At 40.6% G+C, this 71,554-nt stretch overlaps 3 protein-coding genes and 1 long non-coding RNA gene across 12 annotated transcripts in view; 2 read left to right on the forward strand and 2 right to left on the reverse strand.

Annotated features, from left to right (window-relative positions):
* The window catches only part of ARHGAP28 (Rho GTPase activating protein 28), a 228,455-nt gene extending 218,397 nt beyond the window's left edge, over nucleotides 1-10,058 (forward strand). For all 9 annotated transcript variants that reach the window (XM_040479367.1, XM_040479361.1, XM_040479360.1 and 6 more), the window contains 2 exons: nucleotides 5,873-5,937; nucleotides 8,349-10,058. In XM_040479367.1, the coding sequence (XP_040335301.1) occupies nucleotides 5,873-5,937; nucleotides 8,349-8,443 (160 nt within the window). In that variant the 3' untranslated portion in view covers nucleotides 8,444-10,058. The remainder of the gene's footprint in view (nucleotides 1-5,872; nucleotides 5,938-8,348) is intronic.
* Nucleotides 10,059-20,894: 10,836 nt separating this feature from the next.
* Nucleotides 20,895-52,929, reverse strand: LOC121032732 (uncharacterized). The gene is made up of 8 exons (XM_040478497.1): nucleotides 52,861-52,929; nucleotides 50,294-50,407; nucleotides 47,596-47,731; nucleotides 29,475-30,100; nucleotides 28,940-29,033; nucleotides 28,399-28,461; nucleotides 24,364-24,468; nucleotides 20,895-23,227 (listed from the first exon to the last, which is right to left on the reverse strand). The coding sequence occupies exons 1-8, from the start codon at nucleotides 52,927-52,929 to the stop codon at nucleotides 23,097-23,099; spliced, it is 1,338 nt and encodes a 445-aa protein (XP_040334431.1). The 3' UTR covers nucleotides 20,895-23,096.
* A 14,408-nt stretch (nucleotides 52,930-67,337) lies between these two features.
* Nucleotides 67,338-71,554, forward strand: part of LOC121033167 (uncharacterized) — a 10,221-nt gene continuing 6,004 nt past the window's right edge. Inside the window, exons 1-2 of the long non-coding RNA XR_005791735.1 lie at nucleotides 67,338-67,528; nucleotides 67,888-68,042. This is a non-coding gene — a long non-coding RNA (uncharacterized LOC121033167). The remainder of the gene's footprint in view (nucleotides 67,529-67,887; nucleotides 68,043-71,554) is intronic.
* The window catches only part of LAMA1 (laminin subunit alpha 1), a 168,353-nt gene continuing 165,228 nt past the window's right edge, over nucleotides 68,430-71,554 (reverse strand). The window contains exons 62-63 of the mRNA XM_040479369.1: nucleotides 69,396-69,618; nucleotides 68,430-68,790 (exon numbers count right to left, since the gene is read on the reverse strand). Coding sequence (XP_040335303.1) covers nucleotides 68,630-68,790; nucleotides 69,396-69,618 — 384 coding nt within the window. The 3' untranslated portion in view covers nucleotides 68,430-68,629. The remainder of the gene's footprint in view (nucleotides 68,791-69,395; nucleotides 69,619-71,554) is intronic.

Here is a 71,554-nt window from a genome sequence, read left to right on the forward strand (position 1 = left end):
ATCTGATATGCTGCTCAGTGTAGGTAGAGGACATATTTAAGGTAATTACATTTAAGAAGGGTTGAGGCTCAGCACCCCTTATTGTCTGCATTGTGACTTCCTTCCAAAGATTACAGTATGTAAAGAGAGAAAAAGAACAACTTCATAGTCATGAAATCTGACCTCAGCCAGGTGACCAAGATTAACATCAACTATGCTAAGTCATGCTCATAGTATGTACCCTTGATAAGAAATGATGAAAATGGCACTTTACATCTGTTGCTTTCCTCCCAAGAACATGTAACTTCAGCCTAAACATGAGAAAAACATCAGATAAATCCCAACTTAGAAATGTTCTACAAAATACCTGATGTGTCTTCCTGAAACAAGACAGGATGTCTTGGATGTCAAAAACAAGACAGAGGTGAGAAACAGCATCAAGAGGAGCCTAACGAGACATGACTAGGTATTAGTTTCCCAGTATTTGCATAACAAATTACCTCAGCCTTCTGGCTTAAAACAACAGAAATGTATTCTCTCAGTTCAGGAGGCCAGAAGTCTGAACAAATATGTCCGCAGGGTTGGTTCCTTCTGGAGGCTCTGAGGGAGAGTCTTTCTCATGCCTCTCTCCTAGCTTCTGGTGGTTGCCAGCATCCTTGGCATTCCATGGCTTATAGACGTATCACTTCAATCTCTCCATCTTCATATCATCCTCTTCCCTATGTTTCTCTGTGTCTTCTTCCCTTCTTAATAAAGACTCAGTGGATTTTAGGGCATCTTCTGAATCCAGGATGATTTCATCCCAAGATTCTTAAGTGATTACATCAGCAAATACCTTGTATTCAAATAAAGTCACATTCTTAAAGGTCCAGGTGGACATGAATTTTGGAAAGGACACTATTCAACCAACTATAATTACTAAATATATTGCAATACTCTGAGTGGGTCTCTGGAACAGAAAACAGATACTAGGTAAAAACTAGGAAAATCTGAATGAAATATGAACTTTGGTTAATAACAATGTATTATATTCATTAGTTGTGACAAATGTACCGTATTAATGTTAGATGTTAATAATGGGGGAACCAGGTGTGGGGAATATGGAACTGTCTATACTATTTTCACAATTTTTAAATAAATCTAAAAGTTCTAAAATTAGGTTTATTTGTAAAATTTGTTAGGGTTCTACCAATTAGGAGAACTACTTACTGGTTATTAATGGTAAAGTAATTTCAAAGTAAATAGGTAAAGTTTAGTTATGCTAGAATATCCGGATTATCTTTCTGTTTTAAAAATGAAATAATATATGCATTAGTGGTCTTCTTCCTTTAACTTATGTTATTTTTAATTCAAAGAACTAAGAGTAAATAGAATTAAATGTTTATTCTTAAAGTATGAAGATAAAGAGAACTGACAGAAGTAGGTTTCTACACATCACTAAAAGTAGTAAAACCTCAATCCCAATAGACCATGATAAGTTACATATGTGTATTGTAATGCCTGAGAAACCACACACACACACACACACACACACACACACACACACACACACACACAATACAAAGTAGTATATTTTAAAATTCTGTAAATAAATCAAGGTGTAATTATAAAAGATAGACCATATCATGGGCCATAACACAAACCTCAGTAAATTTAAAATAATTTAAATCATACAAGGTATCTTTTCTGTCCATAAAGGAATCAAACTAGATGTCAGTAACATTAGGACAACGTGAAAATCTCTAAATACTGAAAAATTAAACCACACACTTGTAAAAACTCCACAGGTCAAAGAGGAAGTGTTAAAGGAGATTTTTTTAAAGTACATAGATTGAAAATAAAACTGCAGCTTACCAAGTTTTGTACAGTGCAGCTAAAGCCATGCTGAGAGAAAAATGTATAGCAGTAAATGCTTGCATTAAAAAAGAGGGCGAGATCTCAGAATAATCAAGTAAGTTTCTACCTCAAGAAACTAGAAAAATAAGAGCAAAATAAACACAAAATGAAGGAAGTGATAGAAGAACAGAAATCAGTGAAATTGAAAACAGGAAAATGATAGAGATCAGTGAAACAAAAAGCTGGTTCTTTTAAGAAACAATAAAATTGGGGACGCCTGGGTGGCGCAGTCGGTTAAGCGTCCGACTTCAGCCAGGTCACGATCTCGCGGTCCAGGAGTTCGAGCCCCGCGTTGGGCTCTGGGCTGATGGCTCAGAGCCTGGAGCCTGTTTCCGATTCTGTGTCTCCCTCTCTCTCTGCCCCTCCCCCCGTTCATGCTCTGTCTCTCTCTGTCCCAAAAATAAATAAACGTTGAAAAAAAAAAAATTAAAAAAAAAAAGAAACAATAAAACTGATAAACTTCTAGAAATGAAAAGCAAATAATTACTAATTTTAAAGCAAAAAATATCACTGTATGTAATATTTCCCTTAAAAGGATAATATGAAAATACTATAAACAACCTATATGCTCAAAATTGAAAACTTAAAAGAAATGGACCAGTTCTTCTAAGACTACAGATTACCAAAACACAACCAAGATGAAATAGTTTTGAGGCCATTAAAGAAATTGAATTTTTAATTAATTAATTAATTTGTTTGTTTTTTAACATTTATTTTCAAGAGAGAGAGAGAGAGACAGTGAGGGGGGAGGTGCAGAGAGAGAGGGGGACAGGATCTGAAGCAGGCTCCAGGCTGTCAGCGCAGAGCCTGACACGGGGTTTGAACCTGCCAACAGTGAGATCATGACCTGAGCTGAAGTCAGACACTTAACCGACTGAGCCACCCAAGCACCCCTGAATTTTTAATTTAAAAGTTTCCCCAAATAAGAAATCTCCAAGCCCAGATGGTTTCACTGGAGAATTCTAGCAGATGTTTAAAGAATTCACAGCAATTTAGCACATTCTTTTTCAGAAAATAGAAGAGAAGAAGGGTCACTACCTAACTCATTTTATGAAACTAGTGTTGACCTGACACCAAAAACAATAAACAAACAAACACTGCAGACCAATATCTCTCATGAACTTAGAGATAAAAGTCCTAGGCAAACCATGAGCAAATCTAATCCAACATATATGAAAGGAGTTACTCACCATGACCAAGTGGGATTCGTTTCAGTTTAGGTCAATATTCAGAAAGTAATGTAATCCATCCTCAGATTGGAGAAAAATCATAGATCATATTAACTGATACAGAAAAAAAACATTTGACAAAATCCAATACCCATTCATGATAAAAACTCTCAGTGAACTAGGAAAAGGGAAGAACTTCCTCAACTTGATAACTACCATCTATAAAAACCTATAACGAACCTCATACTTAATGATGAAAGATTGAATGCTTTCCTTCCAAGATCAAGAAAATTACTTAAAAAAAAACACACACACTACTTGTAACTTGTGTTCAACATACTATTGGAGGATGAAGCCACTCAATATAAGGAAAGAGAAAGGAAGGTAAGGAAGGGAGGGAGGGAGGGGAGGGGAGAGGGGCAGAGCGGGGAGAGGAGGAGAGAAAGCCAGGGAGGGAAGGAGGAAGGAAGGGAGAAGGGAAGAATGAAGGAAGGGTGGGTGGGCAAGCAGGCATACAGATTTTAAAGGAAGAAATAAAAATGCACATAACATAAAGTTTATAATTTTAAGTGTACATTCCAATGGTATTAAGTACATTTACATTGTTACACAGTCATTACCACCATCCATCTCCAGAAAGATTTTATCATCCCACACTCAGACTCTGTCCCCATTAAACAATAACTCTTCATTTCTCCCTCTCCCAAGCACTGGTAACTGCGCTTCCACTTTCTGTCTCTATGAATGTGACTATTCTAATAACTGATTTTTGACAAAAGTACAAAAGCAATTCAATGGCTGAAGGACAGCCTTTTCAACAAATGATAAATGGTGCTCTAGCAGTTGAATATCTGTAGACAAAAAAGAAAGAAAGAAAAGAAATTAACCCATAGTGCATATTTAAATTTAAAATGTAAAACTATAAAACTTTTAGAAAATAACAGGAGAAAACCTCTGTGATGTAGGGCTAGTAAAGAGTTCTTAAAGTTGATATCAAAAGCATGATCCATAAATTGGACATCTTTCAAAACTGAAAACTTACATACTGAAAGACTCAGTGAAATGGTTGAAAAGACAAACTAAGGATGTATACAGACCTTATATCCAGCAAATGACTAGTTTCTAGAATATATAGAGAACACTCAATACTCAACAATAAAAATATCCAAATTAAAAATGAGCAAAAGATGTGAACAGATATTTCACTAAAGAGGATATATGGATACAAATATGCACATGAAAACATGTTCAGTAGCCATTAGGGAAATGCAGAGCCACAAGGACTATCATTAAACCATCTGAGAATGGCTAAAATAAAAAATAATGATGACATCAAATACTGGCAAAGATACAGAGAAACCGGATCACTCCTACATTGGTGGTGAGAATGTAAAAGGCTATAGTTGCTCTGTAAAACGGTTTGACAGTTTTTCATAAAACTAAATATGCAACTACCGTGTGATCCAGCTTGCACACTCCTGAGAATTTAGCTCAAAGAAATGAAGATAATACTCACACAAAAACCTGAACACAAATGCTTATAGCAACTTTATTTAAAATACTAAAAAACTGGGGGAAAAAAACCAGATGTTCTTCAACAGGTAAAAAACAAACTGGTACATCCATACCATGGCATGCTACTCATCAAGAAAATGCAACACCTTGGGTGAGTCTCCAGTGATTTATGCTGATTAGAAAAAAAAGGCCATATAGAATGTAAGCCAACTTGACAATAAATTATATTTAAAAAGAAAAGAGAAACGAATACAAAAAAAGCTCTGTACTCTGTTTCCATTTACTCTGTGTAACATTTTTGAAATTAGAATCTTCTAGAAAATGTAGAATCGAGTAGACATTACTAGGGACAAGGGATGAGCATAGTAATGATGGAGAGGGTAGTGAGTGGGACTGTAAAAGGTAAACGGGAGATCTAGTGATGATGGAAATATCCTGTATCTTAACTGAATCAATGTTGACATTCTGGTTGTGGTAGCAAACTAGAGTTTTGCAAAATGTTATTATTGGGGGAAACTGTGTAAAGGGTAGACAGGATCTACCTGTATAATTTCTTAAAACTACATGCAAATCTACAATCATCTCAAAATGTTTAAGTAAACAATAAAATAGGCCCCACATCTTTCTTCCTCACAAAGAGCTGAAGGCAATCTTTTGAAGAAACCAAGCTGAAAGTCATTCCTCATGTAGGTGGAGATCAGCAGTGGTCTTTCTAGACTTTTCTACTGCAGTATTCCAGGATGCTGAAATTAAACTGGGCAATTATTTTCTCTGACTTGCTTTCACCATAGAGCAGAAACATGCAATGAAGTCAACATTAGACAGTCTGAAAAGCTTTAGGCAAGTTTAGAAACATGGCATGGACAGAGGAGAGAGTCCCATTCAGTTTCTGGCAAAAAGAGAAATGAAACCTGACTTCTTTCGAACCGAGAGTAATGTGACCAATGACAAGGCAATATGAAACATCCAGCTGCTCCTTAGCCAGCCTTGGCGTGTCTCCAACAGTTTACTCTCTAAATGAAGCTGTCAGTTGGGGACAGAGTGGGCTCCAGGTTGCTGCAGGGGACAGCAGCACCCGTCTTGGTTTGGGATAGTCCCATCCTTTCTGTGCCTTGAATGTTCGTCTGTGTCAAACAAGTAAAAAATACATATATATAATAATAATGTTTTTATCATAACTTCAATTATAATAATGATTTGTGGGTATTTTCACTCAAGGCAGAAGGAATTGTTTGTTGCCATGGTTATTTAATCCACAGATTTACCTCAGATCATAGAACAGGGTTAAAATTACATTGCCTTCTTTTTTTCAGTTATGGTTCATCAGAATGCATTAAGATTCAGAACCAACGGTTATATGAAATTGGAGGAAATATAGGTAAGCATTCTCTAACGGTCTTTACTCCTAAATTCTTTGATTACTCTAAAAGAAATATGATGCTATTATTGTAACAGCACATTTTACCAGTTTCTTAGATTATAAATTCAAAATCAGTAAGATTCTGATTTTTTAATCTCATGTGAGAACAGTTGTATGAATTTCCTAAAATATACCCAAATTTTACATGTGAATATTCCAGTTGACATGAAGTAGACTTGTGGGTCTTTTTTTTTTTTTTTTTTTTAATTTTATTTTTCAACATTTATTTATTTTTGGGACAGAGAGAGACAGAGCATGAACGGGGGAGGGGCAGAGAGAGAGGGAGACACAGAATCGGAAACAGGCTCCAGGCTCTGAGCTGTCAGCCCAGAGCCCAACGCGGGGCTCGAACTCACGGACCGCGAGATCATGACCTGGCTGAAGTCGGACGCTTAACCGACTGCGCCACCCAGGCGCCCCTTGTGGGTCTTTTCAATGTGCCTCAGAGTTGGCAAGTCTCCTCCTAGAAATCCCTGCAAAACAGAGAAACATCATGGAACTTTGAAATCGTGACACCCTTTTTGTTGAACTTTCCTGGTTTCACCCTCAACCCAGGTTCATTCTTCTTGTTTCCCTGAGAGGGAGCAAAAAGGAATCAAAGGGAAATACCCTCTGCTTTCATCTGTGTCCTTACCTTCCCCTTCGTCCATGTCTTCTGCTTGCACCCTGCACAGCCTGGATGAACGACCGGTGCTTCCACTGAAGGCCAGCACCTCTGTGTGTACCTCGCTTCATGTCCCCGCCTGCCACTCAGAGCCTTGCTCCAGTCCCCCATTCTCCTGCACCATCAACTTTTCCCTCCCAGCTGCATTATTTCCAACTGCATGAACAGTTTTGTGAAGATAAGAGAAATTTCCAAAAATCTCTCTTGACCCCCTTCCAGCCCACTTCCATTTCAGTGTTCCACTTTACAGCAAAAACTCCTTAAAGCTGTTGTCTGTCCTCCAATTTCTCCCTCTCGTTCTCTCTTGAAACCACTCCAGGCAAGCGTTACCCCGCAACACTTCACCCAAATTGCTCTCTTGCTGAAGCCACCGGAGAACTCTTCTGTTGTGAAATCCAGTCTTTCGTCTGTCTTGATAACTGCCTGCTGAGTTGATCTTTCCCTTTGAAAACACACTTTCTTCACCTGGTTTCAAGGACGACCTAAGCTTCTGGGTTTCATTCCACTTCACTGGTGGCTCCTTCTGACTCTCTTTTGCCTGCTACTTCTCATCCTCTCAACCTTCAACGTGGAAAGCTGTGGGGTCAGGCCTCAGAGCTCTTCTTACCTACATATTACTTCCTTGGTGAGCCCAATCCATCACATCGCTTTAAATACACCAGCATGCAGATGCTTCTCATATTCTATCCAGACTTCCACTCAACACCAACCTCGCAGAGCTCATCACCAGGCACATTTGCCATGGAGCCTTTGCATGTGCTCTTTTCCCAGAATGCTCTCCTTTAGAGTGTTCATTTCTCCCTCCCTCACCTCTGGGAGGTGTTGGCCGCTGTGTCACCTCAAAGAGACCTTCCGGGATTTCACCCTCTCTAGGTGTGCCTTCCCGGTTTTTTGTTCTCTCATGTTCTCATCACCGCCAGACTTACTTTATATTATGCTTGCTAGTTTGCTGGTTGCCTTTTACCACTTGGAGAATGTAAGTGCCCCGAGGGCAAGTGTTTTTGATTATCTGATGCATTCCTGTAGCCCTAGCCCCTGGAATAGTACCTGGAATATAGTAACTTTCAAGAACAATTTGATAAATGAATGAGTGAATTAAGCAAGCAATCAAATGTTGGTAGTTTTGTTTGAGAATTTGGTATACATTTCAAACACTGTACATAAAGATTTTCAAATGTATTTGCCTCATGGAATGATTTGTTGTTGTTGTCGTTGTTGTTGTTATCATTTCTAGATCTCCTGCCCTTGGGCATTGAATCCGTAGTAAAGAAACAAAATGACCGTTCCTAAAATGAACGTAATTTTAATCTTTTGTAGTCCTGGTCAAGTTACTATCTGTAAAACCATTTGAGGACGTGTATTATTTTATAAATGATCAGTTTATATCTTAAATAAGTTCTTTCCAGATTTTCCTACTTGATGTGGTGAGTCTAGGGAACAGTTTGCCTGTAGTTGGTATGTCTGTGTTTTTCCACAATTTTGCATGGGATTTATGTGAAGTATTTCACAGTCAGAAAGAAACAAAGAAGGGATAGAGGAAGGCAAGAAGGTAGGCCGACTAGCTTTGCTAAGGAAATTTTAATATGTATCTACTTACTTTTGGCTGAGATACTAGCCTTATTCGAACTTACCAACACACACATGCACATGCACACTTAGAAGTGTGCACCATCAAAAACATCCTCTGATTTTCTCTTTCCTTTAGGGCAGCATTGCTTGGATCCAGATGCTTATATATTGGATGTATATCATGTCAATCCTCAAGCAGAGTGGGTGATTAAACCCCAACCAAGTTTTTGAAACACCCTCCAGGATGGCAGCTATCATGTATCACATGCCAAGAAGATTCTGCATGTGGTAGGGGAAAAAACAAGACTACTTTTGACATGTTTGCTCCAATAACTCTCTTGGTGTTTCTCAGCCCAAGTGGTGTCTCCCAGCGTTGTCAACATGAACCATGGAGGAGGCACTGGTTGGCTGTTTGAGCTGGGGCTTTCTCCTATGATTCCTTGATAAGAGTGAAGGAAAGATGATGCGATCCTTCCAGAAGAAAGGCCAATCTAGGATGTGGAACTCTAATCATTTCTAGTACTTTGGTTTCATATCAGAAATGAATTTGGCCCTATACCTAGAGATAAGAAACACTTCTTTATGTAGCAAATGCTACCAAAGACAAGAGGTAGAAGAAAATTGTTTTCATACCTGTGTTATATACATAGGTGGACCTTTTTGAACAAGAATGCCAGAAATATCAATAATTTTTGCTCTGTAAAATAATCCAGATCTACTTTTCAAAGGGAATCGGTTCCTAAAGTTATGCATACAATATTTATGCTCTGACTTGCTCCCAAATTGGAGGAGGGCGAACTCCTGTTGAAGGAACACTGTATTGTTATGTATGTTGTACTGTATTATGACTATCAGCATTCTGGTGCAAATGACCATTTCTCTATCGTGGACTATTGAAAATTGATAATTTTAAAGCTTTTCTGATGAGCACTGGTCCGTATAGCAAAGGTTAGTCTGAAAGAGGGTGTCCTTATTCTTTCGTGACCTTCTGCGTGGTTAATAGTCACAGAACCACTATTTTCTCCTCATGATTCTGGTGCTCAACGAATAGCTTTCTCTGTGCCAGACACAGATTTCCTTTCCTGATCAAACATATCATTTTTTATATTTCACAACTGTAGATAGTCACTTCTGCCACCCCAATTTAAAAATATAGAACTGCCTTTATCCAACTGTTCTTTATCCAAGAATACTGAAAAATAGTGTCATATCCAGATTTTATATGCTGTAGAAGCATATTTTGTTTCTGTTCATCAACCATAGACATGGCCAAGCACTGTGGACTAGCCTCAGTCTTTAAAATCAGATGCAGTTTTGGTGAGCTGGAAACTGTCTCACTGTGAAGATCCTCTGGAGGCATTTTCCAGACCGGCACTTGGTGAGAACATACAGTTCTCCACGAGCTAACGGAGAGCAAATCTGAAATGTGCCAAGGGGTCAGACGGCTCTGCCTTTCATCTTGAGACTACAGATACAGTTCTTCTAGGGTCAGTAGAATTGGGGACAGAAATCTCATTTATCCCACATGCATGCTTTGGATTAGAATCCACAGATTGAGATTTTGATGAATTTGTATCAATTTTAATGAGATTTAATGCCCAGATGACTCTCTTTTGCAGTTCAAACAATAAAGTTGCTCACAGATACAGAAGACATTTCATCTACTTACCAATTCTCAAAACGTAATGTGATGATAACTGAAGCCCATGTATAGAAGAAATCTTTTATATGCTGCATTATGCCTTGATATCTCTTAAAACATTGTTTGTATTCACCATGTAGATAATTGTGTTTCTGGCCACTAATATTTTGTTATATTTTTATAAAAAACTCAAATATCCATTCATTTTATTTGTTTGAGAATTTTTATTTCCTGTGCCTGAAAACCCATTTTGAGATAAATGCGTTTTATCAGTTTTTATTTATTCCTACATTTCATCAGTTTTCCATGGTTGGCTAATCAATGGCGTGCAAGTTTACATAATGAATTTCAAGAGTCCAAAAAAATGCTCTTATCATTTTATAATTCAGACTACAGGAGTAAACATTTTACTTTATGCAGTTGCTAACTTCCAGGACATAAGATGGCAGTAATTTATGCCCACACACATGGAAGATAATCTTCAAATTAGCTATCTTATACTTCCATGTACATATGAAAACAGGGACTGGTTTTTCTTATTGTTTCCTATATTTCAGAATCATTAAATTCTACCGTGTTTACATAGAAGATTTACGGATCATATTCATTTAATTTTTTGAGAATTTTCCTATCTTTGAATTGAAAACACATTAGAACCTATACATAAGTTCTAAACGTTTTGAGATTCACTCCACTTATCATTTTGAAATAAGTGGGTAACAGATGACAGGTGAAAAACAGTAAGTTTCTGAGTTTCTTACCCCCCTTTGTGTGGTGTCAGATGTCAAAGATTCAGCTGAGTAAATAGCTTTAAATGAATCACCTGAATGTATTTAAGGATGCGTGACAACTTTCAAATAGCTATGTGATATGGAAGGCCATGTCAATACCACTCTCTTTGGATACAACTTTTGTTCTTTGTCCTAGGATAACTGACTGATTTGAGGAGAGCTTCCAGTAGACATACAGACTAATTTTGTATGAGTAGAGGTTCTTTTTACTCAATTTATTCTTAAAGAATAAACAAACCTCTACAATTACAATTCAAAAATGTCTGTCAAATAATTACTGAAACTATTTTTGCTTTTTCAAGGGTTGTTTTAAAATAGTTATAGTAGTCAGTAAAATTGAGTAGTATGTTTGCAAACAAGAGAAGACTCAGATCCCGGGCTTCTAGATTCAGTTCTCACTAGCTTCCCACTTAGGAAAATAATATCCAGGAAAGTATTAGAGGAAGTTAACATTTTAGTGACACTTACCCAGAAAATAAACCTAGAGCTGGCTCATTGTTTTCTGCATTCTGTGGAAGAGGATCCCTTTGTTTAGCAGCTCTTGGAGGATATGATTCTTGGATTCAGTGATCTTCAAATAAACTGGAATGTTAATTTCATTACAATGGGTATACAGTATAAACTACCTCACTTGCCTTTCTTGGGAAAAAAATTAATGGACTTTAACAGTTTTTGTTACAAACTGTCCCTGAGTCTTATTATTATTTAAGTCACTTCAGTTAGCTTTCAATGTGCATTTAATAATACACATTTAATGATGTAAAATATTTTTAGCAAAAGCTTTAAAGCCAAAAATACTCTGTAACTGTGACCTGTGGTATACTCTGAGAGAATTTGTGTCCCTTAGTCATTGTCTTGTGTGTTTCACCACGTTGCAGTGCAGGTTTTCAAGTGTAGGAATTAAGAGTCATCTCTGCTTTCCGGCATTTTTCAACTGCTTTACCCATATTGCACTTGACAGAAAAGCAACATGAGATTGAAATTCCCTTCTTTCTATCAAGCATATTTCAACTGTTTTTCACAAATGTTTAACATGCCTGAAAAGAATATATATTATGGGATTAAATAGTTCCTAGTTTCTGACAGGCATTTTCAGCTATTTTCCATAAATATGTCACTTAATAAAAAATAGTGTGACATGGATTAAAATGTTTCTTTCAAACATTTTAAATGGTTTCACACACACACATAACCTTAATTTAAAAACAAATCTTTCAGCCATTTTTCAACTATTTTCTAAAACTCTGTGATCTGATTAAAAAATGATTTAATGTCACAAGAAATGCCAATGTTTTATGTTGTCTCCCGTTGCAAAAGTTAATATTAATTCTTTTGTCTTGGCTTCCATTGTTAAATATAATATGTATGTTGCATTTATCCATAAAAATAAAGAGAAAAAAAGAAAAACGTTGTCCCAAGAATTCTTATGTTCCACCAGTCTAAGGGCACCATGTGCCTGGTGAAAGAATGGGGGCTTTTGAGGGGCCTGGGTAGCTCAGCTGGTTAAGCATCCGACTCTTGATTTCACCTCAGATCATGATCTCACGGTCATGAGTTCAAGCCCCGTGATGGGCTCTGTGGTGGTATGGAGCCTGCTTAAGATTCTGTCTCTCTCTCCCTCTTCCCCTCTCCTACTCTCGAGGTTGCACTCTCTCTCTCTCTCTCTCTCAAACAAACAAACAAAAAAAAAACAACAGGGCTTTCAAGTCAGCAGGCACATGTGTGAGCCCACTCTGTCACTCATTTGCTGGATGGTGGCCTTGTGCAAAAGCCATGTGGCACTATAGTAATGGATGGTTATGATGTTGTTTTTAATGTGTCTTTAAAAAACAACAACAAAAAAAAAACACAAAAACTTTTTCAATGGATACAGAAAAGACATTTGACAAAATTCAGTACTAATTCATGATATTTTTTTGTAAATTCAACATTTTACAGTATATCTTGTGCTAAAGGCAAGAAAGAAAGGCAAAAGATTAAAAAGAAAATAGTCTCTATTTGGAAATGATATGAGGATTTATATGGAAAAGGCTGAATATCTTCAACTATTAGAACTAGTAAGATAATTAAGCATGGTCATGGCATATAAGGCTATTACGTAAAAATCAATAGTATTTATTTGAAGGTTTTTAATTTATTTGAGAGAGAGAGAGCACACGCGCACATGGGAATGTGAGCAAGCAGGGGAGGGGCAGAGAGAGAGGGAGACAGAGAATCCCAAACAGGCCCCATGCTGTCAGTGTAGCACGAGGTGGGGCTTGATCTCACAAACTCTGAGATCATGATCTGAGCCGAACACAAGAGTTGGACACTTAACCGACTGAACCACCCAGGTGCTCCAAAATCAATTGTATTTTTTATATTAGCAAACAATTGGAAAATAAAGGTTTTAACTTCCATTTCCCGTAGCATCAAAAAAGTTTATGGAAAAACTAAAACATACTTTTGGTAGAAATTAAAGAATAGCTAAATAAAAGTATAGACAGATCATGTTTCTGCGTGGGAAGAGATGGATGGAAGAACATTGGCAAGATGTCCGTTCCCCACAAATAGATCTGTAGATTTAATGCAATCCCAATCATAACACCAGTAGGCTTTTTAGGTAGAAATTGGCAAACTAATGATAAAATTTATATGGAAATGCAAAGGATCTAGACCATCTAAAGTAATCTTACCCCAAAAAGAGAACCAAGTTACATTTAGAATGAGGGATTTCAAGACTTACTATAAAGCTACAGCTATTAAGATAATATGATACAGTATGAAGGTCAACACCTACATCAATGAAAAACAAAACAGCACAGAAGGAGGTGCTCACTTACATCATCATTTGATTTTCAGCACAGGTGCCAAAGTAACCCTATGGAGAAAGGAAACTTTCTGCAGAAGGGGCTAGGGCAACTAGATATACATATCACAAATTCATCCAAAGTGGATCAGAGTATTAATTATAATGCTTGAAACAATGATGCCTTCAGAAGAAAACACAGGAGACTAGCTTTGTGACTTGGGAATAGGCAAAGCTTTCTTAGGAACAGAAAGCAACACTTTTAAAAGAAAACAAAATTTGCTAAATTAGACTTCAACAAAATTTAAAACTGCTGCTTATCCAAAGGGACCATTAAGAAATCAAGCAAACCACAGATTAGGAAAATAGATATTTGTAAAGTATATGTTTGACAAAAGACGGACATTCAGGATATATAAAGAATTCTCTAATGAAAAACAAGCACATTTTTGAAAAGGGCATAAGACTTGAACGGATACTTACATGAAAGGAGATAACACAAATGGCTAAGAAGCAGATATAAACACGTTCAACATCATGTGTCATTAGGGAAATGCAAAACAAACCACAAGGAGATACCACTACATACCCACCAGAATGATTAAAATTAAACAGATTGATCACTTTGAGGGTGGAAGAATCAGAACTCTTATACTTGCTGATACAAAGTAGGGCAGCCATTTTGGAAAGGGTCTAGCAGTTTCTCTCAGACCAATTATACAACTACCAGCTGCTGAGTACAGATAACAACATAAATGAATCTCAGAAACATTATGCTGAGTGAAAGAAGCCAGACACAAAAGATACATACTGTACAATTCCATTGACATGAAATGATAGGACCGGCAGCACTAATAAGTGAGAGGGGAGAAAACCCAGAACGATGGAGCCTCTGTGGGGGTGGGTATGGAGACTGGGTGGAAGGGGCATGGGGCCTTTCCAGGGAATGAAAACATTCTATATGTGCCATCCAATACAGGACCACTGGCCAGGCCACATGGGCATGTTGAACACTTGGAATGTGACTAGTCTGAATGGAGATGTGTTCCAAATACACACCAGATTTTGAAGACGTAAGTAGGAAAGAATATAAAACATCTCATTAGTAGTATTTTACTATTACATGTTAGATTCTAATATTTTGTATATTTAAAATGATGTATTAGTAAAATAAATTTCAGCAGTTTCTGTTTACTTTTCTAGTGTAACTACTAGAAAATTCTAAGTTATATATGTGACTTGCATTACATTTCTATGGGATAGTATTGTTTTATATTTTGATAAGTGTTTGGGTTACAAAGATGTATATATTTGTCAAAACTCAGTGAATGTTTACTTACTATTCCTGCATTTCATTATATGTAAATGCTACCTCAAAAGACAATAATTTGCAAATAAGAAATATTGAACTTAAGGTAATGATATGCATCCTGGGGCATTTCGGGGGAAGTGTATCGGTGTCTGTAATTTATTATTGTGAAATGTGTAAAAATAAGATAGATTGATGAATCAATAGAAAGATAGATATGCTTCAGGCCAAATATAGTAAAATACTTCCGATGGAAGGGCAGTAGGTATACCAGTATTCAACGTAATATTCTCTAAGCTTGAAATCTTCTGTAGAATTTTGAAAAAAAAATTCTTAACATAAAAACATAAAAGCAGATTAAAGAGAATCAGGATTTTGGGCAATGCTGGGGTTCCCCTTAGATGTTTCTTTTTATCTTCCCTGTAGTAAATTACACTTGCTCTGGGTGGGGGGGGGGGGGGTGAGAAGCAAAGGGAATGAGGAGAGTATGCTTTTGAAAAGTTTTATCTGAACTATGTCAACTAGCAAGCATGTGTATTTTTAACAATTTGCTTATGAGCTTATAGGTAACAGTAATTCATTCCGAGTATTTGCTTAGCAACCTCACCGTAAGTTCCTTCACTGTGCAGCTGCGGGCCGGTGCTGGGGCATAACTTGTGTCCTTAAATGACAGGGGCTTCTCTCCCATCAGTGACCCTCACTCACTACATCTCACTCCACGCCACCCCAGGGCTCCAACCCAATGACTTAACAACAATCTGAACATAGAAGTACCAAAATCAGGGGCGCCTGGGTAGCTCAGTCGGTTAAGCGTCCGACTTTGGCTCAGGGCATGATCTCACAGTCTGTGAGTTCGAGCCCTGCGTCAGGCCCTGTGCTGACCGCTTGGAGTCTGGAGCCTGCTTTGGATTCTATGTCTCCCTCCCTCTGCCCCTCCTCCACTCATGCTCTGTTTCTCTCACTCTCAAAAATGAATAAATGCTAAAAAAAAAAAAAAAAAGTACCAAAATCAATAAGAACATACCCATCACTAATAATCAGTGAATCCACCACTCTACTAATCCATTGCCAAACAGGGTTGCAGAAGCTATTTTGTAGTGTCCTAAATCTTTCAATGATGCAACAACTTTTTATTTTATTTATTTATTTACTTTTTAATGTTTATTTTTTTTATTTTGAGAGAGAAAAAGAGTGCGCATGAGTGGAGGAAGGACAGAGAGAGGGAGAGGGAGAGAATCCCAAGCAGGCTCTGCACTGTCAGCCCAGAGCCCGACGTGGGGCTCAAACCCACAAACTGTGAGATCATGACCTGAGCTGATACCAAGAGTCAGATGCTTAAGCCACCCAGATCTGAGCCACCCAGATGCCCCATTGCTTTTTATTTTAAAGGAGTGACTTATTGCTTCAGTTTAAATAACAGATGTTTTGGAAATAGTTACAAAGTAACCTGCCAGTTCTAACAAGCAAGGCACAGTTATTCCATTCTCAATTATATTATCAGTTATATAATCTCTAACACTACAACTCTTGATTCAGCAATACAGTAGTTCAAGAAGTATTATGTAGTGATGCATATAATAAACACAAAATATACTGAACATAAACATTTAACACCCTCCATGTCAGCTTAGCAAGTTAACATCACTCCATGACATTTTGCCCATAGTTATAACCAAAAGGTTCACAAACAAACAAATCTCAGGACACCTGTGTGCCATTAGCAACCTCTATTTAAAGGAACGTAAGAATTTACAAATTTCAAAAGCTTGCTTGACAAGCAACAGATAACAACAACAAATAACAGTAACTCGCTCATCTTTTGGACACCATGTAAAATCATTATGCAGAGATTTCAAAGAGGTCACCATGAAGCAGTCGCAGGTGTTTCTCTGACGTTGGGTCTTCTTCCTCCGTAATTCATACAGAGGGATGAGTCTGAGGAATTATTTTTTCTTTGGTCTTTCTGTACCCAATAGATCCAGAACCACATATCCACACACTGCACTGCCCATTATGTGGAGGCAAGGGTTTTCTGTTCCAGGAGGAGAAGGTTACAAAACTCATGGTTTGAAAGCATAGATCTGCATCATAAGATCTACCTTTTACTAAAAACAATGCTCCCCAGTAGTACAACTAACATATTCTCTTACCAGGTTCCCAGAAGCAAGAAGCCAGAAAGTTAACCTAAGGTCAGATTTCCACAGAGACAGAGAAAAGGTCACGTCAACCCTTTTTTTTTTTTTTTTTTTACAGTCTTTCCCTCCATAATGTATGTTCAACCCAATTAGCATACAAATATACAAGGAATACATATATGATCATTAGGATTTGGCTTTTTCCATCAGACAGCAATCTTCCCTTCATCTCTTTACCAATCCATTTACTGTATACCCAATTAATCTTAATAGAGCTCCAATTATCTTTATCCTGGAGATGTTGGATTTTTACATCAACCAAGAGTACATGATAGTTGAACCAATCAAATCTTGGTGCTGCAAAATTTTTATCCAGTTTAGCAAAAATATCCCCCTTTAAAACATTCCATACTTAGCATGTCTCAAAGTGAATTTTTAAATCTCTATGCCAAAATCCATTCTAACCATATGTTAGTTTTTTAAGATCTCAGTTAAGAGCAACAGTTTTTAGTTCCTCAAGTCAAAACTCTTGAGTCCCTTGGATCCTTTCTTGTCACGGCCCACATCAACCCTTTGGGAAACCATGGGGGTGACCAAGTTTGAAAGCATAGCCACATCCCAGTCCTAAATGAACACAGGTAGGCCCAAGTCCTTCTGGCTTGAACTTGTCAACATTTAGATTTTGTCATTTTACCTCTAAAAATAGCCTGTCATTCTCCTAGAGAACATTCCACTTTCCTGGTGTCTGTCACTGGACAGCAGCAGAGGGTTCGGGTTCTATTCCAGCACCGGTTGGTGCCAGCTGAGTTGCAGAATAGTTGAGGTTTCGTTGCTGTCGTCCTCTTGTGTTGGAACTGAACTCTCCAGCAGACACATGTTCTTCAGATCACTCCCTCACACGGGGACTGGGGGATGAAGGGCCTTTAAAGCTTTTCCCAAGGCCATGGCTGAAGTCAGACGCCCTGTGGTCACACACCCAGGAGCACATTGGGGGACTTTGGGGTGACTGGGAGAGAGGTGGGCAGGGAGCACTTCCTCATGCTCCTCCCTGCATCTCAGATGCCTATGCCCTAGGTAGGCACGTGGCACCCCATTTGCTTTTTTGAAACTCTCCTGGAGTGGGCAGAGGGCTCTGAGCCCCCCAGTATAGATGGGAGCCCGAGTGGGGGCTGGCACTATCTCTGCTGCTCACTGCTAGATTCAAGCCCCAAATGTGGGGACTATACGCTTCTAGAAGGGCTGCATCTATCTCTTGCAGCTCAAAGGCCCTCCTTGTCTTTCTCAGCTTCTCTCAAGGTGAACAGACTGGGTTGTCTCTTTTGGAGTCTCTTTCCCACACAATACACAAATATGGCTTCATTCCAAATGGTTCATTTATTCCCTTGGATGTAACTCCTGGCACAGAGAATGGACACTGAAAAACAAACGGATGTGCTTTCCCCACCCTTTCTCTTTCTTGGGGCATCAGGTTAATCTGTTGGGAAGATTAATGGATTTGTCCTCCCATGGTACAGATTCTTGCCTTGTTGCAATGAGGCTTTTTTTTTTTTTTCCTGTTCCATGGCTAATGAAGCGGTCATTCCTAGGCACCCCGTTAACCTCTTCAAGGACACATCTAGATTATCTATTCCCATGGTTCTTCACTAGGGAGTGCATGCTGTCTTCTTTTGGCCATCCCAGAATGTTCTGAGCCCAGTTGTAATTTCTGTTGGATCAACTGTGCCAGGGAAGGCAAGGGAGTTACCTCAATTCCAAAGATCTCTGGCAAAACATACAAGCAGATTGAAAAGAATCAGGAGTTCCAGGGATGCTAGGGGCTCCCATAAGATGTTTCTCTTACCTTTCTGGTGGTAAATGACGTGTTTTCTGACAGTCCAGAGAGAAGTTGGAAAAGGGTAAAAGGGGTACTGTTTAACATTTTAAGTTTATTTATTTTGAAAGAGAGAGGGTGAGTAAACATGAGCAGGGGAGGGCAGAGAGAGAGAGGGAGAGAATCCCAAGCAGGCTCTTCACTGTCAGCACAGAGCCAGACATGGAACTCAAACTCACAAACCACGAGATCATGACATGAGCTGAAGTCAGATGCTTAACCGAGCCACCCAAGTGCCCCTGACTAAAAAGGAATTTTAAATACATGCAAAAATATGAATTTCAAAACCGTGTTGTGTGAAAGAAATCAAACATTAAAGAGTATGTACTACACGATTCCATTCATCTGAAATTCAGCAGCAGAAGAAAATCTATAGTGATAGATTATCAGAAAAGTGATAGCCCCTTATACGAGGGGCTGACTGGAAATGGACCTGAGGTAATTTTGTTGGGTCCTCCACAATCAGGCCCGACCTGCCTAGTACTCTTTCCTGTTACACCAGGGTCCCTGTTTCAACTAGGGAACTTAGATCTCTCATGTCCTAATACCACCCACCCTGTCCGCGACAGTCCCCTTACTACCGTGAAAGTACATTGTCCGCTGGGCTGTTAGAAGTGCTCCTATTATACAGTCTACAAATACTAGTTACAATACTAGTTACAGGTACCTTTTTAGAGCCTTCCCATTCCTTTCTACCCCACTGTACCATAACTTAGCCCTTTACTTGATAGTGTTTTAAGGTGCACATATGCCTTTTGGTCCTAGCGATCTTGTTATTTTGAGAGTGTGTGTGAGCAGGGGAAGGGCAGGAGAGAGAGATTATCAAGCAGGTTCTCTGTACTGTCAGGGCAGGGCTGGACGCGGGCTCAATCTCATGAATCATGAGATCATGACCCAAGCTGAAATCAAGAGCCAGATGTTTAACCGACTGAGCCACCCAGATGCCCTGGTCCTAGCAATTTTCATAGAGCATTTTCTCCATTTTCATCTTGCCATCCAGTTCAAGTGCTAAGTTAGCACTTAATGGATAAACATTTGAGAAATGTTCAATATTTCATCATGTCTCATTCCTAAATAGCAGGAATGTTAGAGACAGCTGCATAGATGGACTGGATATATTCAGTCTATCTAATATTTTATCACAGAAGACCTATTTGTTGGGCCCTATCCTCCTGGCAAAGAAGGCTTTGTTTTTAGGAGCTTTGACACAAATCGAAGTACCTGGGAAATGAATGCCTTGACAACTTCAGTGGTATTTCTCGGGGACTCGAGGGATTGACGGGCAATAGAAGGGACTAAGAAAATTGTAATTGAATATAACTTTTCATTGCTCTGCTCCTTTCATTTTGAAATGTGGGTGATTGCTACCAACCAGCAACCATTCTTCATCTAGCACACATTTCCCCTCCAGGAGCTTATGAGAAAATAGCCATCTTGTTTTATAATGTCAGGATAAAATGAGAGTATCAACTAAAGCTAAAGCTGTGAGGAAACGAAGAAAAACTGGGGAAAAATGAACGAAGATTTAGTGAAAAAATACACTGGAGAATAAAAAGGGAAGTCTATGGGATACAATTGTAATTGGTCCTGTTTTTTTCCATAATTGATTAATTAACCAGTATTTCATTGAGGATCTTCACATCTGGATCCAAAAGTAACATTGGGTCCGTAAATGTCATAATTTCCTTACCTTGTCTCGGAGCTGGGATTATACCAGACTTGCTGAATGGGAAGAGTAGCTTTCCCACTTTCTGGCTTCAACTTTGAAATAGCGTGTTAAAGGTTTAAGAGGAGGGTGGGAAGAGAGGGGTTGCAAAGGGGCATGAGGAAACCTTTGGGGGTGATATGTCCAGTATCTTGAATGTGGTGATGGTTGCAGGGAGGTATACGCATGCTAAAACACATCAAACTGTACACTTTAAAATTTTTTTTTTCAACGTTTTTATTTATTTTTGGGACAGAGACAGACAGAGCATGAACGGGGGAGGGGCAGAGAGAGAGGGAGACACAGATTCGGAAACAGGCTCCAGGCTCTGAGCCATCAGCCCAGAGCCTGACGCGGGGCTCGAACTCACAGACCGCGAGATCGTGACCTGGCTGAAGTCGGACGCTTAACCGACTGCGCCACCCAGGCGCCCTTCAAACTGTACACTTTAAATATGTGAAGTTTATTGTATGTCAATTATACCTCAGTAAGGCTGTAAAAAACATTAGGCCTGGGCTCTGTGCTTAGACCCTGAAATATGGCGGCGGTACATTGAATTCCCATGCCAAATGGACCCTGGGAGAGAACCGTGCTTTGCCCACTGCCATTAATGAGAAAACGCCAGAAAAGGCTTACCATAGGGAAAGTATTAAGATCATTAGACTGTCAAGAAGGACAGTCGAGAATATCTCCTGTGAAAAATGATAATTTCCAGTGGAACAATGTCTGGAAAGAGGCAGGATCTTTGTGTGCTCCTTCCCAGTATTTCAGACAGTACAAGATTCCTCAGGCTTAACGATTTCAAAGCTAGTTTGAAAGAGAAGTGTGTTACCTTCACACTGTTTCTTCAGCATGTACTGCTACAGTCGTCAGAATTACAGGTGCCACATCACAGTTAGCACTGGATCACAGTGACAATGGAAATGACTTTAGGAGGCCTATAGGTTGCTTGGACATGCAACCTGTTGGGACACATGGGGGTATAAATAGGGCTTTGCTTTAGCCTTCCTCGAGTTCCAGATGAATGTGTCAGCTCAGCCAATGTTCCTTTTATGAATTCTAAATGGATCTGAAACCACAATTTGACCTTCTTTAGGAAGCAACTACCAAAGCCAGCCTTAAATAATTTAAGAGGGGAAGGAAACTTGAAGCGCTAGACAAAAAGAACCCTATCTGATCTTCCCTGCAACTGCTGTAGGTGTTAGAAGAGATGAAGTTTACATTGCCTTTGACAGATAGAGGAACTTTTGTTACTGCTATAGAATAATTCTGCAACAGGAAGTATGAGCTCCTTCCAGAGAGACGGTGTGGTCAATGCGGTCCACACAGAAAACTGCTCCCAGTGTGGACCCAGGTGGTGCAGTCAGCTGAGTGACTGACTTCAGCTCAGGTCATGATCTTGTGGTTCATGAGTTCAAGCCCCGCATTGGGCTCACTGCTATCAGAGCAGAACCCGTTTCAGATTCTCTGTCCCCCTCTCTCTGCCCCTTCCCCTGCTTGCTCACTTTCTCTCTTAAAAATATTTTAAAAAAACAAAACTGCTTCCAAACACCAGCACAGTGGGTCAAGAAAGCAGACAGTTTAAACCACCCACACAGATTTCAGTCCCCAAGAGGGGTAAGTTTCTTAAACATGTTTTCCCAACAAAAATCAGCATGCATAGTCTTATAAAAAGGCCTAAAACTAGGAAAAAAGGGTTTTTAGAAAGTCTTCCCATTTTGTGCTCTCTTGCATCTTGGGCTTGCATAAAGTTGCTAGACAGAGCCCCTGGCCTTCCATTGGCAAAGGGTGACATTGCTCAGACAACCCTCGCAAGGATGTCTGCCTTCTGTGACTCTGGAAATGAATGGGGAAACTCCAGCGCTCACCTGGATCAGAAGAGGACCCCTGCAGATGCCCACACTTGCTGGCTGGCCCCTGGGGTAGAGTGCTTGATGGTGCCCTCCAAACCAGACCGATCATGGATTCTTCCCCAGAGGAGACGTGGCTGCTGCCTCCTCTGGGGGAAAATGCTCTATCCATCTGCCTTTAGTGAGGAACACTTGCTCAAGATAAACTGATCAAAATAAACCAGTAAAAGAAGACATATCAGGACACAGAGGTGCAAAATGACATGCCAGAAGCCTCCACCTGAAGCTAGCCTGCTTCCCCCAAGACCCCACGATAGAGCTACATGCACCAGAGGTAGAAGTTTTGTCTGAAGAGGAAATGACATGCCAGCGTTCATGAAGAGCAAAGACAGTCTGAAAAACCTACTAATGAAACAAACTCTCCAAGCCCCATCTGGAGAAACCGCATGAACTCTCACATTTACTATAGGAATTCTTTTCGGCCTGCGTCAGCTACGACCAGCTCATCACTGATCCTGAATCAGCTGTCACTGAGGTCCTACCAAGGACAATTGTCTGAAGTCAGGAAAATCCACACACAGAGGAGAACGGAAGTCCCAGGTCAATACCTGGGCCTGGTCTGTGGAAGAATGAACACAATTTGCGAAAGAGTTCCTCACACTTCGGTGCTCCTCAAAAAGCTCGCCGGTGGGCATGAGGCTATTGAAGGTTCCGCTGTGACCGCGGAGGTGGGGATACAGTGACGAAATACAGGAGACTGAGGGTAAGGCCAGCATTAAAGCCCAGCCGCGACCTCAGAGGACCTGACGATCCGTAAGAACTCCGTGTCTGTTCAGACTGCGTGGGTTTCTCTGGTATATTGATGCCTTCTCATTTGGGGGTGTGTTTGTTCCCCGAAGCGGTCTTCCTTTATCAGAAGATTCCCCTGAAAATTGTAAGGCTCGTATTATAATCTACTTCTCTAAGAGCTCCCAGAAGTAGGAGTACTAGCATACTCCCACCAGGTAGTTCTTTGCATCTTTAAAATTTTTTTAATTGTACCCTTTACAATTACACTTTATTTGGGAAACTGGAAAAAGGCTTATTTTGGCAAGACTTACCCATCGAACGGAGCCCCAAAGGATAAAATGTCAGGGATTAACAAGTTCTAGAAATAAGTCCACAAAAGCATTAGCTTCGAAGAAAATTTGAAGGTGTAACTAAATCATGGTTTCGCTACCTGCCACTATTGCCCTTTGAGGCCCGCTAGTTCTGTGTCGTTGGGGGACTCTTCTGGGCGTGGGAGGCTGGTTAGCAGCCTCCCTGGTCTTTACCCACTCGACGCCAGTAGCACGGCCCCTTCTCCCTCAGTTGTGACAACCAAAGTATTTCCAGACAAATGTCCCCTGTGGGACAAAACCGCCCCTTGCTGAGAATCACTGAAATGCATCTCTTTCATGCATGTGATATCTGTCTGGTGGTATAGTATTCTACTCATGTTCTATTTGTTTCCAGAGAGCAAAGAGCCATATAGATTACTTTCCTTGATGTCATTTTTCTTTTTTTTTTTTTTTTTTTTTTTTTTTTTTTTTTTTTTTTTTTTTTTTAAGAAAAAGCTTATAAGCTTTGGGAAAGAAAAAAGAAAAAAGAAATTTAGATCTGTTTTGCGTTCAGAGCCTCTACCATTAGGCTGGAAAATGTAAAAGCGGGCCATTCTGCCCTGTGTTTCTGGAAAGGCTCAGTATTTTTGCAAAGTATTTTTCACAAGAGGCTTTGTGAACAGCTGTAACTATGAAAGCCCCAGATACTGTTAAGAGGATGATGGGCAGGTCTTACGGATTAATCTGTGAAACTCGAAAGGAGAGATGTAATTACTATTTTAGAAAAATCACTTCACTGTCTGTGGAGACCTCATAGATGTAAGGACTGTCAGGCAGGGCACTGTACAAAACCATTAACAAACTTATTCCTTCCCTCCAGGAGCGTGGAGTCCCAAACGGATGAAATCATGCACCTATAGTCCGTCCTTCCATGTCCCGCCCTCCTCCTTTGCTGACCGGAAGGGTGTTCACCAATATTCACTTTGGACAGCCTGCTCTGCCTGAGGACAGAATTTGAGATTCTTCTTCCACTTCCACAAGGTCAGGGTCTGGGCTGCTGGGCAGGAGCAGTGGAATGACACAGCTTCTGTACTATCAAAGGCATTAAAAGGTGTTTTATCAGCTCTACATTAGTGGTTAGACCTTTCCCACTCCATCAGAGTAGATGATTGGGATTTGGTACTAGGCATGTCTAATGTTTCCTAACTGCTCTGTTACTGGTGGTAGGGAGAAAAAAACCCTGAATATTAAGCACCCACCTTGCCAATTATAATCTCTAATACAATGGCATCCACTTTGGCAATGCTGATATCCAGAACGAGGCCATTCTCTGAGGCGGTATGAAAATCCAGTGTTGATGTTTACATCCCACTGGACGTTGTAGCTTTTCTTGACTGGCACCTAACAAAGATAACCCTGAGATGAAGGAAATGTAGCTTTTGAAGAAGACACACCCAATCATTGGGGCTGAGCCAGACTAGAGCAAGAACTGACATATCTTTTCTCCTCTATTGCCAAGTAAGCATTTGGTACCCAGCAGAGGTTAGCATTTTTGACAAGTGCCAATCATCAATTCCAGGACAATATTATTCAAAGTGTGGTCTGCAGGGGTGCCTGGGTGGCTCAGTTGGGTAAGCATCCAATTCTTGGTTTTTGGCTCTGTTTGTGGGATCGAGCCCCACATCGGGCTCTGGGCTGACAGCTAGGAGTCTGCTTGGGATTCTCTCTCTTCCCCTCTCTCTTTGCCCTTCCCGACCCCCTCGCTCCCTCGCTCTCTCTCTCTTTCAACAGATAAAGTTAAAAACAACAACAAAGTCCAACACAATGTAGGCAGAAAGAACAGGAGGAAGCTTTAAGAAATGTGCATGTAATAATGTGATATATTTTCCCAAAGCCCCATGACATGATTGATGAACTCAACTCATCGAATAGGGTACAGAGCAGTTTGGGTGGAACTTGAGTGGTACATGCATGTGACAGGGGCACAGGAGGACCGCCTCATGCTTCACATCATTTTAAGATTTGTCAGCTATAATCCAACATTGTTGTTATAATCACTTTGACTTTTAATTACGACTTTTAATGTAAATACACACATATTTGGTAGCTGTACTAGGCAAGTAAATTTGTCTGACAAAGTTTTAAAACCATAATGTGATTTATGGAAAAGTACTAATGAGTCGTGAATGAAACGGATCCTTAAGTGACATTTACTTACCAAACAAATCCAAAACAAAAAAGAAGTCTTTGAGAAAGAGAGTTTTGAATCAAGAGGCTGGCAGAGCAGATGTTCCATATTACACTATAAGCATTAAAGCTTTTGGGGGGCTTCACAGAAAATTGCTCCTCAGGTTGCTAAAACTAAAAATCCACTGATAATTACTGGAAGATTAGCAAATGATTGCATCAGAGATGCTTGCTTAGAAGCATTAGGTGAAACACAGGGAAAAAATGGGGCTCAAGAATCACTTTCCAATCACATGTGTTCAGAAACCGGCTGTTAAGAATTAAGACCAACCATAAAATACATCATGTTGCCTGTTTTTCACTGCAACTCGGCAGCCACACAGATCTTGCTAAAATGAATTAATTTGAACACAATAGTAAAATGGTAGGATTCTCCCCGCCCCTCTCCCCATCCCCACCTAGCTTTATTGCTAAAAGCAACCAACTCTGTACTGAAGAAAACCATGAAGGATTACATTGTCAACAAATGTGCTTGGAGTTTAAGTTTTGAGTAGGAACGTGCTCTGATGGGACCCCTGTAATGAGAGAAAAGCACTTTGTAAGAGTTACCCAGATGGAGAGCTTGCAACTGACCATAATCAGTCTCGAACTCCCTTCATGGAGAAACGTCTTGCTATGAAAAATGTCAGCTTCACTAAAAAGTATGCTTAGTGATGCAACAAAAACTAATGTAAATTGAAGATTATTATAAAAGTGTAAAATTAAAATTATAAAAAATGTAATAATATGGAAGTTGAATCATAACAGGTACCACATGCTGAATTAGGATCTTTATGGAGCAAGAAAGTTGTGTTAAGAACACAAGGCAAATTCATGTCATAGGTTTCTACAAAATAAGAAGCTAATTTGGTTCTAATTTTTTAAAGTGTACATTAGATAGTCTCGCTTATTTGCTGCTATCTTCAGTATTTTAATGGTTTTTATACTTCCATGCAAAGAAGTATGGCAACATGTTTTGCCAGTAAATATCTGATTGAAAGGGAAAAATAAAAGCTTGGAAGAATATACCTTTACAGATTTTTGACATGTTCCATCACTTAATAATGACTGTCAGTGAAGTAGGTGATGAACTTAATATTGCCAGTCGGCAAAGTTACATCTTACAAGTTTGACAAAATGCTTTAAATTTTATCTTTTCATTACAAGAACAGGCATATGTAAGAAAATCATGGTTCTGCCTTTTACTGAAAGGTGATTTCAATAAAAGGTAGTTGAAATATAACTATGAAATAAATTGTGGAACTAGTTGATGGACTGAAAATGAGTTGTGAAAATTTTCATTTTGGATCTAAGTTAAAAATTAGTATCTTGAACTTGCTGAAATTAATCTCCTCTTACACTGCAATCAACATACCTCTATGAGATTAGTTTCTCTAATGAGCTTTCAAAAAAAATTTTTTTAATGTTTATTTTTGAGAGAGAGACAGTGTGTGAGTAGGGGAGGGATAGAGAGAGAGGGAGACACAGAACCTGAAGCAGGCTCCAGGCTCTGAGCTGTCAGCACAGAGCCCGATGCGAGGCTCGAACTCACAAACCATGAGATCATGACCTGAGCGGAAGTCAGATGCTTAGCCAACTGAGCCACCCAGGTGCCCCAAACCCAAATTAATTTTAGATAAATTAGCAAGAAGTAAACACATTTGTGGAATGAAAAAAATGCTACAAGCATAGTAGGGATTCTTTGTCACATTTGTATCCATACTTTCAATGAATGTGCACTGGTTTTAAAATTCTTTTTTTCCTGTTTTATTTATTCTTATGGTTAATAAAATGCAGGTTCATTCTGTGGTCTTTAATTCAGAAAACTGGGTACGTATTATGTCTGTTTTTTCATTTCATTTTTCTAGTAAATCATTTTTATAGTATTTTACGAAAAGATCAGTCCACTACAGATAGGAAATTTTTAAAAATTAAAACTGGTCATTATAGACAATTTGAGAGACAAATTGCTTAATATTACGTCTTCCCACAACTCTCCTCTATGCCCTTTTTAATCTAGGTCAAGTTTTCATCTCTTTGTTTCTAGGCACCTCCCCTCAATCTTTTCCCCCCCACCTCAAGGGATATTTACATGTTGACAGGACTCTTTTATAGGTAAAAAGGCTACTTAAGGCTGAAAAATTAAGCTATAATAACAAAAAGCCTGTAGGTAGAGTCGATTATTGGAATCAGCAAATCTCACTGTTGGAGTTAGAGGAAATATAGCTCAGTATCTTGCCTAAATTTGGAGTTGGTTCTATAAAATACTGATAACAACAAAACCCACAGGATTTAGGTTTTATAGTGCAGTGCTGAGAGAATAGACTCTGGGGTCAGTCTGAATACATGGAGGCCTGGATTCTGCTCCAACCTGTTGAAAAGCCTTGGGCAGATTACTTAACTTCTCTGATAGCAGCCATAGTCTCTTCATTTGTAAAACCAGAAACAGTTGATGTAAGGATGAAATGAGACTGCATGTGGAAAACCCCTTCATATTCTCAGCTGGGAGTCAGTAATTGTTAGCTCTTGTCACCCTTACTGTGCAAAGCATTTTCACAGCGGCCATCAAAGTCAACCTCCGCCACAGCTATGAGGTAGCAGGGAAAATATCCTTATCAACATTTCAGAAGTGAGGAAATGCAGCCTTGTAGAAATAAATGACCAACTCAAAACCAGAAGCAGAGACACTTCTCATTTCCAAAACCATGCTCTTTCCACCATGGGGCTCATCCTTCCCTGCCAGTGATGGCCTAATCCCAGGAATGGGGTGTTCTGTCAGCTCAATCCTTACCTCCCCAATCACGTCTAAATTGGTCTCCTCGCAGCTTCCATCTGTTGGGTCTGGCCGTGCCCTCTGAAGCAAGAGAATAAAAAACGTATAGGACACCTCGAATCCCAAAGAGAGCTTGTCTGCTCCCAACTCCACACTAAACGGCTGGAGCCTCCCGCCGGAGGGGCCACAGCCCAGGCTCCCCACCACCCTCAGCTGCCCCCATCTGCCCCCATCTGGAGACTGGGCGTCCTTTTGCTGCCCACAACCTCTCCCCAAGTTCCCGAGTCTCTGAGAAACTCCCACTAAGAGATCAGGGGGCCACATAAGCGGGGCCCGTTCCAGCGCTGCCTGCACACACTCCTGTCCCCTCTTGATCGCTTTATCTCTCTAAGGCCACTCTGGGTAAATAGAATTATTTTTACTCCGCTCTCCAATCTACTGAAAGAGAGATTATGAAAGGATGACAACTAGCTTCACCAGCAAGCCCGCTGATGCCTCAGCAATCACTTTCGACACCTCTTGGTGAAAAACCACTGTTCGAAGCTTCTCTCCCCCGCACCTCTCAGGACTCGCAGTGGTCTGGCCTCTCTAGGGAATAACCACGTTGAAGCAGACCTTGATTGTAGCTTGGGGTGGCTGCGGTTCCCTGCTTTCTACAGAATCGGACACAAGCTTGATATGAATGACCCTGACCCCAGGTGTGAGCCCCAAATTTCACAACCCTCCCAACCGCCGCGCCAACGGCCACCAACCGCTGCAGGTCGACCCGCCCACTCCGCTCAGCTGCCACGCCCACAGCCAGGCTGGCCCCGCCCCCGCCGGCACTGTTTCCCCTGCTCTCTGACCCCGCCCCTCTGGTGCATATAGGCCCCTCCCACTCCTTCACGCGCCAGGCCAACGGCCAGGCAGACTCCACCCCCGCCGGGCGCTATGGTTCCCAAGCCACGCTCCACGCCCAAGTCCCGCCCTAGCCCTCAGCTGGCGCTGCCTTTCTCCTCATGGCCGGTGTTGGCCAGCCTGCCCGCCATTAACAGCCGGTTGGGCCTGAGAGTCGACGCTTCCAGTGCCTGGGTGCGTCCTTGTCCTCGCCTCACCACGGTGGCCCAAACGGCGTGGCTCTGAAGGACTCTGCCCCGTGTTTTCCCGCTCTGTGTGCTTAAAGAGAGAACGAGTGTGCGGGCCGAGAGAACGCCGAATCTGCAGAACCCCGCGGGGCCGCATATTCCTTCAAGAGTCCGAGGAAGCCGACCCGAGGGACGGGCGCAGGGCTGGCTGTGGCGTGGTCGCTGCCGTCGCGCCCTCGGCCGGATCGTGTGACTCCTGAGACCCGAGACCCGGTGAGCAGGCGGACGGGTCGGGGGACGGTGGTACCCCGGCCGCCCCGGGGCCAGACGGTGGTTCCCGCCCGTGGGTACCGTTCCCGCCGAGGACCATTCAGGGCCTGGCAGTGCCCGGGCCTCGGTGCGGAGATCCCGGCGGGGCCGCGGCTGGTGGTGTGAGGGGCAGGCCGAGCTCCGGGAGAGGGGGAGGGGCTTGGGGTGAGGCTGGGCGTCCGTGATGAAACCCGCACCGAAGCGCAGCCGCTTCCCTGGCCGAGTGTGGGCCGCCCACTTCCTGCAAGAGCCACGGTGCTTGCGGTAGGAATGGTGTGTGTCGTCGAGTGCCTGGGGCAAGTGGGTGAGCCATCCACAGCAGCCGCCCCGGCGTCCACAGTCCCCCGCTGCCCAGTGGCGGAATCATTAGATGCGCGCGGTGGCCTAGGCCGGTTAACCTGGGACCCGTGGACATGGAAACTCCATGGAAGTAAGTTGGAAAAAGCGAGGTGGGAATTGGAGACAGAATTGCCAGAAAGAACTTTCATGTTTGTCGGGATGTGTGGTGCTTTCCCGCCCTCCTCATTTTAGAATCTCATTTGCACAATCTGCCCAGCAACCTTTTAGTCTACCCGCCCCTCGCAACTCCCGCCTCTTCCCCCCCCCACCCCCCCATGCCAGGCATAGTACTTCCTGGTCATCGTTCAGAAATCAACACTTAGCATCGCTTTCTCGAAGGAAGCCTACTCTGTCCCCCCAGAGTACCAGTTAGATCAGGTCCTCCTTTCATAGGCTTGTGTATGTAGCACCCATCTTAGTCCCTCTGGCTCCTGTGGCAAAAATGCCGTAGACTGGGTGGCTTATAAACAACAGAAAGTTACTTCTCATTTCTGGAGGCTGGAAGTCCAAGATGAAGTGCCGTCATGGTTAGTGATGTCCCTGTTCTAGGTGGCTGACTTCACCTTATGTCCTCGAATGGTTGAAGAAGGCAAGGGCCTACCTGCTCACTACTCCCTCTTCCCGGTTCCCCCTGGGGGGGGGGGGGCTTTTTTTTTTTTTTATAAGGACACTAGTCTCATTGATGAGGGCTCCACCATCATGACATAATTACCTCCCAAAGGCCCCCACCTCTTAATACCATCACTTTGGGTTAGCTTTAAGGGTATATGTTGGAGGGACACATTCTCTATTTTGTTTGTTAGTGCTCTTCAGAGTTTGTCATCATGATGTTTTGAGATTTCTTTTTAAAACTTGATGTCTCAATTATCCCACTCCCCACACACAGGAGAGAAAACTCCATGACAGTGGGGGCAAATAACCTGTTTTGCTTAAGGTGGAGTCCCTAACATCTAACCCAGTGGCTGGCATGGGGTAGTTGCTCATTAAATATTTATTGAATGAATGAATGTAGTCTTTAACACCTTGAAAGTATAATGATAATCTTGTGACTGCTTTTTTTTTTTCTTCTGTTGTTTATTATCTACATCTGATGATCCCGGAGAGCCATTTATGGACTAAACAAAACTCCCCCAGGAGTATCTTGATTAATGTTGCTTAAAGAAAACTTTGTCAGCTGTGATTAAGGAGCTAGGTTGATGTTTCCAAAGGTCTTAGAATAATGTTCAGGTTACTTATGCTCTCTGTTACTAGGTGTGAAACATTTCATGAAGGATTTTGACACTGAACCTTCCTTCTCTGTAAGATGGGAAAACTTACACTTTCCTGCTTGCTGCATGAAACCATTATGGTAAAATGACATTATATACATAAGAGCATTTTGAAAATTCTGGAACTCTGAACTCTAGAAATTTAAAGAAATATTTGGTTATTATTCTTTTTCAGTAATTGAACCAGGCCCCACTTCTCTACATTATGGTTTGTTTACAGGTTATGTTACTCATAGAACATGAAAGTGTTCTCCTTCCTTTTAAATTTTGGTTTTTTTTTTTTTTTTTTTTAAGTTTTTATTTACTTTGAGAGAGAGAGAGAACAGAGGAGGGGCAGAGAGAGTGAATCCCAAGCTCCTTCCACACTGTCAGCGCAGAGCCAGATGTGGGGCTCAAACTGAGAACCGTGAGATCATGACCAGGCCGAAAATCAAGAGTCAGATACTTAACCAACTGAATCACCCAGGTACCCGGGTTTCTTCTTAAAGGTACTTGCAGGGGCGCCTGGGTGGCGTAGTCGGTTAAGCGTCCGACTTCAGCCAGGTCACAATCTCGCGGTCCGGGAGTTCGAGCCCCACGTCGGGCTCTGGGCTGATGGCTCAGAGCCTGGAGCCTGTTTCCGATTCTGTGTCTCCCTCTCTCTCTGCCCCTCCCCCGTTCGTGCTCTGTCTCTCTCTGTCCCAAAAAAAAATAAACTAGTTAAAAAAAAAAAAAAAAAAAAAAGGTACTTGCAGATGCACCCAATCTTTTTATTGTCTGTGCCACAGCTAAGCTCTTAATGTTTTATTGGCATGCTATATTAGCATGCAGTGTAATGCGCATTTCCTCTTGTTAGTCACCCCTGGAAGGCAAAAACCAAAAACACAGGTATAAAATGTGCCATTCTTGACTAATTGACACATAATATTTATTTATTTATTTATTTATTTTTTCCAACGTTTTTTTATTTTTTATTTTTGGGACAGAGAGAGACAGAGCATGAACGGGGGAGGGGCAGAGAGAGAGGGAGACACAGAATCGGAAACAGGCTCCAGGCTCCCAGCCATCAGGCCAGAGCCTGACGCGGGGCTCGAACTCACGGACCGCGAGATCGTGACCTGGCTGAAGTCGGATGCTTAACCGACTGCACCACCCAGGCGCTCCTGACACATAATATTTAAAAGCAATTGCAACTTGAAAGTTTCTGCAGAATGCTGACCAATGTTCACCTGATAAAACCCATGAGAAACCTTTACAATCAGGCATAAGTGTTACATTTTTTTTCATTTACATGATATATATAGTACCTGTAGATTTTTCACAAGCCTTACTTCTCCTTTTTTTATACACATTTTCTTACTTTATAATCTTTTAAATGAATATGCGTATATTATATATAAGTATACAATCTCATGCTTAGTATGGTAATTAACAGCAAGGGAATAGGGAGAAGTATACAGATAGGAAAACCTCTATTGAAGTTTCACTCTGGCACCTACCAGCTGTATAAGTAAGTGCAAGTTAATTTCTATAAATGTCTCAGTCTGAAGCTGCAAGGGTGAAGGATGGCCAGGTAGAAAGTACTGATGACCCAGAGAAAAGGAGGGGGTGGGGTCTGGGATCTACATGGCTTACGCAAGTTAGGGCTGGGAGTTTGTTTGCACTGCCATAGAAGAGGTTAAATAGTGGTAAGAGAAAAAGTAAAAAAAAGGTCACTGTTGGCTAACCATTCAGCGGGTGGGAGAAACTGGAACCAATAGGAATTAGGCTAAGGTCTGGGTAAAAATAGCTGATGCTATTTTCCTAACAAAGACATCAGAACTTGTGGACAAGAACAAAGGAATTTATGTGGATAGTATTACTAAATATATAATTTGTGGTTGGAGAAAATACGGTACTTACAGTAGCTACAGTATGGGAATGATCATTGGGGTAGGCTTGAGGAGATGGCCTTGGTGGTCATCTTCTCCCTTGTCCTTGTACTAATAATACTTCTGCCATATGTTTGCCTTGAGCATCTGTTTCTTTTGAGCATTCACTTATGATTTTCTCATAGTTTTCTTTTCCCAGATACTCTTTAGCCTTTAAATATCCAGAACTTTCTTATACTTCTAAAGCCTGCCCTTCCATGTCTTTATCGTAATAAGACTTTTCTCCTTTAAGCCTGGACTGAGAAATTATATCATCCATGAAAGAACTGAAGTAAGAATTGATGAAGTGTGGAGATGACATCAGAGGTTCACAGTTTAGATGATTGTTTTGTTATATAGGGATATAACTTAAGAATAGCCATATGGAAGAGATGGATAGAGCAAGTGCCCTCTCCAGACATGCCACTCTCCCCTGCTCTCCACATGTTCACCAATCCAGAAACTCCCCAATTTAAATGTTAATCTCATCCAAGAACACCCTCATTTAAACACCCAGAGTAATAATTGGCCAAATATCTGGGCACACTGTAGCCCAGTCAAATTGACATGTAAAATTAACCATGAAAGCACCTGAATGTTGTCAAACACTTTCCTGTGTCAATTGAGATGGCGTTATTTTTTCCCTTCATTCGGTTAATGGGGTATGATATATTGATTGACTTTCATATGTTGATCCCTCCTTGCAATCCAGGAGTAAAGGCTACTTGATCAGGTTGTATAAACCTTTAATATATTGTTTAATCCAGTTTAAAGTTAGTATTTTGTTGAGGATTATTGTATCAATGTCGGTAAGGGTTATTGCTCTGTAATTTTCTTGTAGTATCTTTGGCTTTTATATCAGGGTAATGCTGGCCTCTTGGAATGAGTTAAGAAGTGTTACCGCCTCTTCTATTTTTTAACTGTGTGGTTGGTCAAAGAAATGGTAGAAACACAAAACAGGCACCGTGCCAGAACTAATGATTCCTCAAAGGAGTCATTTCCGATTTTTGCAATCACATATATTGTTATCAACAGCTTTTAATTAAGAATCACTGCTACAGGGAAATGACAAAGTTTAAGATGAACAGTAATGCAATTGATAGGGAGCTCTTTGCAATGCAAGAGATACCCTAAAGTAAACCATGATTAATTGCCAGTTTTATAAGATGCAATAATACAGAAGTAGAGGAGAAAATTAGAAGTGGGCTGGGAGGAATTCACAGAAGAAGAAGAATTTATAATTTCATATGCAGAGAGATAGCAGCTCTAAATTAATGCTGGAAAAGTAGAACAGGCAAGAATAATGAAGAGAGAATGAACCAAGACATATTCATGGACAGCAAAGAACCCATTTGGGCTGGACAGAGGGTCAGGAGGTAAGGAGTTTGAGATGGTTCTCTACAGGCTGTAGAGGGCTGGAGCTCTAGGAGGGTGGAACTTACCTCATAGAGCTGCCTGAGAGGCTAGAAGAGGCTAAGTGATATGGTCAAGGAGTATTTTTATCAGTGTGAGGTGGCTGCACAGAGCAGAGTCCTTGAGCTGAGAGAGATTGATGCCAAGGTCATAGGACAGATGAAGTCAGGAGGGCATGATTTGGTCTGTTTTTTCACTGCCCTAGTGCCAGTGCCTTTTGTATAGTTGGTGCTTGATATTTATTGAATGAATGAAAAAAGACATAAACTGCAATGTAAATAAAGATGAAAATGCAAAGAACATTTTGAAGGAAGGAACAGTAGTACTGAGTGACTGGTTGGAGAGGAGTATCAAGAGTATCTTAATATTTCAGGGGACCTGAGTGGCTCAGTCAGTTAAGTGTCCACCTTTGGCTCAGGTCATGATCTCACGGTTTGTGGGTTTGAGCCCTGCGATGGGCCCTGTGCTGACAGCTTGGAGCAGGGAGCCTGTTACGGATTCTGTGTCTCCCTCTCTCTCTGTCCCTCTCCTGCTCGCGCTCTGTCTCTCTCAAAAATGAACAAATATTAACAAAAAATTTTTTAATAAAAAGATTATCTTAACATTTCTAACAATGGGAGGAGACTTTATGACCTGAGAGAATGACAGTAGCACCAGTAAAAATTGGGAAATCCAGAAGTGAAACCAATTAGGAGAGCTAGAAGCAGGGAGGATATAGGCCCATTTAGACAAGGTGAGTTTGAGGCACTGGGTGACTTATCCAAGTAGAAAGGTCTAGTAGACAACAGAAACTGGATTTTGAAGAAGTGAGGACTATGAATATGGATTTTTTTAACCTTTCAGAATACTTTGAATCTAGGTTATATTTTAAACTTTAGGCATAGATCAGATCTAACTTAAAAACAGTAAACAGAAAAATAAAGTCAGTGTTGGAAATTTGAGGAGCATCCACATTTAGGTGATTGGAAGTGAAATATATTGAAATTTATGTGTGAAAAACCACCCTGAATGACTACAGAGTGTTGTTACAGCAAAAATAGAATTTTAGTATACATGATTAAAAACATATAATACTAAGAGTGATAGTGATTGATGATCTGAAATGACTGAAATGAGTTCCCAATGATTGAAGATCAGACTTGTAAGAGAATAAAAAATAACTAAAATCAAGAACCATATTTTATTTTCCTGTGGAAAAGTGCCCACATAGCAATAAATATTCTTTTACCCAGCCTTGTATTTACCTCTATCCCAACCCCACTCCTTCCAAAATTCTCAGGATTCATCCCCTGGCATAGTCTCCTGGTTTCTGCATGGGTCTATTAGGTCCAAGTAGAATTCTATTTATTTTAAAATTTTTCTTCCAGAGTGTTTTGAGTCAAATCACACAAGCCTTTTATCTGTTCTTACCTGCTGTTTGTATCAGTTTAAAATGACTACCCTGAGGCTTAGTCATGTACTTAATTAAAAATTCATTTCTCATTGCTTCATAGGTAGGAAATTAATTGGAGAAATCTGAAACACATGGAAATTTGTAGATAATAAACACAATTTCCAATTACCAAGTCAGCACTAATCACAAAATATTTCACTTAATGAAGAACTGTGAACCCTCAGTTCCCTGGTCACTCATGGCATGTGAAAACATTCTCTGTAAGAATATCCACATTCTGCTGTGCCCGGTGTTATCTGCATGCTTTGAGGTATCAAGTTCAAATGTCCACATGGAATTTGGATTGGGCCTGTTGTTAATAGCTAAATAGACTAAAGGGAGAGGAGTGGGGGATGTCACATTTTGGGGCTTTTTTTCCTTTCATTACACTTTTATTTTTTTTGAAGTATACTTAACATACAGTTTTATATTAGTTTCAGATGTACAATAAAATGATTCAACAATTCTGTACATTATCAGTGTTCATCAAGATAAGAACTAGACTTTATTTCACCCATCCTCCCCACCCCTCTCTTCTGGCAGTCGCCATGTTCTCTGTGTTTAAGAGTCTGTTTTTGGTTTGTCTCTATTTTTCTTCATTTGCTCTCTTTCTTAAATTGCACATATGAGTAAAATCACATATTTGTCTTCCTTTATCTGACTTATTTCACTTGGTGTAATACCCTCTAGGTCTATCCATGTTTTCACAAATGACAAGAGCTCATTCTTTTTTTTTATGGCTGAGTAATAGTCCATTATATATATAATATATTAATTATATATATTATTTATAATTAATTTTTATAATTATAATACACACACACCAGGGATTGCATTAAATATGCACATTACTTTGGGTACTATGGGCATTTTAACAGTATTTGTCCTTTTAATCCATAAGCATGAAATATATTTCCATTTTTTATGTGTCGTCAGCAATTTCATCAGTGTTTTATACATTTTTTTCTTGCAAATGGGATTGTTTTCTTAATTTCTTTTTCTGTTACTTCCTTATTAGTGTAAAGAAATGCAACAGATTTCTGTATATTGATTTTGTATCCTGTGATTTTACTGAATTCATTTATCAATTCTAGTAGTTTTTTGCTGGAGCCTTTAGGGTTTTCTAGATATAGTATGATGACAGCTGCAAATAGTGACAGTTTAATTTCTCCCTTATGAATTTGGATGTCTTTTATTACTTTTTCTTGTCTAATCGCTGTGGCTAGGGTTCCAGTACTATGTTGAATGAAACTGGTAAGAGTGGACACCCTTGTCTTGTTTCTGATCTTAGGAGAAAAGCTCTCAGTTTTTTACAATTGCTTATGATGTTAGCTGTGAGTTTTTTATATATGGCCTTTATTATGTTGACGAATGTTTCTTCTAAACCCACTTTGTCAGGGTGCCTGGATGGCTCATTTGGTTATGTGTCCAACTTCAGCTTGGGTCATGATCTCACGCGGTTCATGAGTTCGAACCCCACCTCAAGCTCTCTGCTATAAGCACAGAGCCTGCTTCATTCAGATCCTCTGTCCTCCTGTCTCTCTGCCCCTTCCCTGCTGATTTTCTGCAAGCTCTCTCTCTCAAATAAATAAACTTAAAAAAATAAAGTTTATTTATTTTGAGAGGGATAAAGAGTGTGTGCATGCAAGGGGGGAGGGGCAGAGAGAAAGGGAGAAAGAGAATTCTAAGCAGGCTCTGTGCTGACAGCCCAGAGCATGATGTGGGGCTCAAACCCATGAACTGTGAGATCATGACCTGAGCTGAAATCAAGAGTCAGATGCTTAAATGACTGAGCCACACAGACACCCCTGGAGACTTTTTATCATAAAGATATGTTATATTTTGTCAAATGTTTATTCTGCATCTATTGAGATGATCATATGACTTTTATCCTTTCTCTTGTTGATGTGATTGATTTGCAAATATTGATTGTGGTGAATGATTTAAAACAAATTTTTTAAATATTTATTTTTGCAGAGAGAGAGAGAGAGCATGAGTGGGGGAGGGACAGAGAGAGAGGGAGACACAGAATCTGAAGCAGGCTCCAGGCTCTGAGCTGTCAGCACAGAGCCAATCATGGGGCTCGAACACAAGAACTGTGAGGTTATGACCTGAGCTGAAGTCAGACACTCAACTGACTGAGCCATCCAGATACCCCGGTGAATGATTTTTTTAATGTAATATTGGATTCGGTTTGCTAATATTTTGTTGGGGATTTTTGCATCTATCTATATTCATCAGAGATATTGGCCTGTAGTTTCACTTTTTGTAGTATTTTTGTATGGTTTGGGTATCAGGGTAATGCTGACTTGTAGGATGAATTTGGAAGCTTTCCTTCCTCCCATTTTGTGGAATAGTTTAGGAAAATAAGTATTAACTCTTATTTAAATGTTTGGTAGAATTTACCTGTGAATACATCTGGTTTTGGACTTTGGTTTGTTGGGAGTTTTTTGATTACTGATTCAATTTCATTGCTAGTAATTGATCTTTTCAAATTTTCTATTTCTTATTCAGCTTTGGAAGATTGCATGTTTCTAGGAATTATTTATTTGTTACAGATTGTCCTTTGCTATTTCTGTGGTGTCAGTTATTTCTACTCCTTGATTTCAGATTTTGAGTCCTTTCTTTTCTTTTCTTTTCTTTTTGATGAGCTAGCTGAAGGTTTATCAATTTTGTTGATATTTTCAGAGAACCAGTTCCTCATTTCAGTGGTCTTTTTAATTGGTTTTGTTCTCTTGCTTATATCTGTTCTAATATTTATTATTTCCTTCTACTGGCTTTGGGCTTCATTTATTTTTCTTTTTCCAGCTCCTTTGGGTGTAAGGTTAGGTTTTTATTTGAGATTTTTCTTCTTGAAGTAGACTTATATTGCTATAATATTCCATCTTACAAGAGATTTTGCTGCATTTCAAAGATTTTGGACCATTATGTTTTATTTTAATTTGTCTCCATGAATTTTTTTATTTCCTCTTTGATTTCTTTCTTGACCCATTTGCTGTTTAGTAGTATCTTGTTTAGCCTCCATGTGTTTATGGTTTTTGCAGTTTTTTTTCCTTGAGACTGATTTCTAGTTTCCTACCATTCTGGTAGGAAAAAAAATGCATAATATGATTTCAGTCTTTTTCAATATATTGAGTCTTGTTTTTGTGGCTTAATCCATGGTCAATTCTGGAAAATGTTCCGTGTGTACTAGGAAAGAATATATTATGTTGGTTTTGGATGGAATATTGTGACTATGTCTGGAAGGTGTATCTGGTTTCATGTTATTCAAATCCACTGTTTCCTTGTTGACTTTTTGTCTAGATGATTATCCATTGAGGTAAGTGGGCAGTTAAATTGCCTACTATTATTGTATTACTGTCAACTTCTTCCTTTATGTCTATTAATAGTTGCTTTATATACTTAGGTGCTCTCATGTTAGATACATAGATATTTACAATTTTTATATCCTCTTGTATTGTTCCTTTTATGATTATATAGTGTCCTTATTCTCTCTTGTTACAGTCTTTGTTGGAAGTCTATTTTCTCTGATATGTATTACTACCCTGGCTTTCTTTTCACTTCCATTTACATGGTAAGTGTTATTCTCTCACTTCACTTTCAGTCCACATGTGTCTTTAGGTCTGAAGTGAGCCTCTTGTAGATGGGTGTGTTTTGGTTTCTTTGTTTTACTTTTTTTGAAATTAAAAAAGTTTATTTTTGAGAGGGGGGAGGGGCAAAGAGAGAGGGAGACAGAGGATCCCAAATGGGCTCTGCACTGAGGGCAAAGAGCCCAACGTGTGGCTCAAACTCATGAACCATGAGATCATGCCCTGAGCTGAAGTCAGATGCTCAACCAGCTGAATCACCCAGGTGCCCCGGGTCTTGCTTTTTTATCCATTCAGTTACTGTATGTCTTGATGGAACATTTAGTCCATTTACATTTAAAGTAATTATTAATAAGTATGCACTTATTGCCATTTTTTAGTTGTTTTATAATTGTTTTTGTAGTTCTCTGTTCCTTTCTTCTTCCCTTGCTCTCTTCCCTTGGGGTTTGATGGCTTTCTTTGGTGTTATGCTTGGATTTTTTTCTTGTTTAGTTTTGTGTGTCTAATATAGTTTTTTGAATTGTGGTTACCACTAGATTCATATATAACATGTGTATAGCAGTCTATGTTAAGTCGATCATTGCTTATGCTTGAACCCATTCTAAAAGCACTAAATTTTATGTATATGATACACTTTATATGTTTTTATTTTGTGAATCCCTTGACTGATTTTTGTAGATGTAATTGATTTTACTGATTTTTGTGCTTTAACCTCTATACTGGTTTTGTAAGTGATTAATTACTAGTTTGATTATATATTTTCATTCAACTGTGAAATTTTTTCCTTTTAGAATTTTCTTATCTCTTGATAATGGCCTTTTCTTTCCACTCCAAGAATTCCCTTGAACTTTTTTTGTAAGATTGATTTAGTGGTGATGAGCTCCTTTAACTTTTGTTTGTCTGGGAAACTCTTTATCTCTACTTCTATTCTGAATGATAGACTTGATGGGTAGAATATTCTTGGTTGCACCTTTTTTTTTCCTTTTTCTTTTGATCCTTTGAATATATGATGCCCCTCCCTTCTGGCTTGCAAAGTTGCTGCTAAAAAATCAGCTGATAAGCTGATGGGGTTTCCCTTGTATGTAACTGTTTTCTTTTCTCTTGCTGCTTTAAAATTTTTCTCTTTATCATTACTTTTTGCCATTTTAATTATTATATGTCTTGGTGTGGTCCTCGTTGGGTTAATTTTGTTGAGGGATCTCTGTGAACTCTGAATCTGGATATCTGACTCCTTCCCCAAATGAGGAATTTTTTAGCTATTATTTCCTCAAATAAATTTTCTGCTGTCTTCTCTCTCCCTTCTCCTTCTGAGATTCCTATAATGTGAATGGTATTACTCTTGATGATGTCTCTGAATTCCCTTAACCTGTTCTCTTTTTTTCTTTTTGCTGTTCAGCTTAATTGCTTCCCAACACTTTGTCTTCCAGATCTCGGATCCATTCTTCTGCCTTCTCAATCTGCTGTTCCCTCTAGTGTATTTTTTATTTTGCTTATTGAGTTCTTCGTAAGTTCTGACTGGTTCTTTTGTATATTTTCTATCTCTTAAAAGATCTCACTGAGATCTTCCACTCAAGTCAGTGAATATCTTTATGACCATTACTTTGAATTTTTAAATAAGGTTTATTGCCTTTAGCTCTTTTGCTGAGCTTTTGTCTGGTTCTTTTATTTGGGACATATTCTTATGTCCTCACTTGCTAACTCTCTGTTTGTTTCTATGTATTAGGGAAGTCAGTTATGTCTCCTGATCTTGAAAGTAGTGGCCTTGTAAAGGAGAAGGCCTGTGCGCTGCAGGGCAATGCCCCTTGTTCACCTGAACCATGTGCTTTAGGGGTGTTGCCTATGTTGCTTGTTGTGCCTTACTGTTTTGGTTGATCCATATTTGCCTCCAGTCCAGTTGGTTGCAATGGCCCACTTTGCCTGAGCAGGGTTTTGTCCCTGTGCTGTTAATGGGTCAGTGTGGGACTGCCTTGGGCTTGTAGTCAGACAGTGTCAATGGTCAGACCAGATGCCTTCCCTCAGCCGCTTGGCTGGGGCTGCAGTTCATCAACCTGCAGGGAGCTCTCCCTGTGTTGTCCCCTGGGGAGCTTTTGTCGGTGGGTGGGATGGCCATCGGACTAGATTCCTACTTCTCAGTTTGGGACTGATGGGCAGGGCACTCTTTCTGTGCTGCCAGCTATAAGGTTCTGCTGCTGTGACTGTTGGTACACTGGTGTGTGTGGTTATTTTCTCCTCTTCTCAGGGCAGGGGTTGCTTTGGAGGAATGGCTGCCAGCTGAGGTGAGTTGGATGGGGTGGATTTGCAGGTACATGAAGGGGCAGGGCCCCAGGTACTAGCAAGATAGGTGGACAGGGTTTGTGCTAATTCCCATAAGTGTCCTGTTATCTAGGCTAGGAGAGAAATGGTGCCCACCGGCACTTTTGTTCTTGGAGTGGTTTTCTGAAGAGCCCTGCACCTCCAGTGCACATTCTGATATTAGTAAATGATTCTCCTCCTTGCATACCCCTGGCGCTTTTTAGACTGCTACTTCTGTGCTGTATCTCAGTGGGGTTATCTGTTAAGCTGTCTCTTTAAGGGTGGGACTCAGTTTCTTATAGCCCTCCAGCTCTCCCAGAGCTAAGCCCACTGGTTTTTAAAGTGTGATTGTAAAAACTCTCAAGAGTTTTACTCTCAAGAGTAAAAACTCTCAAATGTTTTGTGGACTCATCTTCCCAGTATCTGTTCCCTGTGCCTGGGGTACCTGGTATGGGGTCTGATCCTCTCGCTTCTCCGTACTTGTGACGTCCCTCCCGTTTGTGGTTAGTCTTACCTGGGGTTTGATTCCCAACTGTGTCTCTGCCCCTCCTACCTTTTGCAGTGTGGTCTTCTCTCTGATTAACTCTGGAAAGTAGTTATGCCAGGTTTCGGGTCATTTTGAGAGGTAGTTGTGCTGCTGTGTTTTTAATCTTGGCGTGTCCATGGAACTAGGTGAGCTCAGGATCCCCCTACTCCTCCATCTTCCTAGAACCTGTGAGAACTGATTTTAAACCTGTGAAACTTCTAGAAGAAAACCTATGGTCATGGGAAAAAGATGGAGTCATTGCTGTTCCCCTAGTATAAAGGTGGCTCTGTGCTGGTTGGAGAATCTTCAGAAAGAGCAAGGAAAGAGGCATAGGGGCAGCTGTCTGGCTCCTGGGCTTCTCAAGACATTTGAAGGGTCAGCTGCATCACTGGGCTTCAGGGTGCTTTTCGTATTCATTCCACATCAGCAGCACCCAGATCCACAATAATTAACTAAGCAATTCATTTCTTAGTTATTTTTTACAGGTTTATTGAGAATATAGTAAGTAAAATTAAATACCAGATGGTTAAGGTGATTAGTTTATGTATATATACACACACCTATGAAGCCTTCCACTACAAACAAGAGAGTCAGTACTATCCCCCCAAAGTTCCTTCTTGCCCGCATACAATCTATTCTCTACACCTTAACCCCAGACATTTTCTAGCATTTTATGTAGATGATATCATACAGTATGTAATTTGAGTAAGGCTTTTTTCATTCAGTATATTTCTGAGATTTAGCCATGTTGATATATCAGTAGTTTATTCCTTGCTATTTCTATGCAGTCCATTATATGAATATACTATAGTTTATTCTACTGATGGACATCTGGAATGTTTCCAGTTTGGGGCTACTGCAAATAAAGCTCCTAAAAACATTTACCTAAACAAGTCTTGGTCTATTTGGTAAATAGCAAGAATAGAATAGTTGGTATGTATGGTAGGTCTATATTTAATTTTTTAAAGAAGTTACTAAACAGTTCCATAGAAGTTATACCATTTCACATTTCCACTGGCAAGGTACAAGAGCTCCAGTTGCTCAAATTCTTGGTGGCACTTTCAGTGTTTTAGAACGTATGTGGTTGGATCTTGTTGTGTTTTTCTTCTTATTATTAAAGTAAAATATGTATTGCAAAAATTAGAGTTTACATATAAGGAAATAAATTAAAATATACCTGTACTCTTACCTTCCAGAGTTAAGTACAGTTAATTTTTGGGTGTTTATGCATTAGTCAGTGTGATGTGAAAAATCATTATGAGATCTGGTGGTATTTAGTTGGGACAGATTAGCAGTCACCTACTGGGTGAAGAGTTGTCATATGGAATAAGGGTAGACATATTCTGTGAGGCTGCAAAGAACCATAGCAAGAAGCAGGAGTTACTGATGAGAGCAATCCAGCAAGGGAATGGAGCTGCCAACACCATGAGGTGCCCCTCAATATTATAAATAAGTCTTGATTGGCAAACATTTGTCAAGAAAGCTATGGGAGAAAATGCCTATGTTGGAGGAGAGGTGAAGCTAAATGACTTCTAAAATTCTTCCTAAATCTCACATTATATGATTAAGAAGTACTTGCTGGATATACACATTAGATTCACAGCCCTTATAAGACAGTTTGTGTTGTTCTATTTTTTTTTTTTTGAGTATGGTTCAAACACAGTATTACAGTAGTTTGAGGTGTATAACAGTAGTGATTTGATAAGCTTCTACATTATGCTTGTTACAAGTGTAGCTACCATCTGTCACTATAGAACACTATTCCAGTACCATCACCTGCATTCCCTATTCCATACCTTTTATTTCTGTGACTTGTTCATTCCTTAATTGGAAGCCTGTGTCTCCCACTCCCCTTAGCCCATTTTGCCCTTCCCCGCTTTCCTCTGACAACCGTATGTTCTCTGCATCTATCTCTGTATCTACATAGGTCTGATTTTGCTTTTTGTTTCTTCATTTTTTTAACGTTTCTTAGATTCACATTTAAATGAAAAACATAAGCAAATAGCTTTCCTCTGACTTATTTCACTTAGCATAATACTCTGTAAGTCCATCCATGTTGTCACAAATGGCAAGATCGTATCATTTTTTATGGATGAGTAATATTCCAGTGTGTGTGTTCTTTAAAAAATTTTTTAATATTTATTTTGAGATAGAGTGAGAAGGGGACGGGAGAAAGAGAGAGGGAGACACAGAATCCGAAGCAGGTTCCAGGCTCTGAGTTCTCAGCCCAGAGCCTGACGTGGGGCTCAAACCCACAAACTGTGAGATCATGACCAGAGCTGAAGTTGGAAGCTTAACTGAGTGAGCCACCCAGGCGCCCCTTATACCATATATTCTTCTATCAGTGGACACTTAGGTTGCTTCCATGTCTTGGCTGTTGTAAATAATGCTGCAATAAACATGGTGCATCTTATGAATTACTTTTTTGTGTTTGTTTTCTTTGGGTAAATACCCAGCAGTGAAATTACTGGATCATATGATAATTCTATTTTTAATTTTTTGAGGAAACTCGTACTGTTTTCCACGGTGGCTGCACTAATTTTACGTTCCTACCAATAGTGCGTGAGGGTTCCTTTTTCTCCACATCCTTGCCAACACTTGTTATTTCTTGCGTTTTTTATTGTAGCCGTTCTAACAGGTGTAAAGTGATATCTCATTGTGGTTTTGGTTTGTTTGCCCTGATGATTAGCAGTGTTGAGCATCTTTTTGTGTGTCTGTTGGCCATCTGTATGCCTTCTTTGGAAAAATGCCTATTCAGGTCCTCTGCCCATTTCAATCAGATTATTTGTTGTTTTTTTGGGGGTTTTTTTTGTTTGTTTTTTGTTTGTTTGTTTGGTGTTGACTTGTATGAGTTCTCTATTTATTTTGGATACTAACCTCTTTATTGGATATATCATTTGGCAAATATCTTCTCCCATTCAGTAGGATGACTTTTTGTTTTGTTGATGGCTTCACTGTGCAAAAGCTTTTTATTTTGATATAGTCCCAATAGTTTAATTTTGCTTGTGTTTTGCTTGCCTGTTTCTACGGCTGATGTCAAAGGAATTACTGCTTATGTTTCCTTCTAGGACTTTTATGGTTTCAAGTCTCACATTTGGGTCTTTAATTCATTTCAAGTGTATTTTTGTGTATGGTGTAAGAAAGTGGTCTAGTTTCATTCTTTTGCGTATTACTTCTCTCTTGCTACTTGTAAAATTCTCTTTATCTTTAACCTTGACATTTTGTTTATTATGTGTTATGGTGTGGCCCTCCTTGGGTTCATTTTGTTTGGAACTCTTTGTGCTTTCTGACCCTGGATGTCTGTTTCCTTTGCTAGTTTTCAGCTATTATTTCTTCAAATAAATTTGAATAAGTTTGCTCCTTTCTTGGTCTTCTTATTCTAGGACCTCTATAATATAAATGTTTGCTTGATATTGTTCAAGATTTCCCTTAACCTGTCCTTATTTTTTTAATGCGATTTTCTCTTTATTCAGCTGGGATGAATTCAGCTTTCCATTACCCTGTCTTTCTGATTGCAGATCTGTTCTTCATCTGCTAATCTATTGATTCCCGTGGTATTTTTTCTTTCAGTTACTAATTTCAATTCTGATTGGTTCTTTTTTATATTTTCCATCTCTTTGTTGAAGTCCTGAGTTCCACTCTTCTCTCCAGTCCAGCGAGAATCTTTAAGATTATTTATTTATTTATTTATTTATTTATTTATTTATTTAGAGATTGAAAGGGAGAGAGAGAGGACACAAATCAGTAAGAGAGGACACAAAAATGCCCCACCTGAAGTGGGGCTTGTGTTTTTACCTGAAGCAGGGCTCGTGTTCATCTGAAGCAGGGCTTATGCTCACCCAAAGCAGAGCTCGAGCTCACCTAAAGTGGGGCTTAAGGTCACCCAGTGTGGGGCTTGAACTCATGAACTGTGAGATCATGACCTGAGCCCAAGTCAGATGCTTAGCAACTAAAGTTTTGTCTTGTTCTTTCATTGGGAGCATATTCCTCTGTCTCCCCATTTTGTTTGACTTTCTGTGTTTGTTTCTATGAATTAGGCACAAGAGCTACTTCTCCTGAGTGTGAAAGAATCATCTTGTGTATGGTTATCCCCTATGTAGATTGTGTGTGCCTGGTGACTTTGGCTGTCTGGCTGGAGCTGTGGCTGGTGTATACTAGGGGTCATGTGGCAGTTTGTGCTGGGCTGTCTTTGTGGTATGGCTGGAGCCGAAGTGGGCATAGTCTGCAGTTGGTCCTAAGTATCTCTGCAGAGGGCACCCCAAAAGGACAGCTGTAGGTTGTACCCATGGGCAAGCCAATGAGTCCTGGGTGTCTATGTGCAGAGAGTGCCCTGGCAGGACAGGTATTGTTGAAATGGATGCAGGTGGGGAACTCTTCGGGTTTACATGAAGAGGGAGCCCTGGCAGGACAGCTGAGGCTGAAGTGAATTCAAGGCAAGAGGTTGCATATAGCTCTAACTGCAGAGGGCGCCCTGGCAGGATGGCTAAAGCTGAAGTCATCAGGGCTTGGTGTGGTTCCTGGGCTCTCTGTGAACAAAGTGCTCTGGCAGGACAGCTGAATCTGAAAGTGGGTACAATTTGGGCTGTCCTGAGGCTCTAGACACAGAGGGCATCTTGGCAGGGTAGTTGAAGCTGAAGTTGGTGTAAGCTGGGATGTTGTAGGGCTCTCTACACTGAGGGTGACCTGGCAGGGCAGTGGGAGCTGAGGCAGGTTGGCAGCTGGGAAGTTCTAGGGCTCTCCATGCGGTGGGCACCTTGGCAGGATAGCTACCGCTGAAGTGGGTGTAGGCTTGAGGGGTCCTAGGGCTCTAAACATAGAGGACACCCAGGCAGCACAGCTACAGCTGAAGTGGGTGCAAGTGGGAGGTCCTGGGGCTCTATGTGCAGAGGCCACCTTGTCAGGATAGCAGAACTAAAGTGGATATAAGTTGCGACATCCCGGATCTCTCCATGAAGAGCATGTTGTGGCGGGAGCTGAGGCTGAGTGTGGGCCAGAGGATTCTGGGGTGTTCCGCCCAGGGGTTGTTCTGGCTGGAAAGCTGTAGCTGGAGTGGGTGTGAGCTGGTGTTGTCCCTGGGCTCTGTGTGTAGCGGGTACCCTGGAAGGGCAGCTGAAGCTGAGGTGGGTGCAGGTGAGGGTATCCTGGGTTCCCTGGCACGGCAGTTGGAACTGAGATGGGCACAGGCTGGAGGTTCTCGGGGCATTCCACACAAGGGGCACCTTGGTGGGGTGACTGGAGCCAAAGCACACATCAGCAGTGAGGTCCCAGAGTGCACTGTGCCAGAGGCGCCCTGCCCTAGCAAGGTGCCTGAAGCCAGTGTGGTAGGAGTCTGAAGTGTTCTGCAGTGCTTTGTACCTGTGTCACACTGGAATGACCACTGGAGCTTAGTGAGTGCGGACCCAGGGGTTTCCCCATGTGCACTGCCCTCCGGCTGCCTTGGAGGGGAGGGTGGGACTGGTACAGGGTACAGACCTAGTGCTCACTGAGGCGGCAGGCCAGCTAAGGCCTTCAGACCCTGCTGCAGTCCATCTTCTCAAGGTAGAGGGGGAATGTAAATCATAGCGCTCACCAGCTCCTGAAACTTAGAGTTCCAGCAGCTTCCCGGACATTTGGCAGGGTTCTAGGGCTGGATCTTTTACGTACTAGTTGCTCTTTGAAACTGTGGCTTCTTTTTTTCTTTTTCAGTGCCCTAGGGCAGACAGATCTGCTCAGCGTCCATCAGTGCTATTCTTCTCCACTGCAGTTAACATCTTTGTTGGCAGTAGGGTTCCCTTTGTTTCCTTGTTTCTGTCTCTCTTGCCCTTCTCTATCTTCTGTTGTACTGAAGCTGTTAAGTCAGACTTTAGTTCTTCTTCAGGAAGAAAATACTCCATAAATAGGTGTAGATAGGTGTGTCTGTAGAAGACATGAGTTCAGGTTTTTTCTATGTTGCCATCTTGGACTGTAACTCAGATCTCATTTTGGTTTTAATTTGCATATCCCTAATGACTAATGATGTTGAACATCTTTTCTTCTGCATGTTGGCCATTCATATTTTTTCTTTTGTGAAATATCTGTTCAAATAAGGTTGTTTATATTATTATTATTGCATTGTAAGAGTTTTTTAAAAATATGTTCTGATGTTAGAGCAGAACTGGTCTTGATTAATTCTGTCTGTTTTCTTTCATCTGAGAATGTCTTTTTTTCACTTTTATTCTTGAAAGATATTTTCACTGGATGTAGAATTCTCGGTTGAGTGAGCTTTTTTTACTGCATTAAAAATGTGGTTCTGCTGTTTTCTGGCCTTCATGGTTTCTTTTGAGAACTTCATGGATATTTGAATCATTGTTCCCCTATGTGTAATGTGTGTGTGTGTTTTTTCTCTTCCAGCTATTAGTTGTTATGCTTTGAGACATTGTTTTCTTTGAGCTTGTTCTGTATGGAACTTGCTAAGTGTCTGGAATCTGTAAGTGTATGTATGCCTTTCACTACATTGAGGGAGTACTTTGCTATTCTTGCTAAAGATATTTTATCTATTCCAATCTCTTTTCTTCCTATGGGACTCTAATTATGCTATACTAAATCTTTAGATGTTATCTACGCACTGTTTTATTTTCAATCTTTTATCTCTGGTAGGTTGGAAAATTTATCTTATTGTATATTCAAGTTACTGATTCTTTCTTTTATTATCTCTATTCTGATATTGAGTCCATCCAGTCATTGTTTTTTAAATTTCAGATATTGCATTTTTTAGTTCACTTTCAATTGATTCCTTTTTAGCTTTCCATTTCTCTGTTGAGAATTTGTATCATTTCATTCATTTCAAATGTGTTTTCCCTGACCTTATGAAGCAAAGCTACTTTAATGTCTGATAATTCTATCTTAGAGATTGGCATTTGTTGAATGTTATTTTCCTTTAAGAATTAATCCTGTTTTCCTAGTGGTGTGTACTTTGAGAGATTTTGAATTGTATCTTGGACATTACAAATGTCATGTATTGTAGACCTTGGGTCCTGTTGTAAGCTTCTGAAGAATTGTTGGTGTTAAAATTAACTGGGTTTTGTTCAGACCCTAAGTTCTATCCCATTTTCTGTTGTTATATCAATTTAAAAAAACACACATATGCATATCTTTCCACTTGACTTTGGAGATCGCTTTAAGTGTCAGCATTATTCACTTACTCAGTCACTTTATCAGTTTAGGATTCCTCTCCCCATCCCCCCACCATTTATTTCAATTCCAATATAACACTTAATGAAAGGGGAAAAAGTGTTCTCTTTTAGGTTTGCCTACTAAGAAGTGCTTTCTTCAGTTCACTTCTGATCTCTCCTGAAATAGCAAAAGCTTTGCATAGAGTCTTCCAATATTGGACATTTTTTTTCCCAGTCAGCCTTAATTAATCCTGCCAGATCATTCCTACTTTTTCTTTGGTCCTTTTCACTTATATTTCTTCTTAAATTCAATGTTCAACTTAATCAAGCTTCAAGGGTGCAGAATTACATTTAAATCACACAGTATTGGGGCAACTGGGTGTTTTATTCGGTTAAGTGTCTGACTTTAGCTCAGGTCATGATCTCACGGTTCGTGAATTCAAGCCCCGCCTTGGGAGCTGTGCTGGTAGGTCAGAGCCTGGAGCCTGCTTCAGATTGTGTGTCTCCCATCTCTCTCTCTGCCTCCCACCCCCGGCTCACTCACTCACTCTCTCTCTCTCTCTCTCTCTCTCTCAAAAATAAGCATTAGAAAAAAAAATGTTTTTTAAATCACACAGTATTAACCAGACTCACTGACTTCCTACCTGCACCTAATTCTGCTTACTTTTCTAGTCTGGTTGCAGAGCCTCAAATCTAACCTCTGGTGTGTCTGTTCCTCACAAGCTCCCACCTGCGTCCTCAACTGATGTTCTTTCCCTAATTGTTCTCTTCTGACCACCTAATAGAGACATAACTCTGTTAGTTATGCATTCTTCAATTTTTTACCGAAGCGTTTACTGCTTTTTGTTTATAACAGATCATCTCATTTGGATTTTGAACACATGCTAAAAATTAAATTATTCATGAGATGCTTGATGCTTATAATGGTTCTGGCTAATACAAACTGCCAAAAACTTTACCCTTTCATAGCTATGAAATTCTTGTAATTATGTAAGCAGACCACAGCTCTTCAATATTCAAACTGGAGTTTGTGCTTTAATACTTTATAGCTAAGTAATACATACTACATGTACTGTGAAAAGAAAATATTTCTAAATTGTGTTACAAAAAAAATTTCCATTATGTTCCCATCCAAGGCCTTGCTTCTGAAGGCTGCTATAGGTCCTGTTGCTCAACACTGAAAAAGTTTGAAAGGAACATGGGCTATGTATTTGAAAAAATCCTGGTAGTGTTGACATTTCAGGATATATTAAGCTGAAAATTGCACTACGTATTATGAAAAGTGTTAAGCTTCAAGAACTTCTTTTGGAAATATCTTGCAAAAGAGACTTATCTGCCATTTGTTTTATGTTTATTAGACAGTACAGGGGAATTACATTTGTAAAGTCTCTATTTGTACAAAGAAATACGCTGCTGAGATACTTTTAGAAAAAATGATAAACTAATATTCAATAATTATTTGCTAATATTCTTCCACAGGTCCTAATTATGTTAGCTCTGGGAGAAATTCCCAAGAAATATCAAACACAATATAGACCTGCCCAGAAGCTTTAAAACAACTAGAGGATCACTGAGGAGCACACTGAAGGGAAAATGGACTGTAACCAAGAGCCATTAAAAACAATGACAGGTCCTAACCAGAGCAGTCACTGCTGTAGAGGGCAGTCTAGGAAGACATCAGAGACATCAGAGACATCAAGTCTATGTAACTGCATAGACTTGAAATTTATGTGACATTTTTGGCATTTGAAAACATTATAAAATAATAACTTGATAGAGAAATCTTAAGGCTTTAACATAATACCTAACTAAAACTGGTTACCACAGGTGTTAGGAGATAAGCCCATATTTACTTTTCTTTTCAGTGTAGTCAAACCTAAGAAAAAGCCCTGATACTTTCTGCTCAGGCTGTTAATGCTTTTTAGACATTTGGAACTGCACTAGAGATATTCTGCCATTAGGAACAAGTGATTCAGAGGCTGATACAGGAATAATTAAGGTTGTAGTTGTGCAAGAGTCCTGGGGTGGGGGCAGGGCAGAAATGCCTCCAGTCACAGTTCCAAGCAAGAGAGAAAAGCCAGGTAACAGTGTGTTACCTGGAGGGAGTTTATTATGGCCGAGGAGCAAGCATAAGGATTTTGGTGGGATTTTAAAATATGTAATCAGCCATTAAAGAGTTTCTGCTACTGGTGAAGAAAGGAGAGCCACCAAGTAGCACCATCATTATAAGAAATCTAGTGAGACTTCCTTATTTCTGCATCACTAATTCCCTCCTATTTAAAAAAATATATATTACCCATAGAAAACGAAACGTGGTGAGAGAAACCAGTTGCAGAATCCAGAAGACAGAATCCATCCATTCTCTCAATAGCTATTTTATGGAAGAAACGCCCTCAAAACTCAGCAATGCTTTTTAGAAAATACATGTGAACATTGCCCAATGCGAATTTCTTAGCTAGTTTTCCTTCCTTGTAGTCCTAAGGTCAATCTTGATGTTTCCTCAGCTGGGACTCTGGTGGTCTTGGGCACACACCTTGGAGGCAGCAGCGCGTAAGCCCTCAGCTCATTGGCCAGCTCTTTCCTCACCTTGTCCCAGTTTCTCTTCATCCAACCGGCTAAGACATCCTGCTTCAGATGTTCTCACCGTTTTCTCAAACTCGGTACATTCAGAGCATAAGCTTATGATTTCTCTCAACTTATCTCCTGTTCATGGAACCTGCACTCGCAGTGCTCCAGGCTCCCTGCTGAGCCTCATAATCTCTTAGTGGCTAAAGCTAACATGGAGCCTCTAACAATCCTGGGCCGTTCTTTTGTCCTTCTTCACCGCCCTGGTTGTCGGCTACCACTTAGTCTTGCTCAACCGGCTGTGCAGGCTGCATCTCCAGCCAGTTTGTGATTCCAAATGCACTGTCTCCGAACTGAGGGTTGGTGGACGGGAGGTGGGCGGGGGATGGGCTAAATGGTGGTGGGCGCTGGGGTTATATGTAAGTGGTGAATCATTAAATTCTGCTCCTGAAGCCAATATTACACTGTATGTTAACTAGAATTTTCCAATAAAAATTTGGAAAACAAAAAGTTCAGATGATGGTTAAGAGTTTTTAGCAATAAAGTATTTTTAAATTAAAAAAATACATATATACATACATATATAATGAAAAAAAGCACACCGTCTCGTCACAGCATTCCCCTGAGAGAAAACCCTCATGCTTCACAGGGCATCTCCTTCCTTACCTGCTTGACTGGTGGGCTGACGATGATCGGGCCCCATCCACTCTGTTCTCTCTTCACACCTGCTCCCATTGCTCCCAGCAGTCTCCTTTCTTTACTAGACCCATGTATCAAGGTCCCATACTCTCTGCTCTACACCCAACCACCACCACGCATGTGAAAGCAATTTGTAAATTGGGCTCCGGCCCACAAATGCGTCTGTTGTGCATTCCGCCAAGCCTACTTAACAGGTATTAAACCTTCCCAGACTGTCCATAGGACTCCAGTCTGTCCCCTGGTACCACAATTTAGCCTTTGATTTCTAGTGTTCTAAAGTGAAAATACAGATGCCTTCTGGGCTCGGAAATACTAATAGAGCATTTTATCTGTTTTCCTCTCAATTTCTGGTTTGGACACTAAATTATTACTTAATTCGTAAGCCTGTGTTGATACATTGTTGTATTCAGCTGTGTGTATATCATCCCTGATTACAGTGCATCATTTTAGAGATGGTTGTATAGACAAACAGTACAGGAAGATCAGTAGTGTATTATATAAATTGGGCCTTCTAAGGTTATACCAGCATATTGAGTGAGTTGGTTAGTTTTTTTGTTTGTTTGTTTGTTTGTTTCTGATGGCTAGTAAAACTTGCCTTTAAACCAACTGATTATTGGCCTTTTTTTATGGGCATGTGTGACCAAGGATTAAATTTCACCAAAGTCAATGTTACTAGCTTACCCAGGCATTTTTTTTTCTTTTGAGTCAATTTTAGTATTTCCTAAATATGTACTACTTTGATATTGGTTCCATAATCCCATTTTACAGATGAAAAAATTGAGGCTTAAAAACAGTCCTGGATGCTTGGGAAAAAGTATGGTGGTTCCTCAAAAAATTAAAAGTAGATTTACCAGGGCGCCTGGGTGGCTCATTCGGCTGAGCGTCCAACTTCGGCTCCGGTCATCATCACAACAGTTCATGAGTTCACAACAGTTCATGAGTTCGAGCCATGCATCGGGCTCTCTTGTCAGAACAGAGCCTGCTTCAGATCCTCTGTCTCCCTCTCTCTCTCTCTGCCCCTCCCCTGCTCTCTCATGCACGCTCTCGCTCTCAAAAATAAACATTAAATGATCCAGTAATCCCACTTCTGGCAATATACCCAAAAGAATTGAAAGTAGAGACTTGCACAAATATTTATATACCCATTGTCATGAAAGCCAAAAGATGGAAACATTGCCAGCACCCACTGATGGATGAATGGATAAACAAAACATGGTCTGTCCACACAGTGGAACACTCCTCAGCATTACAAAGGGAAGAAGTCTGACCCGTGTCACAACATAGCTGGGCCTGTAGGACATCACGCTAAGTGAAATAAGCCAGTCACAGAACGACAGGTACTGAATGATTCCAGTTATATGAGGTAATTAGAGTAGTCAAACTCCTACAGAGAGTAGGATGGTAGCTGCCAGGGGCTGGGGTGAGGGAGAATGGGGAGTTAGTGTTTAACAGGTACAGAGTTTGTTTTGTGAGATGAAACGAGTCCTGGAGCCAGAAGGTGATGACGGTTGCACAACAGTGTGACTGTACTTACTACCACGGACCTGTACACTTAAAAGTGGTTGAAGTGATAAATTTTACATTAGCCATATTTTACCGCAATTAAGAAAAAAATGCAGTGATGGATGAACAGGCAAACTGAGCAAATGCTTGGGCTCCCAAAAATAGGTTTTGAAAAAAATCTGAAGTTTCAATAAAAGTATTGTGGAAAAATATGATCTTCAGTGAACTTTTTTGCATATCTTTATAGATTTTTTTTTATAATCATGTGGTAGTGAGTGAGGGAAGGAGTAGGCCTTTGGGACTTTATAAAGTGGGGTTGCCAAATTTACCAAATAAATATAGGATGTCATGCAATAGTTAGGACATATTCTTACTAAACGTGGTTCATTGTTTATCCGAAATTTGAATTTAACTGAGTGTCCTGCTATATTTTATCTGGCAACCTAACTCCAAAGACCCGAATTCTGCCTTGCTGAGTGAGAGAGGTTAAGGAACCAACATAAAGCCCTGCGGTGAGGCACAGCCAGGTGTCTTATCTGGAGCCCAGGTTCTTTACCATCAAGGGGAGGCCTCTAAACCCCGGTTGTACTACTCTGCACTCAGTGGAAGCCCTAAGGGGAGAGAAGTGGATTTTCCCGAGGGGATCTTTTAGGAGAGGCCTTGTGAATAGTTCGAACGATGAAAGGCCCAAACCCTGTTTCAGCTCTATTAATAAATGGTGAGGGCGAATGGGAAGGAGGGAGAGAGGGGAGAGGGGGGAAAGGGAATAAACCCTATCCAAGTCTGTAGTGTGCTCTCTGTAGTGGTTCGGATCATTTCCTCCTCCAACGTGGTGAACCAAATTCTAGAATGTCCATGCCTTCGTCTCCACTGTAGAGGGTTTCCACAGAAACAAGAACAGAAGGGCCACTCTCGGCATGGTGAGGGGTCCTTGTGCATTTTTGTGCTGAGATGGCTAATGCCTCTTTCCTAATCCAGCTGTCCAAGGAGCTGCCTTGAGACTGCACTTGTCCGCATTCCTTCGGTTGCCAGTTGCTACAGAACAAACAGCTCTGCCACAGTTGGCTGTCACCTTTCTCTAGTATCTTCACACAGATATTAAATTGGGAGGGAATTACAGATTTCAGAGACATCAGCCAGGAGGTACAAATGGCTGCCAGTGTTCAGAGACATGAGCGAGGCACAGAAGAGACACAGGGACAGGACCACAGTTGCCTTCCTTGTTTATCAAATTACAACCTCTCACAGGAATAGAAGTTGAATCTGTCACTTTCTGTATTGGAAAAGTAGGTCATTGCTAAGTGAGGTAGAGACCTCTTTTCCAGTAAGAATTTGAAAAAAGAAATCATTATCCTGAAGTGTTTGAGATAGCAGCCATTTTGACCACAGCCATGGCCACAGAACAGAACTAAAATACGTTTGTAGGGAATCAAATAAGACCTCAAAAATTTGGGTTTAAAACTCCTCAGTTCATTTAAAGAATATACAGATGTGGCTTAAAATTTTTTTCTTTTAAAATTATACACATTCTTCCAGAAAAAGTAGCGGATCGGGGCGCCTGGGTGACTCAGTCTGTTGAGCGTCTGACTTTGGCTCAACTCGTGATCTCGCAGTTCTTGAGTTCGAGCCCCACATCAGGCTCCGTGCTGACAGCTTGGAGCCTGGAGCCTGCTTCAGATTCTGTGTCTCCATCTCTCTCTGCCCCTCCCCTGACTGCACTCTTTCTCTCTCTCAAAAATAAATAAACATTAAAAATATTTTAAAAAGCAAAAGCAAAAACAAAATGTAGCTGATCAAGGGGAAAGAATTATACACACACACACACGTTTATTTATTTATATGTGTGTGTGTGTGTGTGTGTGTGTGTGTGTATATATATATATATATACTTTTTTTTTTTTTTTTTGGTCCCGAAAAATGTTCTTTTAGTTCAGGCCCTGATTAAACAACAGTCTGTCTAAAGGAGGTTCCATCTCCTTCCTTTGCTCCCTTTGTCCCCTTTGTCCCCTGTGATTCTCTAGGGCCTGTTTAAAGTCTTCTGCAGCAAACAGCTGGTGCCCTCTGCTGAAATGTAACCAGTAGCATTGCTGATCTGTTGTAGAAATCAGAGCTTAAAATTTTTGGTAAAGAAATGAAAATATTCATTCTTTGTTCTAATCTATTATAGGCTATAGAGATACTTTATTTTTTAATTTATTCTTTTTTACTGAGTCAAAAAATCATTATTTTCTAGGGTTAAAATTAACTTTCTAGAGTGGATGTGCCAGAATGCTAGTCTGTTTAGACATTTGTATAAGCTTTAGACACTTTGAAAATAGAATTCTTTTTCTCTTAAAAATAGGATCTGGGGCGCCTGGGTGGTTTAGTCAGTTAAGCGTCTGACTCTTGGTTTCGGCTCTGGTGATGATCTCATGGTTTCATGAGTCTAAGCCCCGTGTCACGCTCTGTGCTAGCAGCACAGAGCCTGCTTGGGATTCCCTATCTCCCTCTCTCTGCATCTCCCCCGCTCATGCTGTCTCCGTCTCCCTCAAAAATAAATAAACGTAAAAAAAAGAAAAGAAACAGGATCTTATTGGATTGGTTGAAAATGGTTTTTTTTTCCCCCCGCTCTTCAAAATAAGATGGATGCAGTCAACATTCCTTTGTTTTACTATTCAGTCTTTAAGGGCAGTTTTTCAAACCAATTGAAGTACAGTCGATTTTAGTGTTCCATCAGTTTCAGGTGTACCACATAGTGATTGGATAGTGTACGTTGTGCTGTGCTCACTACACGTGGAGCTACCATCTGGCACCACACAGCACTATTACAGTACCTCTGACTATTTTCTCTACGCTGTTATTTTTTTTTTCAATATATGAAATTTATTGTCAAATTGGTTTCCATACAACACCCAGTGCTCATCCCAAAAGGTGCCCTCCTCAATACCCATCCCCCACCCTCCCCTCCCTCCCACCCCCCATTAACCCTCAGTTTGTTCTCAGTTTTTAAGAGTCTCTTATGCTTTGGCTGTCTCCCACTCTAACCTCTTTTTTTTTTTTTTCCTTCCCCGCCCCCATGGGTTTCTGTTAAGTTTCTCAGGAGCCACATAAGAGTGAAAACATATGGTATCTGTCTTTCTCTGTATGGCTTATTTCACTTAGCATCACACTCTCCAGTTCCATCCACGTCGCTACAAAGGGCCATATTTCATTCTTTCTCATTGCCATATAGTACTCCATTGTGTATATAAACCACAATTTCTTTAAAATTTTTTTTTTCAATGTTTATTTATTTTTGGGACAGAGAGAGACAGAGCATGAACGGGGGAGGGGCAGAGAGAGAGGGAGACACAGAATCGGAAACAGGCTCCAGGCTCTGAGCCATCAGCCCAGAGCCTGACACAGGGCTCGAACTCACGGACCGCGAGATCGTGACCTGGCTGAAGTCGGACGCTTAACTGACTGCGCCACCCAGGTGCCCCTAAACCACAATTTCTTTATCCATTCATCAGCTGATGGACATTTAGGCTCTTTCCATAATTTGGCTATTGTTGAGAGTGCTGCTATAAACATTGGGGTACAAGTGCCCCTCTGCATCAGTACTCCTGTATCCCTTGGGTAAATTCCTAGCAGTGCTATTGCTGGGTCATAGGGTAGGTCTGTTTTTAATTTTCTGAGGAACCTCCACACTGCTTTCCAGAGCGGCTGCACCAATTTGCATTCCCACCAACAGTGCAAGAGGGTTCCCGTTTCTCCACATCCTCTCCAGCATCTATAGTCTCCTGATTTGTTCATTTTGGCCACTCTGACTGGCTTGAGGTGATATCTGAGTGTGGTTTTGATTTGTATTTCCCTGATAAGGAGCAACGTTGAACATCTTTTCATGTGCCTGTTGGCCATCCGGATGTCTTCTTTAGAGAAGTGTCTTTTCATGTTTTCTGCCCATTTCTTCACTGGGTTATTTGTTTTTCAGGTGTGGAGTTTGGTGAGCTCTTTATAGATTTTGGATACTAGCCCTTTGTCCGATATGTCATTTACAAATATCTTTTCCCATTCCGTTGGTTGCCTTTTAGTTTTGTTGGTTGTTTCCTTTGCTGTGCAGAAGCTTTTTATCTTCATAAGGTCCCAGTAATTCACTATTGCTTTTAATTCCCTTGCCTTTGGGGATGTGTCGAGTAAGAGATTGCTACGGCTGAGGTCAGAGAGGTCTTTTCCTGCTTTCTCCTCTAAGGTTTTGATGGTTTCCTGTCTCACATTCAGGTCCTTGATCCATTTTGAGTTTATTTTTGTGAATGGTGTGAGAAAGTGGTCTAGTTTCAACCTTCTGCATGTTGCTGTCCAGTTCTCCCAGCACCATTTGTTAAAGAGACTGTCTTTTTTCATTGGATGTTCTTCCTGCTTTGTCAAAGATGAGTTGGCCATACGTTTGTGGGTCTAGTTCTGGGGTTTCTATTCTATTCCATTGGTCTATGTGTCTGTTTTTGTGCCAATACCATGCTGTCTTGATGATGACAGCTTTGTAGTAGAGGCTAAAGTCTGGGATTGTGATGCCTCCTGCTTTGGTCCTCTTCAAAATTACTTTGGCTATTCGGGGCCTTTTGTGGTTCCATATGAATTTTAGGATTGCTTGTTCTAGTTTCGAGAAGAATGCTGGTGCAATTTTGATTGGGATTGCATTGAATGTGTAGATAGCTTTGGGTAGTATTGACATTTTGACAATATTTATTCTTCCAATCCATGAGGAGGGAATGTCTTTCCATTTCTTTATATCTTCTTCAATTACCTTCATAAGCTTTCTATAGTTTAGAGCATACACATCTTTTACATATTTGGTTAGATTTATTCCTAGGTATTTTGTACTTCTTGGTACAATTGTGAATGGGATCAGTTTCTTTATTTGTCTTTCTGTTGCTTCATTGTTAGTGTATAAGAATGCAAGTGATTTCTGTACATTGATTTTGTATCCTGCAACTTTGCTGAATTCATGTATCAGTTCTAGCAGACTTTTGGTGGAGTCTATCGAATTTTCCATGTATAGTATCGTGTCATCTGCAAAAAGTGAAAGCTTGACTTCATCTTTGCCAATTTTGATGCCTTTGATTTCCTTTTGTTGTCTGATTGCTGATGCTAGAACTTCCAACACTATGTTAAACAACAGTGGTGAGAGTGGGCATCCCTGTCGTGTTCCTGATCTCAGGGAAAAAGCTCTCAGTTTTTCCCCATTGAGGATGATGTTAGCTGTGGGCTTTTCATAAATGGCTTTTATGTTGTTTAAGTATGTTTCTTCTATCCCGACTTTCTCAAGGGTTTTTATTAAGAAAGGGTGCTGAATTTTGTCAAAGGCCTTTTCTGCATCGATTGACAGGATCATATGGTTCTTATCTTTTCTTTTATTAATGTGATGTATCACGTTGATTGATTTGCGAATGTTGAACCAGCCCTACATCCCAGGAATGAATCCCACTTGATCATGGTGAATAATTCTTTTTATATGCCGTTGAATTCGATTTGCTAGTATCTTATTGAGAATTTTGGCATCCATATTCATCAGGGATATTGGCCTGTAGTTCTCTTTTTTTACTGGGTCTCTGTCTGGTTTAAGAATCAAAGTAATACTGGCTTCAGAGAATGAGTCTGGAATTTTTCCTTCCCTTTCTATTTCTTGGAATAGCTTGAGAAGGATAGGTATTATCTCTGCTTTAAACGTCTGGTAGAACTCCCCTGGGAAGCCATCTGGTCCTGGACTCTTATTTGTTGGGAGATTTTTGATAACCGATTCAATTTCTTCGCTGGTTATGGGTCTGTTCAAGCTTTCTATTTCCTCCTGATTGAGTTTTGGAAGAGTGTGGGTGTTTAGGAATTTGTCCATTTCTTCCAGGTTGTCCACTTTGATGGCATATAATTTTTCATAGTATTCCCTGATAATTGTTTGTATCTCTGAGGGATTGGTTGTAATAATTCCATTTTCATTCATGATTTTATCTATTTGGGTCATCTCCCGTTTCTTTTTGAGAAGCCTGGCTAGAGGTTGTCAATTTTGTTTATTTTTTCAAAAAACCAACTCTTGGTTTCGTTGATCTGCTCTACAGTTTTTTTAGATTCTATATTGTTTATTTCTGCTCTGATCTTTATTATTTCTCTTCTTCTGCTGGGTTTAGGCTGCCTTTGCTGTTCTGCTTCTATTTCCTTTAGGTGTGCTGTTAGATTTTGTATTTGGGATTTTTCTTGTTTCTTGAGATAGGCCTGGATGGCAATGTATTTTCCTCTCAGGACTGCCTTCGCTGCATCCCAAAGCGTTTGGATTGTTGTATTTTCATTTTTGTTTGTTTCCATATATTTTTTAATTTCTTCTCTAATTGCCTGGTTGACCCATTCATTCTTTAGTAGGGTGTTCTTTAACCTCCATGCTTTTGGAGGTTTTCCAGACTTTTTTCTGTGGTTGATTTCAAGCTTCATAGCATTGTGGTCTGAAAGTATGCATGGTATGATTTCAATTCTTGTATACTTATGAAGGGCTGTTTTGTGACCCAGTATATCATCTATCTTGGAGAATGTTCCATGTGCACTCGAGAAGAAAGTATATTCTGTTGCTTTGGGATGCAGAGTCTAAATATATCTGTCAAGTCCATCTGATCCAATGTCTCATTCAGGGCCTTTGTTTCTTTATTGACCGTGTGTCTAGATGATCTATCCATTTCTGTAAGTGGAGTGTTAAAGTCCCCTGCAATTACCACATTCTTATCAATAAGGTTGCTTATGTTTATAAGTAATTGTTTTATATATTTGGGGGCTCCGGTATTCGGCACATAGACATTTATAATTGTTAGCTCTTCCTGATGGATAGACCCTGTAATTATTATATAATGCCCTTCTTCATCTCTTGTTACAGTTTTTAATTTAAAGTCTAGTTTGTCTGATATAAGTATGGCTACTCCAGCTTTCTTTTGGCTTCCAGTAGCATGATAAATAGTTCTCCATCCCCTCACTCTCAATCTGAAGGTGTCCTCAGGTCTAAAATGAGTCTCTTGTAGACAGCAAATAGATGGGTCTTGTTTTTTTATCCATTCTAATACCCTCTGTCTTTTGGTTGGTGCATTTAATCCATTTACATTCAGTGTTATTATAGAAAGATATGGGTTTAGAGTCATTGTGATGTCTGTATGTTTTATGTTTGTAGCAATGTCTCTGGTACTTTGTCTCACAGGGTCCCCCTTAGGATCTCTTGTAGGGCTGGTTAGTGGTGACGAATTCCTTCAGTGTTTGTTTGGGAAGACCTTTATCTCTCCTTCTATTCTAAATGACAGACTTGCTGGAGAAAGGATTCTCGGTTGCATATTTTTTCTGTTCAACACATTCAAGATCTCCTGCCAATCCTTTCTGGCCTGCCAAGTTTCAAAAGAGAGATCAGTCATGAGTCTTATAGGTCTCCCTTTATATGTTAGAGCACATTTATCCCTTGCTGCTTTCAGAATTTTGTTTTTATCCTTGTATTTTGCCAGTTTCACTATATGTCGTGCAGAAGATCGATTCAAGTTACGTCTGAAGGGAGTTCTCTGTGCCTCTTGGATTTCAATGCCTTTTTCCTTCCCCACTTCAGGGAAGTTCTCAGCTATGATTTCTTCAACTACACCTTCAGCACCTTTCCCTCTCTCTTCCTCCTCTGGGATACCAATTATGAGTATATTATTTCTTTTTAGTGTATCACTTAGTTCTCTAATTTTCCCCTCATACTCCTGGATTTTTTCATCTCTCTTTTTCTCAGATTCCTCTTTTTCCATAATTTTATCTTCTAGTTCACCTATTCTCTCCTCTGCCTCTTCAATCCGAGCTGTGGTCGTTTCCATTTTATTTTGCATCTCGTTTAAAGCGTTTTCAGCTCCTCCTGACTGTTCCTTAGTTCCTTGATCTCTGTAGCAATAGATTCTCTGCTGTCCTCATACTGTTTTCAAGCCCAGCGATTAATTTTATGACTATTATTCTAAATTCACTTTCTGTTATATTATTTAAATCCTTTTTGATCAGTTCATTAGCTGTTGTTATTTCCTGGAGATTCTTTTGAGGGGAATTCTTCCGTTTGGTCATTTTGGATAGTCCCTGGAGTGGTGAGGACCTGCAGGGCACTTCCCCTGTGCTGTGGTGTATAGCTGGAGTTGGTGGGCGGGGCCACAGTCAGACCTGATGTCTGCCCCCAGCCCACCGCTGGGGCCACAGTCAGACTGGTGTGTGCCTTCTCTTCCCCTCTCCTAGGGGTGTGATTCACTGTGGGGTGGGGTGGCATGGCCCTTCTGGGCTACTTGCACACTGCCAGGCTTGTGGTGCTGGGGATCTGGCGTATTAGCTGGGGTGGATCGGCAAGGTGCACAGGGGCGGGAGGGGCAGGCTGAGCTCGGTTTTCCTTTGGAGATCCCCTTTGGGAGGGGCCCTGCAGCACCGGGAGGGAGTCAGACCCACCAGAGGGATGGATCCACAGAAGCACAGCTTTGGGTGTTTGCTCAGTACAAGCAAGTTCCCTGGCAGGAACCGGTTCTCTTTGGGATTTTGGCTGGGGGATGGGCGAGGGAGATGGTGCTGACCAGTGCCTTTGTTCCCCGCCAAGCTGAGCTCTGTCATCCGGGACTCAACAACTCTCCCTCCCGTTGTCCTCCAGCCCTCCCATTCTCCGAGCAGAGCTGTTAGCTTATAACCTTCCAGATGCTAAGTCCCGCTTGCTGTCGGAACATACTCCGTCTGGCCCCTCCGCTTTTGCAAGCCAGACTCGGGGCTCTGCTTGGCCGGCAGGCCGCCCCTCAGCCCCGGCTCCCTCCCGCCAGTCCGTGGAGCGCCCACCACCTCGCCGCCCTTTCTACCCTCTTCCGTGGGCCTCTCGTCTGCCCTTGGCTCCGGAGACTCAGTTCTGCTAGTCTTCTGGTGGTTTTCTGGGTTATTTAGGGAGGTGCAGGTGGAATCTAAGTGATTAGCAGGACACGTGGTGAGCCCAGCGTCCTCCTACGCCGCCATCTTCTCTCCTACACTATTATTTTTTATCATTATTTAATCATTCCATAGATGGAAGTCTGCACCTCCCACCCCCCTTCACCCATTTTCCCCATTGCCCCGCCTCACTCCCCTCTGGCCCTCATTAATTTGTTCTCTGTAGGTATGGGTCTCTTTTTGCTTTTTTTCATTTTATATGTATGCTGTCCACTTTTTCATCCATTTATTTATTGATGGACACTGGGGTTGCTTCTATATCTTGGCTATTGTAAATAATACTGTAGTAAACATAGGAGTGTATATATCTTTTCGAATTAGTGTTTTTGTTTTCTTTGGGTAAATACCCTGTAGTGGAATTAGTGGGTCATATGTTCTATTTTTAATTAAAAATTTTTTTATGTTTATTTATTTTTGAGAGAGAATGTGAGCAGGGGAGGGGCAGAGAGAGAGGGAGACACAGAATCCGAAACAGGCTCAGGCTCTGAGCTGTCAACACAGGGCCCGATGTGGGGCTCGAACTCATGGACAGTGAGATCATGACCTGAGCTGAAGTCGGATGCTTAACCCACTGAGCCACCAGGCGCCCTTATTTTTAATTTTTTTGAGGAACCTCCATACTGTTTTTCACACTGGCTGCACCAGTTTACATTCCCATCAGTTAGTGCATAAGGGTTCCTTTTTCTCCACATCCTTACCAACACTTATTTCTTGTCCTTTTGAGTCTAACCATCCTGACAAGTATAAGGTGATCCCTCATTGTGGTTTTAATTTGCATTTTCCTGATGGCTAGTGATGTTGAGCATCTCTGCATGTGTCTGTTGGCCATGTGTAAGTCTCCTTTGGAAAATGTGTGGTCCCCTGCCCATTTTATTTGGGTATTCTGGTGTTGAGTTGTATAAGTTCTTTATATATTTTGTATATTAACTCCGTATAAAATGTATCATTTGCAAATATCTTCTCCCATCCAGTAGGTTGCCTTTTTGTTTTGTTGATTGTTTCCTCCACTGTGCAGAAGCCTTTTATTGTGGTGTAGTCCAAATTTATTTTTGCTTTTTTTGCCCTCACCTAAGGAGGCATATCTAAAAAAATGTTTCTGTGGCTGATGTCAAAGAAATTGTTGCTTATGTTCTTTTCAAGGAGTTTTATGGTTTCAGGTCTCACATTCAGGTTTTAATCCATTTTGACTTTATTTTTGTGTATGGTGTAAGAAAGTGGTCCATTTCATTCTTTTGCTGTCCAGGGTCCCCAGAATTATTTGTTGAAGTGATTGTCTTTCCCCATTGTATATTGTTGACTCCATTATTGTAGATTAAATGGGCTTTCTTCTTTTCTTAGTTCCTTTAGGAGTGAGGTTAGATTATTTGAGAATTTTCTTGTTTCTTGAGGTAGGTCTGTACTACCATAAATTTCACTCTTAGAACGGTTTTCAGTTTCTCAAATGAAAATCAAAACACAACAGTTCAAAATCTTTAGGAACTGTTGTGTTTTCATTTTCATTTCAATTTCCTCTTTGAATTCTTTGTTAACCCATTTACTGTTTAGTAGTAGCATGTTGTTTAGCCTCCGTGTGTTTGTGTTTTGTGGTGTGCGTGTGTGTGTTACGTGTGTGGTTGATTTCCTGTTTCATACAATTGTGGAAAGGATACACAATATAATTCTAATCTTAAATTTATTGAGACTTGTTTTGTAACCTAACATATCCTAATAGTGTTCCATGTGCACTTGAAAAAAAATGTGTATTCTCTGGTTTTGAATGGAATGTTCTATACATACCTGGTTTGTCTTATTAGTATGTCATTCAAAGACACTATTTTCTTACTGGTTTTCTGCCTGGATATTCTTTCCTTTTATGTAAATGGAGTATTGAAGTCCCCTACTGTTATTGTATTACTGTCAATTTCTCCTTTTATATTTATGTATTTAGGTTTTTCGGTGTTGGGTACATAGATATTTATGTATCCTCTTGTTGGATTGACTCCTTTATCATAATGTATTGCCTTTATCTGTCTCTTATCATAGTTTTTGTTTTAAAGTCCATCTTGTCTGGTGTGAGTGTTGCTCCCCCCCCACCCCCCCCTCCCCCCCATATTCGCATGGTATATCTGTTTCCATCCCTTTACTTTCCGTCTGTATTGTCTTTAGGTTTGAAGTGAGTCTCTTTAGGCACCATATAGATGGGTCTTGTTTTTTTTTTTATCCATTCTGCTTCTGTATGTCTTTTGATTAGAGAATTTAGTCCATTTAATTTAAAGTAACTATTGTGAGGTATGTACTTACTGCTATTTTGTTAATTGTTTTCAGTGGTCTTGTAATTCTTCTCTGTCCATTCTACTCTTGCTCTCTTTTCTTGCAGTTGAGGACTTTCTGTAGTGTCATATTTAGCTTTATTTCTCTTTATGTGTTATGTTTTGGGGTTTGGGTTGCCATGAGGCTCACGTATAGGGTCCTAAGAATACAGCAGTGTATGTTGAGTTGATGGTTATCTAAGTGTGAACACATCCTAAATGAACTTTTTTACTCCCTCCACCTTTTATGTATATGCTGTCATATTTTTACATCTTTTTATTCATAATTTTCTTCAAACTGTGACCTTTTGTTTTCCACTTAAAAAAGTCCCTTTAACAGTTCTTATAAGACCAGTTTAGTGTCAATGAACTCCTTTAACTTTTGACTGGGAAACTATTTCTCTGTCTCTGAATTCTAAATGATAATCTTTCTGGGTAGAGTATTCTTGGTTATAGGCTTCTGTCTTTCAGCTGTTTGAATATGTCATCCCACTCCCTTCTAGCCTACAAAGTGGTTACTGAAAAATCAGCTGGCAGCCCTATAGGGTTTCCCTTGTATATAACAGTTTGCTTTTCTCTTGCTGCTTTGAAATTGTTTATCTTTAACCTTTGACATTTTAATTTTGTGTTTAGTTGTGTACCTTCTTGTGTTCATTTTGTTTGGAACTCTGTACTTTCAGAACCTGGATATCCGTTAATTCCCCAGGTTGGGGAAGTTTTCAGCTATTATTTATTCAAATAAGTTTTCTGCTCCTTTCTCTCTCTGTCATCTTCTTGGGCCCCTATAATGTAAAAATGCTTGATGTTTTCCGAGAGATCCCTTAACCTACCCTCCTTTTTTAAAATAGTGTTTTCTTTTTTCCGTTCTGCCAGAGTGCTTTTCATTACCCTGTTTTCCAGACTGCTGATATCTTCTGCATCTACTAATCTAGGGACTCCCTAGAGTGTATTTTTTATTTCAGTTACTAATTTCAATTCTGATTCTTTTTTATATTTACTGTCTCTTTGTTGAAGTTTTCACTGAGTTCTTCCACTCTTCTCCAGTCTGGTGAGCATCTTTACTAACATTACACTCTATCATGCGTATTGTTTATCTCCGTTTCATTTAGTTCTTTCTCCGAGTTTGTGTCTTGTTCTTTCATTGGGAGCATATGCCCCTGTCTTCTCATTTTACTTGACTTTCTGTGTGTGATCCTCTGAAATAGGCAGAGCAGCACTTCTAAACTTGAAGGAGTGGTCTTGTGTATGGTCAGCTCCCATGTAGAATGTGTGTGTCTTTATGGCTTTCGCTGGCTGGCTGGAGCTGTGTCTGGTGCAGGCTGGGGATCACGTGGCACTCTGTGCTAGGGGTGCCTGGTGTGATGGCTGGAGCTGGCATGGGTATGGGTTGGGCTGTCCCAGAGTACTACATGCACCCTGGAAGGACAGCTGAAGCTGAAGTGGATGTGGGCTGGGGTGTTTCAGGGCTCTCCGTGCAGTGGGCACTCTGGTGGGGCAGCTGTAGCTGAGGCAGGCCAGAGGGACCTGGGTGCTCCATGTATGGGGCATCTGGGCAGGAGATCTGTAGCTGATGGTGGGTATTGACTCAGGCAGTTCCAGGGCTCTCTGGCCAGAAGGTATCCTTGAGGACAGGTAAAGTCACAGTGGGTACAAGCACAGGGAGTGACCTAGTGTGGCAATTAGAACTGGCACAGGTCAGGGAATCCTGGGACATTCTGCCCCGGGCTGCCCTGGTGATGTGGCTGGAACCCCACAGCAGGCAGGGGCTTCTGGTTCCTGGTCACTCTGAATATTGGCCACCTTGGTGGGGTGGCTGGAGCCAAAGCAGCATGAGCCAGGAAGTCCCAGCATCCTCCTCACCAGGGTGCCCTGGCAAGCAGTCTGGAGCCGAAGTGGTATAGGCATGGAGTATTCTGGGGTGCTTTGTGCCTGTGTCACCTTGATGGGATGGCTGGAGCTATAGTGAGCATTGACAAGGGGTGTTCTAGTGTGTGCTGTTTTGGGGCCTCCTTGGTGGAATGGCTGGGATGGTGTGGGCTAGTGGCCCAGGACTCAGGCAGTAGGCCAGCTCTGGTGCCTGGACCTTCTTCCCATCCACACTATCAAGGTAGATGGGGAACGTAAACCATGGCACTTGCCAGCCCCTCCAACCTAGAAAGAGTTCCAGCATCTCCCCCACTGTCTGGTGGTTTTAGAGCTGGCTCTTTTGTATTCTATTTGCTCTTTTATACCATGGCTTTTTTTTGTGCTCCAGGGAACCCAGTACTAACGTGGCAGGCCAGCTAAGGCACCAAACCCTGCTCCTGCCTGTGCTATCGAGGTGTTCGGGGGAGTGTAAACCATGGTACTTGCCAGCCCTTCCGACCCAGAGAGAGTTCCAGCAGCTCTCCTGTTTGGTGGACTTACAAGGTAGGATCTCTTAGATACTAGTTGCTCTTTTAAACGGCTTTTTTTCTGTGCTGTAGAGCAGACGGATCAGCTCATGGTCCCTCAATGCTATCCTTCCCCACTGCAATTCACAGGGCTGGGGGTTCCTTTTGTTACCATGTCCCCATCTCTCTTGCCACTCTTTATGTGCTCTGTGCCACAGAAGCCATCCAGCCAGCCCTCAGTTCTTCAGGAGGAACTGCTCTATAAATAGGTATAGATTGTGGAGGAGGTGAATTCACGGTCTTCCTACATCACTATCTTGGACGAGACTCCATATTTGTATAAAATTCAAAACGTAAAACATGAAAAACTGTCAGGTAATCAACAGAATATTCAGTGTTTACAAAGAAAAAGTGAGCCACTTAATTCAATTTACATTTTAAACTATGTAATAGAGGTATTTGTTGTACACATGGTTTTAGTTTAATACAAGTACAAAATTTCTCTCTGGAAACACTTAACCTGAGTTGAAAATGAAATCAGAACTGATGAGAGATCTTAATTTACAAAAGCAATTCTCCTCAAAATATAAACAATGATTCCCAACTGGCGAGTTGCTCTGAAATTCAGGGTTCAGACCCAGGACAGGAATGAGGGAAAACTCCTTGTAGATCAAAAGCTCTGCTGAAGTCATAGGATTGCACTTGTGGGCCCTTAATCAGAGTGAGCTTTCTCAAGCACCCCCGGAAGGAGGTCTGGCTGCTCAGGCAGTTTTGCTTTACGTCAGCTGTTAAGAGAGAAGTCTTGCTTAATTTTGTTAAATGACATGACTAGTACAATAGGAGCAAAAGTAATTATCAAGTAGTTTTTTCATCAAAATTAGAACACTGTTCTCCCACATATGTTGCTTCTGTGATAAGTCAATGAAAACTTTTAATATATGGTAATTTTAAGGTATAGTTATGACTTAAAAGTCATCAAAGAGATGTTTATTTCGTTATTTGTAAAAATCACTGGGAACATCTGAAATGCAGAATTCAAATCCAGAATCGATGTCAGAGGATAAGATCATGTTTCTTTGTCCTCTAAAATGGTTACCTGCCCTAAAATGACTTCCTACTCTGGGGGGTCATCTAAGATGACTTGCCTCGGTAAAGTCATCTCGCTTACTTTACATTGCATCCGGTGTTCTCAGAGTCTTACCTAATGATGAATTTACTTGTGTAGATTATTTTAACTTTTCCAAGAACTTCTAGGTATTTGAGATAGACTTTCTAAAATGTAAAGGATTTGTCACCCAAACCATGTATTTTTCTTAATCCCTATTCTGTATCCAGCTAAACTGACAGAGCTCCTTAAAAGTGAATGGGCAAAGCAGACACCCATACGTACCAGGGTAGCCGCCCACATAAATGGGATTGTTGGTGTCTGCTGAGGTGGACTGGGTGTGTGGACTTTCAGCGTGAGCTGCATTCCCATCAACAATCAGAACCAAGCGGTGTTTGCTTTTCTGAGCTTGAAGTGTGTGCCATCTTCCATCGCACAGAGTACTGGTAGCTTTGGGTTTATATGTGGCTGTTATCCGACCAGCACCGTTGTTAACATGAAACAAGATCTAAACAAACAAGACACAAATACCTTGGTGAATTTTTCTATGTTTAAGGAACACCATTCATTTATATAATGCTCTTGGAGTAGATAAATCCCCCCATTCTGCTAAAAAGGAGGGCAAGCTATGAAAAACAATGATTTTGAAAAATAACCTCATAAAGGATGCAGGTTTCATCACTCCCGAAACTACAGAAAGGATCAGTGACCACCTCCATGGGAAGAAGCCCAAGCCATTGCCCTCAAATCATCACCTTTTTCAGGCCTGCAGGAGCTGATGGGTTTAGAGGGTCTGTTTGTAGCAGATGGCTAGCACCTATGAAGGACCATTTACCGACTCTCTTGTGACAGACTATAGGTGCCCTACCACAGCAAGTTGTAACACACAAAAAAAATCTAAGACTTGCAAAAGCTAGCAGGGAATACTTGTAAGAATACTGTTGTAGAGGTGACTCCATGTATTTCGAGGTCCACTGTGATAAATTAAAGATGTACACTATAGACCCTCGGGCAACAGCTAAGAAAAGTTTTAAAGGAAAAATAAGCCAATGGTAGAGGTAAAATATACATCAGAAATTACATTTTTGGCAACTGTTACACTTCTAATAATGTTTCTCAGATGTCATATAAAAATACGCACAATACAGAATTTTTCAAAATTCTTTTGAAGTCCAGATGAGGAAGCCTTTGGCTATAAGCCACAGCGTAGAGGGGCAAGCGGTATGATGTAGAGGCAGCTTTGTTTAGACATGAAGATGAAATAAGGGGGGAGAAGAGGTGAAGGACAAGAGGTGGATCTGATTTTCTTACATCCTCCTCACCCCCATTCTAGGATGTCCTCGCAGCCGGAAACCCAGTGGGGAAGAAGCAGAAGTACTAGAAATAGGCAAATGAGATTGCAAATAAAATTGGAAAAAATCTAGAGCACAGAGACTTGTTTAAAAAGAGTCAAGCATCTTAGTTTCAGAGCAACACAAGTTGACCACAGTGCAAGAGAAATGGTGAAAAGTGTAGTTAGGTAGAGAGGATTTAAGAGATGCCTTTCATCCCCATGGCCTGGCATCAACTCCCCAGTTCTCCTGTGATCCTCTGGGGGACGCAGGAGGTGGCTGAAGAGACAGCAGTGCCCCTGACCGGGATGGGAAGCTTGATCTGCAAGGGATGTTGGCCTAATAATCTCCAGGATAAGTTCCCACAACCTGGTGATGGCTGAAACTCCAGACCACTCGTTATAACTTGCCAGGGACAACTGGCCTAGTGCACAAAAGACAGAGGCTATGCCTAAGGACCAGGAATGCCAAGCCACACCTCAGCTATTGTCAAGAGAGAACTTACAGAAAAGAAAGGACAAGGAAGACTCTCTTCCCTCACATCTTGCTTGCACCTAGAGGCAGTTTTCAAGCAAAAGAGACTAAGGTATCCTAATTGTTAAGTTCATTTTGTTCTGAACATGGGAAAGACTGGCGACTGAAAAGCAAGAGCAGAATAGTTACAGAAAAAATATATATATATTTTGAATTAAAAAAATTAGACTGTGGTATATCCATCACATGGAATACTCTGCAATAAAAATAAAAAAAAGAAAAAGGAACCATTGATAAACACAACAGCCCAGATCAATGCCAGGAAATGAGGCTGAGTGTACAAAGCCTATCTCAAGAGGACATATACTGTATCATATCATTTATATAATACTCATGAAATAACAGCTGGAGAACAGATCAGTGGTTGCCCAGGGCTAGGGAGAGAGTTGGTGTGGATATGAAGGGGTGGGTTGAGAGAGCCTTGAGGTACAATTAAGTATCTTGACTATGAGGGTGGATACATAAAGCTAAACAAAATTGTGTAGAGCCACACACACACATGTACATGCATAACTAACTCAACTGAAAAAAACTCTGGATTATGCCAATGTCAATTTCATGGATTTGATGTTGTGTAAG

This window comes from Herpailurus yagouaroundi, unplaced genomic scaffold (assembly GCF_014898765.1).
Source record: "Herpailurus yagouaroundi ecotype Mexico unplaced genomic scaffold, PumYag 142, whole genome shotgun sequence".
In the NCBI taxonomy this organism is placed as follows: Eukaryota; Metazoa; Chordata; class Mammalia; order Carnivora; family Felidae; genus Herpailurus; species Herpailurus yagouaroundi.

Excerpts from the sequence above, each read along its gene's own strand:
- LOC121032732 (XM_040478497.1), bottom strand. The coding sequence starts at position 52,929 with ATGGGAGCAGGTGTGAAGAGAGAACAGAGTGGATGGGGCCCGATCATC. Across the intron at positions 50,408-52,860 it reads TCAGCCCACCAGTCAAGCAG|GTGGTCAGAAGAGAACAATT; the intron begins GTAAGGAAGGAG and ends TGTCTCTATTAG. Across the intron at positions 28,462-28,939 it reads ACCACTGCGAGTCCTGAGAG|AGGGCACGGCCAGACCCAAC; the intron begins GTGCGGGGGAGA and ends CTCTTGCTTCAG.